General features: G+C 41.3%; 2 protein-coding genes and 1 pseudogene across 5 annotated transcripts; 2 read left to right on the forward strand and 1 right to left on the reverse strand.

The window, feature by feature from the left end:
- The first annotated feature begins 1002 nt into the window (after window positions 1-1002).
- On the forward strand, window positions 1003-22462 carry BTNL2 (butyrophilin like 2). Of its 4 annotated transcripts, none has more exons than XM_053603687.1 (10): window positions 1003-1216; window positions 2741-2939; window positions 5816-6148; window positions 7981-8328; window positions 10286-10567; window positions 11587-11607; window positions 15625-15972; window positions 17328-17606; window positions 18265-18361; window positions 18948-22462. In XM_053603687.1, the coding sequence occupies exons 3-9, from the start codon at window positions 6067-6069 to the stop codon at window positions 18354-18356; spliced, it is 1452 nt and encodes a 483-aa protein (XP_053459662.1). In that variant the 5' UTR covers window positions 1003-1216; window positions 2741-2939; window positions 5816-6066; the 3' UTR covers window positions 18357-18361; window positions 18948-22462. The 4 variants fall into 4 exon arrangements, with proteins under 4 accessions (XP_053459662.1, XP_053459663.1, XP_053459666.1 ...); XM_053603688.1 differs by having other exon boundaries at window positions 5843-6148; XM_053603691.1 differs by lacking the exon at window positions 11587-11607.
- A 1781-nt stretch (window positions 22463-24243) lies between these two features.
- Window positions 24244-39211, reverse strand: LOC128594681 (replication factor C subunit 1-like; annotated as a pseudogene).
- Window positions 39212-43756: 4545 nt separating this feature from the next.
- Window positions 43757-52964, forward strand: LOC128594916 (butyrophilin-like protein 1). Its single transcript, XM_053603824.1, has 10 exons — window positions 43757-44026; window positions 44664-44790; window positions 46812-47162; window positions 47774-48055; window positions 48188-48388; window positions 48960-48980; window positions 49072-49098; window positions 49288-49314; window positions 51300-51326; window positions 51977-52964. The coding sequence occupies exons 2-10, from the start codon at window positions 44709-44711 to the stop codon at window positions 52468-52470; spliced, it is 1512 nt and encodes a 503-aa protein (XP_053459799.1). The 5' UTR covers window positions 43757-44026; window positions 44664-44708; the 3' UTR covers window positions 52471-52964.
- The last annotated feature ends 7984 nt before the right edge of the window (window positions 52965-60948 follow it).

Genomic DNA, 60948 nt, shown 5'->3' on the forward strand with positions numbered 1-60948 from the left:
CCTTAATTTTGTTCCAGGTGACTGCTCACTCCTGGGGAGGAGGGACCGTCCCACCAATCTACCCATCAGGACTTAGTGTGCCCACTGCAAAAGGATGTAGAGAACTCTCTAGCCTAAGGGCGAGTACAGTAGAGTCTTGAAGGTGACCCAGACAGGCTTAAGGCTGATTGTGTGGCCCAATCCCCCTACCTGGCCTCTCAGGCTCTTAGGAGATCTGCACGTGCAGTAAGACTCTGGTTCCAAGGTGACCTCTCAACTTCCTGACCCAGGGGTGTGAATGAGAACCACAGGCCATAACCCTTGCTTCCTCCCCTTTTCTTTGTGGTGACAATACCAAAAGTATATTGCTCTGTAAGCATATTCTTGCTTTTACTCTGTAAACCCCTCTTTCTCGTTTTCAGGCAACTTTATTTCACACTTAAAAAAAAAAGGCAATGAAGCAGTCCTCTCCCCTCTTGCCTTCCTTCCCTCCTCCTCTGTCTCCCTCTTTCTTTCTGTCTCCCTTCCTCCATCTCTCCTGTCCTCACCCAGGGTGGTGCCGTCACAGAATTCAGCTGGAGTCTCAAAAGATTGAAGTGTATTCTGCAGCCATTTTCCTGTTTCTCCCCATTCCACAGACTTTGAACTGAATTTACCACGAAATACAAAAACACAGTTTAAGAAAGGAAGAGACTGGAAGTTAAGAAGTGGGGACTGTGGGCCACATGTGACAGCTGCTTCTGAAGGAGGAATCTTCCAAGTGAGTCAGGCCTTGATGGCCAAGTCCGTGGGTGTGTCGCTGCTGCCCTCTGCTGGCCATCTGGATCCATGCCTCCCTTTCCTGTTACTTTCCTGCCTTCTCTGCGGTCCTTGCTTTTCACCTTCTCCTCAGGGCTGCGTTTGTCTTGCTGTCCTGCTTCTTCCCGATGTGGACTCTAGTCAGAAGGGCAAAGGGATTGTGATTCTTTTTTTCTCTCCTACATATCAATATGTCCCTACGCAAAGTGGCCATCTATAATGAGTAGCATAATTTAGGGCACAGTTCCTGTCTGAGCTCAGGAACTGAGCTGAGGAAGTGAACGTAAGGGGTCTGTGAGAAAGGGTGCACGAGAGTTTAAGCAGAGCTTCTACGCAGCCAGTCGGTGCTGATGTGACTGACCACAAGCAAAAGTTCCAAGGTGGATGCTGAGACTCCTGGAAGAATCCAACACTGTGCATCCCCAAGAAGATACAGAATGTAGGTAATGGGTTGTTTATTTTCACACCATTGAGGTGTGAAAAAATAAATGTCTGTGTTTTTCTATTACTGATTCTAATGTTTATGCTGGATGCTAGTGTGTCTTAAAGCAGAGGAGTTTATCTGGCAATTTCCAGATGAACTCAGTGGCTTTCATACAATTAATTTAAAAACACTTCCCCCACCACTGCCACCCTGCCCAGAGTTACTTCTGAGTTCTGAGGTGGGAGGTCGTCGTGCAGGGTTGGTACAAAGGTTCTTGCCTGTATATCCCCTGGTGCTCGCCTGGATGTCACTGTCCCTCCCATACTAGTGACCATGACTGCTATGTCCATGACTCCATGCTTCTCTTGCTAGAACAGTCCATGACCGCATTTTAGGCAACCTTTCGTTCCACTATTCGAGCCTTCCAGGGCCCAGCTTTTGTTGTTACTCTTCAGTGTCACTGAAGGAGAGGGATGTCTGTGGGCACTGCTGTCATTCTAGAGAGCAGAGGTGAAGTGGGGTGCAGTCCCCGCTACTCTGAGAGACAAATGGAGTAAAGAGACCCTCATAACCTCATCAATGTTTAGTTACTGTTATTTCTTCTTCAAACCACTCATCCTCCAAAGTGGGGAGGGTCTTTATCTTGACTGATGAAGACTAGGACGCTAACCTCAAGTTTGGAGGCCCAATTATAGGCTGGTTATAATGGAGAAGGGAGAGAAATTTCAGGAAAAAAAAATCAGTGCAAGCGTTATGACATCATTATGCAGCGTATCCTTATATTATCACATTGAAATAAAAATCTAAAATTAAATTTAAAATTATTCTGGAGAACTCTTGAGACCCTGAGACAATATCTGCAAGTTGCCCCCTACTTCAGAGCAAGAGAAACAGACTTAATAGGGAAAAAGATACCTATAAATTTCTGTGGTTATACATTTTGTGCCCAAACACTGAGTTGAAAAGTTTCTTACATTTCTTTGGTAAATATCTGAGAGTAATTAAACGCTTTATTACCTGGCAAAGGGAGATAAAGAACCAAAGTAAGAGGAGCAATAAACTGGCCCACAGGGGACCTTGCCCTGGGGCTCTGATCTGGAGAGGGGATTCCTTTCTTCTGGCCTCTAGTTTTTCATCAGTGAATGAGGGATGGGACATTTCATATTTAGTCTTGCCTCCACCTCTCCAGCCCTATAAGTGCCATGTTCTGGTGGCAACTTGGCACTACGTGGGGAATCTTTGGCGTGTTGTGAAGCAGAGAGAAGGGGAAAGAGCGGCACCAGCACTGGGCGCTGCAGGAACAGCAGGTCTGTGTGAGGCTTAACTGGAGCCCCCTGTGCACAGGCCGGGGTCAGGCGGGGGAACAGCATGAGTCCTGAGATTTCTGGGGGAGGGTGACGAGCACCAGCATCACAATTTTGTCTGCAGGTCCTGAGAATGACAGCAGAACCCAAAGTCCACTTGTCCTCTGAGTTTCACTTTTAAGAGTCTTATGACTGATAGGGGAGTGTGCTATTCTGATTGGAGTCTCTTTTTCAGAGGGCCTCAGGGATTTGGCCTTGCCTCCAGCTTGGGTGAGGCTGCATTGATCCTCCCTTTACCCAAAGCCCCGGGGAACTGACCACCTCCACACTCTCAGGCTCTGTCTCCTGTGGTGCTGTCTCTGATCCCAGCACCCTGGAGTTCTGATTGGTGTTTGGATACCTGCTGTGTGGATGAAGGATACACCTGAGACCAGGTGAGGAGATCCCACAGCCTTGGGTTTCACCCCTGAAGGAGAAAGGGAGACTTGTGAGTGGTTTGCAAAGTCCCTGGTGAAGGATGGCCACAGGAAGTCGACTAGGATGAGGAAGTAGAGCCCACACAGGGTCAGCGTCCTGTGGGGAAACGCTGCCACTTGTGATGCTGCCTGTCAGCAGACTGCAGGGAAATGTCAGCGTCCTGTAGGGAAACGCTGCCATCCATGTATATTGTATATTTACATCCCATCATATATTTTTTCAAAGCACTATCATAGCTCATTTGATCCTCACAGCATTCCTGCAAAGCATGTTGGGTGAGGAACAGGCCCTCGATTAAAAATGTAAAAACCAGGATGGCATTAATCATTTGTCCTGTCTCTGAGCCTTGATTTCCTCATCCGTCACCTGGTGATGACACAGTTAGAAAAATGTTAGGATGATTGTCTCCATCAGAGAGGAGAGAAATTAGAGGTTTAAGAAAATAAAGTAAGATGCCCAAGGTCACCTTGTCTCCTAGAACTCTTCTTTTACTTTCTCTTCATAAAAATGCTCAGTTTAACATATGATAAACTGTAGCTGTTTTTAAAGTCTACATTGTGGATAGATATACAAATAAGCTTCTCACCTCATGAACTGAATTTATTCTCACCACTTAATAATTATAGCTATTTAGCATTTTGAGGCTCTTAAATGAAAAAAATTCTAATGACCCAGGATATAGTTTTCACCAATATGAATTTTAGTAGTACAGAGTAAGTCATGAAATTCAGAATTGTTATTCATCTAATGCCTAAACAGAAACTTCCACTTACTGTTGCATTCTAACCCTTACACTTCACCCAGAAAATGAAATTAAATGTGGGATTTTGAGAATTTGACAATACATCTACATATTAGATCATATATCTTGATATTAACAAAGTTTACCACATTTAATAAGAATAGCAGTTTCAGAAGATTCTCGCTCTGTATTCAAATAATAAAACAAGAGATGTCAAAGCTTATAATTATAATGTTTTTATTTAAATTTGCAATTTAGGTCCAGTTACCTATTTACAAAAGAATATGCCAACGATTTTGAACACACTGAGAGCAACCTGATAGCAGGTTTCTCGGTGGCATTATTGACCTTTGGGGCTGGATGGTTCTTTGTTTGAGGGGCCTTCCTGTGCCTTGTAGGATGTTTAGCGGTGTCCTTGACTTCCACCTATTATACTCATCTCCCCCAGCTATGACACCGAAAATGTCTCCAGGTGTTGCAAATCTGCTGTAAACAGCAAACTGTCACCTTCCCCACAGAGAACCCTGGTCCACAGCAGTTTATTCTCCCCTTTTGTCTCTCTCACAAATGCATCCGTGAGCACCAGAGGGGGTTAAGCTGCATTTTCCCAACATTCTTCAGAAGTTGCATTGATTTGGGCCGTGTTTTTTAGAGTTCATTTGTAGGCTCTCCCACCACATGCTTTAATATAAAAGACATAACAGAACACAAACCTATCAAGTGGTTTGTAGCAAGTGTGGGCTCTGTTCAGTTCACACGACTGAGAGAGGGCTCATGGTGTGGTCTTTGTGGGGCTTTCCTTGCTCTTACTTGGCAGAATAATAATGTTTCTGCTTCTTGTAAGAGGGGCCGAGCAAACATGTGCAACGTCCATCAGTGTAGGAGGAGCTGACTGGCAAGTTTCAGGTGACGAGGTGGCAATGTCTGTGCTGTCTTGTTAGGCTCAGTCCCGTTTTCATACAAATTTTTTCTTTCTTTTTTTCTTTTTTTTTGAGACAGAGTCCCAAGCTATCGCCCCGGGTAGAATGCCATGGTGTCACAGCTCACGGCAACCTCAAACTCCTGGGCTTAAGTGATTCTCTTGCCTCAGCCTCCCAAGTAGCTGGGACTACAGGCTCCCGCCACAACGTCTGGCTATTTTTGGTTGTAGTTGTCATTGTTTGGCAAGCCTGGGCCGGATTTGAACCTGCCAGCTCTGGTGTATGTGGTTGGCTGGTGCCCTAGCCACTTGAGCTACAGGTGCCACCCATACAAATATTTTAGTGCTTTTTTAGTTCTAGGTATTGTGACTGGGCTCATATCAATTATATATATGTTATAATAAAAGTACTTTTTTAAAGAAAGCAAAATAAAAGTAATATTTCAGTAATAATGACCTCCTTGATCATTTGATTACTGTCTCCATTTCAGACTGCTGATTTTCCACCCCTGTCCCATAAGATCTTACTAAAATTAGTTTCTGGGGGGAAAGGAAGCAGTAATTAATTCAACATTGCCCCTGAGCTGGTTCTTCTACTTGGTATGAAGCAAAATTTCTTTCAATAAAATACTTGCCACATCAGATATAATTAGACTTCTTTCGCTCTCCATTTTTCCTCTTTCAACACTAAACCGAGCATTCAGTGTTTGCCCTTCCTAATAAGTTTCAGACTTTTGAGCTGTGTAGAATATTTTTATTATGCTGGGACAGTGGGTTTATTGTGTTTGTCAGTCTCTGCCAGTTGGGCTATTTCTTTTATTCATTGCTATGTGTTTTCAAGATGCTAAATTTAGGGTGTTTTTAGGTGTTACCTTATTTGTCTTCTGCTGTAGCCCCATTTCCACCGCTTTCCTTTATTTTCCAAGACTTCCCTGTGGCCCTGGGTTCTCTGAATGCTGGGACCCAGCGTTGGCTTCCTGGCCGCAGACTGGGGAGGCTGAGCCTTCCTGCTCTATGCCGCTTCATGTTTCACTGTAGTGAGGAAGGACTTTGCAAGAGAAGATGGGAGGAGGATGAGAAAAAAGTATTTGAATTCTCCCCTATAATTTCTAGATGTTCACAACAGATGGGGCTAAGGAGTAATTTTATTTTTAATATTTTTGTTCTTTCAGCTAAAGAGTGTTTTTCATTTCAACCAGAAAGGTTCCCTAGGGCTTAAAAAATAACATACAGCACATTAGCTGGGGGATCGGCTGTAACCAGTACTTCAGAGAAATGGAGCCAAGCCGATTTCACTGATTGTGAAGAGCTTGAAGTGGATTCTTCATTAAGAGGCACAGCCAAGGAAGCCACAGAGTCTGCTGGGCGTGTCACAGCCACACCGAGGCACAGTCACACTTTCCCTGCGTTTGCTCCAGGGAGCATGGTGAATTTCCCTGTGTCCAGTCTGTCTGGTGTGGCCGCCTCCTTCTTCTTCTTCATCCTGCTGACCAGGAGGCAGTCAGGTAGGACCCCGCTCCCTCCGCTGCATGTGTAACATGCTCATGTCCCCGGCAGCCAGTCCCGTGCAGAGTTCTAAATGCAAAAGAACAAAGGATCTAAGGGGAAGGTCCAGGGCCCAGGCTCCTATGTCCCTAAAAGGGAACTAATTCTCCACCCGCAGCAGTGTCGCCTTTGAAAAGTCACTTCAGCACTTTGTGCCTCAGCTTCTTCATCTTTATGATGAGACTAACAACAGTACCTCCGTGTGAGAGGCTGGCGGAGGCTCTGGGATTAAATGGGATGTGGAAAGCGCTTGAGTCGGCGGCTGGAGCGTGTCAGTTTCCTCGTCCGTCCTCCCACCTCCAGCCGGATAGCCCTTCCACGGGAAGAAAAGCAGCTGCTTCTCACCATAACTTAATCAAGCAACTCAGTAAGACTTGGAAATAAGAAACTAGAAGGAGACATCCAAAACATGGGCCTTTGTCAGTTAAAGTGACCTTAGAAGAGAATTGTGGAAATTCAGTGTCAGAGGGGATATCAGAGCCCCAGGGAAAATGCCACGAGGGAAGTGAGGGAACACGCTGGGCAGGGGACCAGAAGGCGCAGGCTGCAGACTCCACATTGCCAAAACCCTGGCTCCTCTTGGCGCTGCGCTGCGGTGCCACCTCGCCGTGGTGACAGTTGATATAATCACTCCAGTTCCAGCTTTGTATTTAGACTCCACCCACTAAGGATGCAAGCAGCGCCCCACTTAAGCTCTGACCCTTTGAATGGCATCTAGAAAAGCCCCTGCCCTTAATTCACCATGAAATGTCCTTATAAAAACTACATTGTACAGAGCCCCAGAAACTGGACTCTTAGCTTCTCAGGAGAAAACCAAAAACAGAAAACAATCCCATTAGTAGGCATCTACCCAGAAGAAAAAAAATTTTATCACAAGGACATTTGCACTATATTTATCACAGCTCAATTTACAATAGCCCAAATGTGTAAACAACCTAAATGCCCACCAACCTCAGAGGGGATTAACAAACTGTGGTATATGTATACCGTGGAATGCTATGCAGCCATTAAAAAGATGGAGACTTTACATCTTTTGTATTAACCTAGGTTGAGTTGTAACACATTCTTCTTAGTAAAGTATCACGAGAATGGAGAAGCAAGAATCTAATGTACTCAATTCTAATATGAAGGAGTAGATGAGCTAATACAAGGTGGGGGGTAGGGAATGAGGAGCAGGCAGAGGGAGGAGGGTGGGGGAGGGGGATCATGCAGGATACAATGGTAAGAGGGACTTACCTAACAACCTCAATCAGTGTAACTTAATTCTCTGTACTCTCAACGAATTCCAAACAATAAAAAATAAAAAAGCTAACAAACAAGAAAACCCTACAGTTTCTCAACAGCAATCCTGAAAAGCTAAAAAATCTAATAAATGAATTTATTGCATAAATGACTAAAATATGAATACTAACAATAATGTAATTTCCATTAAAAATCAATTTACATATTAACTATTTCACAATAAAAGCAACCCAGAGATGGTGGTTTTGGTGTCTTAAAGATGAAAAAATTGAAACTTCAAGTCTACATCTCACTGACAGTAACAGCTTTGCCCCCTAATCACACAGGTGATAAATGAGAGACTCAGAACTTGAAATCAAATTTTTGAATTGAACTTATTGTCAGTGTACAAAATTGTCTCTGTAACAAATGTGTGCAAATCACCATGCTGGATGCCTCTAGAACGTTGAAAATGAAGCCCCACCAGCTGCCTCCATTTTGATTGGCTTGACACCCCCAAACAAGCATATGGATTCACTGCTTGGTGTTTTCCTCTTTCATTCTGTTGCAGATGACTTTAGGGTGCTTGGTCCTGCTCAACCTATCCTGGCCAGAGTCGGGGAAGATGCCCTGCTAACCTGTCACATCCTCCCCAAGAGGACAGTTATGCACATGGAAGTGAGATGGTACCGATTGGAGCCGGACGCCCCTGTGTGTGTCCTCCGGGAGGGGGCTGAGGCAACCGAGGTGCAGATGGAGGAGTACAGAGGCCGGGTAGAGTGGCTGGAGGACGGCGTTGCTGAGGGACGTGTGGCTCTGAAGATACGCAACGTCCAGCCGTCTGACAGTGGGCAATACCAGTGCCGTTTTCAGGAAGGAATCTACTGTGCAGAAGCAAGCTTGCTGCTTGAGGTAGCAGGTGACTATCTGGGAAAAGACAGGATCTCAGGGGGAGAATTATCCCAATTTGTGGTAAGCTGATTATCAGTTGAAGAATTCCCTCTGAATCATCAAGGCAATTGCTAATGCCCAGGTCTCTGCCCTGATTCACTTGAAAGCAAGTGGTTATGGAGTCTTCAAAGCAACCTTAGATATTTTCCTAAATTTAACTTACATGGTTTTGACTATTTTTTATTGTAAAATATTAAGGGGGTACAAATGTCATTGTTACATGGATAGCTTTTATAATACTTAAGTCAGAGCTAGTAGTGTGCCCACCACCTGAATTGTGTTCACGGTACCCGTTGGGTGGGCTTTTACGCATCCTCTTCTGCCGTCTCCCCTTTTCTTGACTTTTACTTCTCTCTGTGCCCCAGTGTGCCCATCAATTAGGTCCAAATTATTACAGAGTATGTGTGGTGTTTGTTTTAACTATTCTTGAAGATCATCTGAAATCCAAGGCTTTAGCAATTGTGCTGAGGCACAAGTTTGTGCCACCCAAGGCCAGTGTGCCAGAGGAAGTTAACTGCTGGGTCAGCGAGCCCAGTTCAGCATCTATCTCAGGGAAATAGCTGTTTTCTGCCCGACCTCATCTATGCAGTAACCAAGATATGAAAACTTTGTTTCTCTGTGAAATTCTCCCAGTTAAGAAGCTAGTGATGAGACCAAGAGGTTAAGAACATTGTGCTTTTATGGAGAGTATCACATACTAGGTTCAATGACTTGGGAACTCACAGGTACTTTTAGACACACACTACGAATGACAAGGGTCTGTAGAATGCAGACCAAGCAGGAGGAGAAGGGAGGAAGGGGACAACCCATGAATAGATCTGTCTTATGGAAAAATAGATATTTGAAAAGTAAACTATCATGTGTTTCCCCGAGAGGAAAACTCCTCCATCTTCTAAGAGAAAATAAGGGAAATCAATTTACCTTGCTAGAGAAATTGTCCTCTGGAGATCCATTGACATCCTTGGCTGATTCTGCTGTCCTCTCTACTCCCCACTGAGGTAGCTTCCTAATAGATTTTTCTTAACACCCATCATTGTTATTGTTAGTTATTATATTCAAGGTAATTCAAAACGGTTTAAAGAATCCATATTTTTCTGACACATGGGAGTGAGGAGGGCAGATACTAAAGCATTTCACTATAATGGACATTTACAAATAAACCACAAATTTTCTAAGGCTTCAAGTGAAGTGGATGAGTCTCTTCTCTATCAAATGATTAAGTCAGAATTTCCATCTGTGGAAAATATTGTCCACTTTGTTTGGGTTTGAAAGTTTTGTGGTGAATAGAGAAAGAATTTCATGATTACATAAATTGTTATAAACTAAGATTTCTCAAATAACATTTCCCCCCATTGACTAGAGTATTTGGATACAAAGAACTTCTCATGGAACTTCCCATTTTATGTGCTCCAGTTTATCCACTTGCGTCCCAAGATCGCAACCACCAGCAAAAGACCTGGAAAGGATAGAACCCAGGAGAGTGATTTCTGACTTTGTATTAAGAATTATGTTTAAATTGGAAACCAGATATCATCTAAAATGTCAGACAAATGCCTGATACAGACAATATTAAGGTGGAAAAGGCAGAGTTTGAAGCACAGAGAAATTCATGACTAGATCACACCACATCTTTGTTGCAATTCTAGAGAGACAGTGAAATGTCACCCTAGCCCCCTTCTCATATTCACCTGTCTGGATCTGAAGAAATACGCTAGTCAGATGGTTAAATGTAAAAGATCTTGACAAGGAATAGATAAAGTGTAACTGAACCCCAATTTGAATGGGCAGAAGACTCTGTTTCTATGTCTGCTGCCCAGACCCTGAACTCCTGTCCTTGCCCTGTGTGCAATGTCGCTGGGATCCCGGTCTCTATGACTTATTCCTCCATGGGCTCTGGGCCTCAGTGCTGTGGCTTCTCCCTACAGATCTGGGCTCTGCCCCCAACATCCACTTGGAGGGATCTGTGGAAAGTGGAGTCCAGCTGGTGTGCACAGCAAAGGGCTGGTTCCCAGAGCCCCAGGTTTACTGGGAAGACCTCCAGGGAGAGGAATTGCTGACTGTGTCTGAGCATCACGTCCAGGATGAAGATGGCCTGTTCTACGTGGAAGACACCCTTGTGGTCAGGAATGCCTCTGCAGAGACAGTGTCCTGCGTCATCTACAACCCCATCCTCAATGAGGAGAAGAGATCAGTCCTCGACATTCCAGGTCAGTGCTCTGCCTCGAGCATCTAATGCTCAGGTCAGCAGGAGAGGCTCCGGGGCTGCACCATCGCACCTCAAGCTTCCTTATCAAGGAAAATATCTAACGTTTAGTAACACACATTAAAAACTATAAAACATTTATGACTGGAAATGTGTGTACTGGACTTTGATTGAACAGCTGTTAGTAACTTTAGTTATTTTTGAGTTCTATCTTTTCTTCTTCTGCACTGATTCTTTTTACTCAAAGTATGTATCACATTGTAAAGAAAATGAAACTATTCTCCTTCCACCAAAATTATTTCCCATGCTATATTGTGCTGATTTCTTGTAAAACTCTACTATATGAAGATAATCAGCAATGGAGACAATGATTTACATAATAGAATATTAATTATGGCCTAATTTATAAATAACAACAAAAACAACCAAAAACATCCAGTACAACAGTGGAGTGTTAAGTTTCTATCTTATCTATAAATCATATAAAAATTATGGGCTTTGAATAACATAACTGCACTAAAACTTTTGGGATGAAAGTATATAGTTGTTTGTATAAATGGATAGACAAAAACTTAAAGTAAATGTTATATTTTAATGTCAAAAGAAGCTGATTATGTATTTTATATTTATAGATATAATTAGTCTGTATATCATATATACAATCTCAGTCTGTAATGATTGGTGATAATTGTGTCCATATGATTTTGTACGTCCTATGTACAAAAAAGAAACTATGTTATTTTTATAACTTAAATTTAAATATTTATGTGGTAAATATCAGAAGAAATGAACAGAATTATGGGAAGCTAGAAGGGAAAGCATTTTTTGTTGTGCAGAGAAAAGAAAAACCAGGCCGTATCACTGGGTGATCCATGAGAAAGAATGAAAATTTTTCTGCATTGCCTATTTTTCCTATGAATTGAGCTTTCCTAGAAAATGTAGAAGTTGCTTTTATTTTTTTGAAATAGTTTCTCTCCATTCCTTTAGATCAAATTCCTTAATATGTGATTCTCCTTTTTGCAGAGAAACTCCAGACTGAGCTGGGTAAGTAGGCCGTCTGGTGTGCACCTGTGCAGGGAGCCTCTGCCCTCAGCCTCTGAGTTACCAAAAGACCAAATCTTGTGTTAGCTAGCAGCATGGGGGACTGGCAGGGACTGGCAATGTGCAGCCTCCTTAAGGGGCCATTCCACTGTGTAATCTGCCTCTTTGGGCCTTCACAGGATTCCCCTGAGTCTCAGATGGACTCCCAAAAGGGGTAGGGCATTATTTCTGCTCTGTGTGGCCAGAGGAAAGGGCGCTGCCTTGCAGTGTGAGGGAGTGGTTGGCCAGGCTCTAGAGGCCCTTTTAAAGCATTTCAAGTGTAAGTGAAGGCAGTGTCATCATGGCAACTGGAGGTCTCACCCACCACCTCCACCCTCTGGCCCTGCTGTGGGTTCTGTCCCAGCAGTTCACTCCAGTAGGCTCCTAATCTTGTTGCTGTGGGAGGGAGCTGTTGCTTCTTGGGCGCAGCCTGGGACCCTCTGACTGAGTGACTGGGACAATAATTTTCCTTTTCCTTTCTTTTTAACCATGTAGTTGGACTCCAGATACTATTTTACTGTACCTAAGATAAGTTAGCTTAAAAAATGACCAGCTGATATTCCTTCAGCTTCTTATCATCTCTCTCTTCTTTATGGCCTCTTCTCCCAGCCCAGGACAAATACAGCCCAGTCTGTTCTCTGCCCAGATGCATATGATCCTTATTTCTCCTTCCATCCATACCCTGCTCTTCTTCAAGTCACCTTTTACCAGAATGTGTGTGTGCATGTTTGTGCTTTAGGCACGTTTTAGCCCTCCTTTCAGCCTGTGTATAAGTGTTTTGAGGAAAATCAGATGGCACATACATCTCAATCTCTGCCAGAGTCTTATCTTTATGACCCCTCTCATTGGGTCATAACGATAAGGGGAAGGATTTCCAGAAGGTCAAAGGTAACCTCACAATGTGGCACACTTGTGAGCCTTCTGCCTGAGGCAGCCCATGTTTCTCATCTGACAGAAACCTTAACGGGTAGAGCTTGTTATTTACAGATCAGGAAGGCATGCCAGTGTTTGGGGCAGGTTGACACACATCTCTATCCCTTAAGGAGATTTTTGGTGAAGAGTCACTTCTCTGAGTTCTCTTAGCTAACTTCATGCACCCATTGGAGACCTAGCACAGAAAGTACAATCCCATGTCGTGTTGTTCCTAAGTTCTGCTGACTTCCGGGACCACAATAAAACAAGGAGGAAAAATGGAGCTTGCCTTTGACCCTGTCAGGGGAGAGGAAGGGGAATGTGCCCCTGAGCTTTGCCAAGGAGCTGTGGTGATTGAGGAGCCCAGGAACTCTTTAGTTGCCCGTCTTATATCCTCACAAGTCAGAGGCCCAGAGGAAGGGACCCACCGCAAAGAGCCACCAGGACACCCAGTTCTCTGTGGAAGTCCTGAGATGGAAATCTCTGCTCCTACCCTGGCAAATCATGTTGTTCATTTTATAAAAATAATGACTAGTTTTCTTAGAATATTAATTATATGCCAGGCTCTATCTAAGTACTTTGCAGGAATTCTTTTATTTTTTTTCTTACAATAGTTACAAAGATTGGTAGATTTATCATAGTTTTATAGTTAGGAAGTAGTCTTTGAGACATATGTGGTTACAGACAACCACAAAGCAATTGTGATATTGGCATTGTATTGTGTGTCTATCTGACTTAACAGTGCAAGTTTGTTAATCATTTAGTCTCTATTTTTCTCACATTATAAATGAACAGGTTGAATTTAATCTCTAGTATGCAGTTCTCAGAGACTAGACAGAATATAGTTTAGCATATTTGAGAAATGAGATAGTGCACTAATTGGATATGCCAATTGAAAGAGGGTTGTGTGGAGTGATGACAAGATTTATCAAGTTTCAAGGAATTAGTGTGTGCTTCAGTGTACTTCCCACTCCAGAAGGAATTTAATCTTTCAGTGGATATGCACAAAGCATTTCAGGAACATGCCTACAATACTCAAAACCAAACCAAAACAATACATTTGAGCACAAATCTTGTGGAAGTCTGTGAACACAACTGTATACAAAAGGGAATTATGTGGAGCTGCTGTGAAGAGCTCATATCCTCGTAGAACATCAGCTATTAATAATCTAGTACCTTAAACTTTACATTTTCTTAGATTCTGGGAAAACAGGAATTTTTTCTAATTAATTGAATCTCCATACTTACATTTTGCTCTCTTTAGTCTCCATTGAAGTCAATTTTAGCTCTTAATTACCTATGTCTAGCAGGGCAAGGCGATTTCAGATGTGATATACACAGGTCATGGAGGGAAGAAAATCCTCTTCCAGGTAACAGAGATGAAGAAATGTCTGTTTTATTAAGTAATTTCCTGTAGACATATAGCTGGAGAAATAGCAAATTAATCCCTGGTTTATTTTTTCTGATTCTTATATTTATCTTCAGATTTTAACAGATGTAAAGGAAATAATATTATTTTAGGTAAAATTGCAGGACAAAGCAAACAAAATACTGGAAGTAATTGGGAGTCAAATATTAGCTAGAATAGAAGGAAGTAATCTGAAAATTAGAATTGTGTTGATGGCAACTTTCCTCTCTAGAAAGGTACTTAGCAATTTTTGGCCAGTGACGTGATAGATATGTTATGCCTCTGGCCATTGACCCCCATTTTATGCTTTTATTTCTATTATAAATGATCATAACACATGCAAAACCATTCTGACCAGTTTATAGTAGAAGATGACTCTTAATTTAGAATAGAACAAAACTGGGATGGCAGGGCCTGATGAGAAGGGAAAGTGTAATACAGCTCAGACCCAGGAAATCCCTCAGAGAAAATCTTTCCTCTCACGGTGGGAGAAAGGGACACCTTTGGTACATAAAGCACTGTTTCATGTTTTCATTTTGCTGGCGCTTCCTCAATTCTTGATCTTGAAATGTTTCTCAAAGTATCTGAGGACATTCAGCTTGATCTGTCTCTGCAGCCCCACATCTGTGAACTTTGCAGAAGTAAGGTACAGTGACTGGACCACACCTCAGAGACACTATAAATACCATGCAGAGGGAGGTTTCCTTACATTTCATTATCAAAAATTCACCTGGGATTCCTGTCAACCCCTCCCGTTCACTGAGGCAGAGGGTGGGGTTAGTTCCAGCACCCTCTGCTCACACCGTGTGGTCATCGACATGCCGTGTGCAGACTATTTGGCTTAACTCCACAACAACCTAATGATGCGGGGAGTAATGCACCGAATTTATAGGTTAAGAAACTGAATGCAGAAAGAATAAGAATTAGTTTAAGATAATATATGGTGGAAGTATTAAAAAAATTTTACACATTAAATTTAGCAGAGTTTAATTAAGCAAAGAACGATTCTAGAATCAGGCAGGCAGCCTTCCAATCAGAACAGATTCAGAGAACTCTAGGCTGCATCTTGGCCAGATAGTGTTTGGGGACAGAAAATGGAAGCGAGGTACAGAAGATGGAAGTGAGGTACAGAGACAGCTCTATTGTCTACAGTGGGGCGTTCGCCTGTTTGAACATGGTTTGAAGAGTTGGCCACGTGCAATTGGCTTAAGTGGGGATGCGACTCAGATGTTTACTACAAAAGTGCACCCCTAGTTAGGTGTTCAGTTACCTGACGTACTAAGTTAGGTTGCAGGTCATTACATAAGGATTGGGCACAGAGATATCCTCAGGCCACATTTGTAATATTTTTCTTTTATTCTGGGAGATTTTACTGCAAAATTATTTTATTTTCTATCTGTAAACTGAATAAAATTTGGGGCTGTTGGGGGTTCAATTACTGATTTTTTTTTGACTGACACACATCAGGAGATGGTTCTTCCTTGAACAAAGACATCATCTATCTTGAGCCCGTGAAACCCCACATCCTCCAGGGATGACCCCAGCCCTCACAGCTCCCCTGGAGTGCTATGGGTTCTAAACCCTACTAGAGAATTCTTGCTAAGGAGATAATTTGCTCCATTTCGATACTTCCATTGTGCTTTGTCTGCTGTATTTAACAGCTTTCCTAAAAGTGATTGGGCCTTCTCGGCCCGTCCTTGTCAGAGTGGGAGAAGACACACAGTTCACCTGTCACCTGTCCCCTGAAGCTAATGCACAGAGCATGGAGGTGAGGTGGGTCCGATCCCACCATTACCCCGCTGTGCATGTGCATGTGGATGGGGACCCTGTGTCTGGAGAGCAGATGGCGGAGTATAGAGGAAGGACGGTGCTGGTGAGTGACGCCATCCAGGAGGGAAGGCTGACCCTGCAGATACTCCATGCCAGACCTTCAGATGATGGGCAGTACCGCTGCCTTTTTGAAAAAGATGGTGTCTACCAGGAGGCCAGCGTGGATCTAAAGGTGGTAGGTAAGGATTCCAGAGAGATGCCTTGGATCCAACATCTGTTCCTACCACTTTAACGTGCTAGTTCCTGGAAAATTTCTCTGCACTTGACATTTTCTTAATATCCATTTGTCATCAAATTTGTATTGAACTCTCTAGTGTGCAGGAAGTGTCATAGGACAAATTTAATTCCTTGTGTAATAAAACTTGTGCCCTTTCCTGTATCTTGAAAATGTGACCATATATTTAAGAAAATCTAAGAATTTTACTCCATAAATTTACACAAGATGCATTAATTCACAGTATGTTATTAAAATTCTGGAAAACGTGTGGTTACTAGGAAATGTAATAATTTGAAAACTAAACTGGATCCACAGCATAAACAAATATCATACAAATTGACAGTCTTGGCAGGGATGGAGGAGAAAAGGTAAAATCACTCCCTGCATCATGATTGCCCACTGTCTACATTTGAGAGGATGTATTATCCAAGCTTAGCAAAGGCCATGGAAGACAGGCCCTAATTTTCAGTATCCTACATTTTTCTCCAGTGGATTTTGAATCTATGTTAATAAGTGTGCTTAGGAAATTTATGCAGGAGCATATGTTGAGAAGTCAAATGGGCCCCATCATTTTCTGCTATTGGATGTAGATATTTATAAGATTTTGATCTTTGAGAATATTCTCTTGCTAATTTTTAAAAATTTTTTATTTTATTTTTATTTTTCCTTTCTTCCTTTTTCTTTTGAAGAGACTTTGGTTCCTTTTTTGAGACGGAGTCTCACCCTATGCCCTGAGCAGAGTGTAATGGCGTCATAGTTCACTGTAATCTCAGACTTGGGCTGTAGGCATCCTGCTACCTCAGCCTCTGAAGCTTCTGGGATTACAGGCACTCATCGTGGTGCCCGGCTGGTTTTTTCACTTTTTTTAGGAGTTGGGGATCTCACTCTCGCTCAGGTAAGTCTCAAACTCCTGAGCTCAAGCAATTCTCCCTCTTCAGCCTCCCACAGTGTTGGGATTACAGGCGTGAGCCACCATGCCCGGCTCTCACTCACTTTTTTGAACTCCTGTCCATGTGATCCAAGCCCTGGCCAAGCTCATTTTGTTCTCAGGGACAGAAGACTGATACTGGATTTGAAACTATGTCTTGTCTCTTAATCTGTCCCACAGATTAGAGGGACAGATTTAGGAATAAAAAAATAAAAATAAAAACAAAAGAAACAAGAAGAGGCCCCAGCCAATCTCCTCCCTAAGTGAAGTATAATTCTCACTAAGCTCTGTTCTCTTCCCCAAGCCCTTTGTACTCTCGTCCCTCTCAGTGAAGTCACAGCCCACAAAACCACCTGAAGAGATTTTGGCTCCTTGATCTCTATCCCCAGGTCTGGGCTCTCCCCCGCTGATCACCACGGAGAGGCTGAAGGGTGGAGACACCCGGCTGATGTGCTCTTCACACGGTTGGTTCCCACAGCCACATGTACAGTGGAGGGACATGGATGGGAAGCCGATACCAGCATTTTCTGAGGCTATGACTCAAGACAGCCATGGACTGTTCCATGTGGAGACATATCTGGTCACAAACATCTCTGCTGTAAACGTGACTTGTTCATTTAGCAGCCCCCTTTTGAGCGAGGAGAAAACAGCCACTTTTTCTCTCTCAGGTTGGTGATCCCATATATTCCTCTCAGATTGGGGAAATAAATATCAAGACCAATCAAGACTTAGTCATTTTACTGCTCTTTTTGTTTTAACATTGAAACATGCTCTTGTTGTCTCTTGAAAAGCTGGGTTCAGGGCACCCAGGGATCTCCTCCTCAGAGTTTCTCCCTCATCTCCCCAGCTACCACTTATACTTTTGCTGGGTGTGCACTAAATTGACTCTGTCTTCGCTGCAGCTTTAAGCTCTCATCTTCTGATGTGAAAACTATCACAGCACTTTGTTTTTTCCCCCTTACAGTGGATTTTCTTCTGGATTGGAACCTAATTTTCCTCAACACCATCTTCATGGGTGTGGCCTGGAGAATTTTTTCTTTTGCCACTTCATTTATTCCAGTGATTCTATGATATAATTGGAAGAAAGAAGGGAAAAAATGTGTGTGTGCGTGTGCACATACATTTCTGAGAGGAGCAAACACTAAAGTGAAACATCAGAAACTTATGGTCTCTCCTCTGCTTCTGGAGAACAGGGGAAAGCAGACCAGCTCCCTCCCTGAAAGGCCCAATGCTCCCTCCTCAGCCCAGGAGCTGCTTCAATGAAATGGACATTCTTGATATTGTCAGGTTTCATGATTTAATGGGATTCTGGGGTTTCCATTTTAGAGTCCAAGATGACTTTTTTATGGAAGATTCTGCTCATTTTGGGATTGTTGCTTGCTGCACTTATAGGCCTGATCAGGAGGAAAAAGCTGTAAAAACGGTAAGTTAGGCAAACAGAAACACTGAGAACACATCCTGTGGCGGGAACTGCACTGCCACTTTCCTGAGCCTCCCTTTTCAGCAGTCACCCATGGGGGGGTTTCAGTGAGTATTCAGTCATTCAGGAAAGGAGAAACATGAGAGCCTGTGGCTTACATTCATGCAACCAAGGCTCAGTGAGATCACAGTTTACAGTGGTAATAGAGACAAAAGGATTAAAAGACAATAGTTTGATTCCCTACTGCCCATCTCCAAGAGATCCAGTCAAGGGAAAGGAGGAAAAAAGCCAGTGGCCTAGCTGTCCTTGCTTTTGTAGCTGAGAGATGAGAGTTCACTTAGATTCTTTTGGCATGAACATTTCACTAAAATCTTTAAAAATGTGGAGACCTAGTAACCTCCAGCTCAGCACATGGAGGTCACTTCCCATGTGCTGATAGAAAGGCTGTTTTATATACTCTGTAAAGTTCTAGCCCTTTAAATTTCTTATGTCAGTGAAAACTTTTGTTTGCCTGTTTGGATATTAATAGCATAAAATTAACACTTTTCAATATTGATTAATTATCAGAATGGATTTTCTTTCTTTGCAGTGAATGTGACACAGGATCCCAATACAGTTCACCTGAAACTGATTCTTTCCAAGGAAAGCAAGGATATGACCCCTGGACATTCAGGCAGCTGGACATCCCCCAGAGATTTGTCTTCCTGCTCTACCAGCTGGGCCACATCAGGGAGGTCGTACTGAAAAATGGGGGTTGGGCATGGGGCAGGATGGGTCCCGGGTATTGCCAAGAACAGTGTTGTGAAGACAGCAGTCATCTCTGTGTCACCTGAGGTGGGCTTCTATGGAAGTGAGTAGTGGCCCATCACCTGTCCTCCAAATTCTTCTCCCTTAAGGTGGCCCCTGCACAGGTTAGAATCTCCCTGTCTATGCCTCTGAACACCTCTCCTTCTATAACATGAAGTGCCCTGTCTACAGCTTCCCCAAGACTTTCTTCTTTGGGACTCTGCATCCTCTCTTCATTCTTTGGTTCCCTAATGTAGATTCTTTGGACATCTTTCCTGCACCCAGAAGAGCTTCTTCAACATGTCCAAGGAAAACAACAACTTTGGATTCTGGAAACCCAGACAATGTTCTGAGTTCAGAGCTTTTCACCTTTCACCAACAGCTTGAAGAGACTCACAAGATCCAAGGACCACATTTTAATCTCATTCTGGCTTTAAATCTGCCTGGAGACTGACCCCTTCAGAGACCTATCCTTTTCCAGATTCCCTGATATCCAGCCTACTGATCACAATCTCATATTTGATGACCAAGGAGCCTTAGAAAACCCAATGGGAAATATAATTTGTACTAGAGTAAAAACTGAAGGGAATAGTCAAGTATTTGTTCAGTTTCTTTAAGATGGTGACACTTCATTGTCCATATCAGTAGAACTGGGAAAATAAAAAGCACAGTTAAAAAATATTGAAAGAAAATGCAGCTGAATATAAGGAGAAAAATCTGATCACCGAGATATAATCTTGAAAATTATATGAAATGCTGTAAAATCCCTACTTCAGAAGATTAATGGAGGATGTGGAGTGAAGAAAAATATTAGACATTCTAATTCAGAAAAAAATTATGCATCATACAGATGAAAATTTCAATTTTATTTTCAGAGCAAAATAAAGCTCATAATTTGAAAATAGTTATAAATAAATAAACATAAGCAATACACACAACACATATATTTTAAAGTCATGATTTAAAGAAAGTGTATATGGAAAAGAAAAGAATGTGCAAAGAGAAAGATTTCTAGAGTCTTCAGATCTTATGAAGTGAGGAGGAGGAATACACGCCAACAACACCCTCGCTCTCTAGGACAGCAGACGTCACAGGGGTATCACCACCTACATGGATCATTCATCAACAGCACTCGGGAGTTCCTCTTTTAAACCACTTTTTTTTTTTTTTTTTACATTTCTGAACTCCTAAGTTTGTGTTTTGAACTACAGTAGATCCTCTGTAAGTCAACCATCCACAAGACTGTAACAAACTGGTCAAGGTACAGAGGTGGTCAATAAGGAACGAGGCCGCTGTATGGTGCATCCATGTGGTGCACGTCGAGTCTATGAAAATTAGGTCAACCTACGGAGGGGGCCAATGTAGGGAGGTGCTCCTCTATGGAGTTTCTACTCTATGTACTATTCTTCCATAAGTATTTATGCATTTATTTCATTTTATTTAAAAATTTTTTCAATTGTGGTAAAATATGCCTACCATAAAATGTACCGTTTTGACCATTTTAAAGTGCACAATTCAGTGGTGTCTAGTACATTCACAACATCATGGGACCATCATCACTATCTAGTTCCAGAATATTTTTATCACTCCAAAGTAAACTCCATACCCATTAAGCAGTTGCTACTCATTTTATTTTAACCTCCTAGTACCCCCTAGCAATCTCCTATCTATCGTTATGAAATTTCCTACTCTGGGTATTTCATATAAATGGAATCATAAGCTATCCCCTTGTGTGTGGCTTTTACTTAGCATAATGTTTTCAAAGTTCTTCCTTCTTGTAGCAAGTACAATACTTCATTCCTTTCTTTATAAAACAAAAATAACAGGTATCATTTTTAAGAACTGTTCTAGGTTTACAGCAAAATTGTGTGAAAAAACCAGAGTGATCCCCTATCCCTCCATTCTCTCCTTGAAGTTTTCCCTATTATTTTTGTGTGTGTGTGTGTTAGTGTTAGTGTGGCACATTTTTTGCAACTGATGAACCGATTTGATACATTATTTTCAACAAAAGTCCATAGTTTACATTAGGGTTCACTCTGTCGGTTGTCCATTCTATGGAATTTATAACAAACCATTTATACATTACATTGACGTACCCATTACTACTTTGAAAACTTAAATTTACTAGTAAATATGCCAGCTTTGCTTGAAAATTTTTAATGTTACTCTATTTTTGATTTAATGTAATAAATGATTTAATTAATAATGCCTGAAGGTTAACTGTTAATGTTCATTTATTTTTGAGTCTTCCTTCCCAGTCATTCCAGCTCTTTGCTTGTTAGTGTATGCTTGTGCAAGCCCTATAAAAATGTATACCCATTTTAAGAAAGGAAAAAACTGTATTAAATTTGTAATACTAAATATATACTGATAACAAAAGATGAATATGTCATGCTGAGCACCTTTTATAATTGCAGGAGTCAAACGTGACTCATCTGACTTCAGTATTACAAATTTTACCCAGTTTTTTTCCTTAAAATGCATACATTTTGGGGGCACCCTTTGTATAGAGGCTTTCCTGGGGGAAAGTTTCATAATAATTTTTTTTAACGGTCACATTCTCTCAGTATATTAAGAAACATACTTTCCTGTAGCTTCTCAAATTTGTGATTAATTTGCTTTCTCAATTCCAATTCCAGTTAGAAAAGCCTCATGAAAGGCTCGGTGCCTATAGCTCAGTGGCTAGGGCGCCAGACACATGCACAGGAGATGGCAGGTTCGAATCCAGCCCAGGCTTGTCCAACAATGACAACAACCAAAATATAGCCAGATGTTGTGGCAGGCTCCTGTAGTCCCAACTACTTGGGAGGCTGAGGCAAGAGAATTGCTTAAGCCCAAGAATTGCTATGAGCTGTGATGCCACAGCACTCTACCGAGTGTGACATAGTGAGACTCTGTCTCAAAAAAAAAAAGAAAGAAAAAGAAAAAAGAAGAAAAGAAAGAAAAGCCTCATGAAGGAGAAGGGCAGGTGGCTCAAGGATGATGCCCCTAGTCACTGTGGCTGACGGATGAGTGAACGGACTCGCCCATGGAGGAAGTGGTTCCCTTCATTTCTGATGTATAGACTGCTGGATGTAGTCCTGTAAAGCATGGCCACGGTCAGAACATATGTATGGATTGGCTGGATCTTGGTGTCATGGAGAGGATAGGAGGAAGGCACAGAGTTTAAATTTGTTAACTTCCCTGCCTGACGTTTTTCCCTTTGTCAGTATGGTGTAAGTTCCATGAGGACAGTGACTTTGTGTGCACTTGTGTGTGTGTATGTCTCCCCACAACCTAGAAAAGTGGCATATATTAGTGGATCAATAAACATTTGTAAAACGCTTGTATAGTTTTTTGAAGTGGATATTCATTGCATATCTTATTTGTAGAATGCACTGTGGTAGGGCCTAGAGATCCTTAGAAAGACATAATTCCTGCACTCAGGTATTTCTTCATTCTAGGGGAGTCACTTTGTTTTTTGAATAACTGAAAATGGAATTGCCAGAGTAGTCCAGCAATAAAGACTTAACAGATGGAGCCAGACTGAATTCCCCTTGCCAGGCAGGACAGGCTACTTGGACACCCTGCACCGCTTATTGATCTACCCACAGCTTTGTTATCCCTGACTTGTCTACAAAGCTGATGCCCATAGACCACCTGCCCTCACACATTTTCTCACACTGTCCACCTCCAGCACCTGCTCCTCAATCTCCAAGCTTAGTTAGAAGGACAAATGCACATTTAAAGGAGTGGAGAAGTGGTAAGTGAAAGAATCTTGTTTTAGAAGAAAATATTAATTCAGATCCTATAGGAAAGATACTAAAACCTCATTTGGGAACCTCATGCTGAATCTCCTGAGTGTGAAAGAAAAGTAAAATATCGAAGCTGAACCTATTATTCTTCCTGTTCTATATCACAGTCCACTCCTGTTTCTGTTCTGTTGTTACCTCCACATATAGGGATATACCCACAAATCCCTTCTTACCAACCACATTCATATGGTTATATTATAGTAATATTTCTCCACCATCTGTTTGCCCCTCTCCTACCTTTATTATTTCTTGCTTGAACTGTGTAGCTCTTTTCTTTAGTGTCAGTGAAGTTAAGATTCTGGGCTCTAGGCTGATGCTTCCTGTGTTCAATTACTGGTTTTGCCAGTTAGTGATTACATGCCAAGGAAATTTCACCAAGGATATTCATCTTCCAAGGGAGGTTGTTAAAGGGACTGTGGTTTAAAATTTGACGATAGTGTGGAAAAACCTAAGTGGATCTCTTCCATCGTCAGGAAGAGAGGGTTCATTTAATAGGAGCAGCTCATATTCTGTATCCTGAAAGGCATAAACTTGGTGATCAGCAGCTGGAGAAGGCTTAGAGGCAGGAAAGACAAGGGAAACCCTCAACAGTAGGAGAAACAGCCTGGAAGAAAAAACCTGCTGATGTTTGCAATGTTAGTGATGACGACTCTTTCTCCATGAAGTCTACAGACACTGCTTCATTCCTACTTAACTGTCTTCTCTGAAAGCATACACTGAAACATCAATTCCTTTTTTCATTCACCATTCTCACAGAGGACACAATTATGGACTTGCTGACTAATGAGAAGTTATTAAAGAAAAGGCAGAAGCTTCAGTGGTTTACAGGTATGCATCAGACTTCTCCTAGCTTAGGAAAAGCCTGAGATTAGAAGGTGATGGGACACGAGAGCCTGAAGAATGGACAAGCTGAGATACTAACTTTCAAATTGAACTGATTTCTGTGCATCTCCACCAGTGGGAAGGTGTAGTGAGATTTCACTCAACTGTGACCCTTCCCTTCCAGTGCCACCTCTTCTGTATATGATAACAAGACAACAAAAAAGAGATTTTCTCTTTAAATGTAGATATTAAAGTATTTACTTCATCACATACTCAGCAAGAAAACAGAAAAGAGATGCATGCACTTGTTTAGAGTTTTTTTTTTTTTTAATTGCATTGCCCTTTAATTATAATGGGACCACCAGGTCTTACCATTATGCTAAAACATGGTTGCTCTGGGAAAAACAAGGCTTTCTCTACACCAGCTTGATTTGTCTGAAAGGTGAGTAAAAACTGGTTACTGGAAGGTAGTGAAAAATAGTTTCATTTCTTCAGACATTTTCCTTTTCCTTTTCTGGACTCATCTTTGTCTGGTTTTGAAGACTTTGAAGATGTTGTCTTTCTCTTGATCATAGCATCAGTTTCTATAGCATCCTGGTCTTTGTCATCAGCTTGAGAGTCATCCTCATGTAACTCTTCATTATATTCAGAATCCAGTGGTGGGCCTGTGCTGTGTCTTTACTGCCTGAAATGAGAATGGAGTAAGGTGGGCTTCCTTATTGTAAGCTCTTATGAAGGCTGCTTTCAACTTGGGATTCAGCTTGGGAAAGGGACTAGGTGTGCCACTCCAGCTGCTAATTTCCATGACATTCTCAAAGTCCTCTTTCATCAAATAATACGTGTCCATAAGTGCAACAACATTCTGGACTCCTTTACCCCTTGTGAGGTCAAGGTCTGTACAAGTGCATCCCTCATGTGTGATAGATAATCCAAGTTTACAGTTCTTTTGCTGGAGTAAGTTCTGAGACTCATGTGCAATGCTAGGTCCTGAGTATTACCCAGAGCAAATTTTCCACCTTGATTTCACTGCTGTCGTCAGCCAAGTTCCTGGCCGTTAGCCCTCAGCCACCTGCTCCTTGAAGTCCAGGCCTCTCCTAAAACTCACTTGTTTCCTTTTGTACCAGCTTTACGGAAATGTCCCTTTTCAGCATCAGCTTCTTCTTTTTAGATTCTGATTCCCTTTTGGTTGGACTCATTTTTCTTTTTCCTTGTTCATTTTTTGGGGTGTTTTCTCCAATTTGGACTTTTCTTTCTTCATCTCAGCTTCAAATGCTGTTTCATACTTGGACTTCTTGCCTGGCATAATTCGGATCAGATTCAGTAGGCCATCTTCATCAGTAATTTTTGTCCTCAAGGCTGCTGCCTTATCACTCTTGGATTGTCCACTGTCACGGCCCATGACAAGGTAGCTGGTTTTCTTGCTAACATTTCCTGTTACTTTCCCCCCCATAATGTTCAATTAGAGACTTGGCTTCATCTCGTTCAATGGACTCCAACATGCCTGTGATTACAAATATGAGGCCTTCCAAGCAATTTTCAGCTCCCTTTGTTATTTCTTTGGAGTCCAAAGCTTTGGGACCTTCTCAATTTAAATAACTTCGATAAGCTTGATAATTACTCCGTTTCTTTTCAGCATCTTCAGGACTTACAGACTCTTTTTTAGCCGGAGAACTTTTGTTTTTCTTAGAAGTTTTTATCTCTCCTTTCAATTCAATGGCATTTTCTTTTCTTTTTGAGGTTGAAGGCTCTGTTTCTTTATAAGAGCTCTCTGTTTTATTCATAAGGGCCAGCTTAGAACAGTTTTTGTGAGTTGATGGCTTGCAATGTTGCTGAGTTTCCATTAAACTTTCACGTTTAGTTTGCTTCTTAGGACTATAGCTCTTTCTTTCATCTGAAAATTGTTCTGTTCTTACTTTATGAGGATATTTATGTTTTTCTGCCTTAGTTAAATTGGCTTGGACAGATGAAGATGTTTCTCCCTCTTCCGTATCCTTTCGAGCCTTTTTAGTCTTGGGCTCTTCATCTAACCTGGCCAGCATTCTGGCAAACTCTTCCTCTTCACGCAGTTGCCTCTCCAGCTCTGCATCCTCATCAAGCTGCAGCTACTTGGCGATGCTTCATCATTTAATCCAGAATCATCTGTGTTTCTGAAGGCTCTTTCCTTTTGCTTGCCACCATCTTCTTACCTGATCTTTGGACACTTCTAGTTCCAAAATAATCTGGCACTGATGTAGGTGTCAGTTTTATTGGTGATAAAAGCTTATTCTTGGTCTTTGTGTTTTCTTCATTCTTGTTCATGTTTGATGCTCCAAGATAACTATTTGCAGATCTTCCATTCTCTTTTGACTTAGAGGCTGTCTTTTTACAGATAAAGTCATCGTCTTCATCTGTTTCTGAAACGTATGTAACAGGATCCTGCCGTAAAATTTTACCAAGTTTAGAAGACAATGGCAATTTTTCTGGTTGCTTTTTGGCATTTTTTACCTGTGTTGTCTCTGATTCTGAATTCTTGTTTGGTTGCCTCTGTTTGGAGACATCCTCCTTAGAAGAACTTTTTACCTTGATTTCCTTTATTCCTTTATTTTTAATGTTTCTTCAGCAGACTTTGTTTTCTCATTCTACTTTACTGTTTCACTTCCAAGTTTCTTTCCACCTGGCATAACTCCAAAAAATTTCCTAATGTCCAGGAGCGTCCCGTCCACACCTGGCCTGCAAAGTCCCCCACAGCCCCGAGGCGCACGGCCACCGCCAGGGGCACCATCGCAGCCCCAGGGTTGAGGCACCTGTGGATGGGCCAGCCGGCTGGTGAATCCCTTACTGGAGCTGGGGACCCATTTGCGCCAAACTTGTTTAGAGTTTTCTTGTAACAATTTTTTGTTGCCAACAAGGTTCCCTAGTGGTAACTTTGGAGGAATTTCCTTGGGCGTCTTACAGCTGTATCATTTCTCTTTCTGTCTCTTCCTCTTCAAAAGAACCTGGAATCCACAGCTATGATTTAATAATAATAAAAAAAAGATATAATAATGAAAAAAAAAAAAAGAACCTGGAATCAGACCTTCTGGAACCGAACTGCTCGCTACCCAGTAATAGCTCTCCTGGACCAGACACTTGTAAGAGGCTGGAGTGGAGGCAGCGGAGGTGCCTAGGGACTCAAAAATTTGCTTCTTTTGTTGGTCATAGCGACTTAGCTTCTGGGGGCCACTTATATCACAACTACTTAAAGTTGTTACACAGGTCCTTGGAGCAGAATCAGGACAAGTTTCACTGTGATCAGAAGCTATGAAGATGCTCACAGATGTGTCAGCACCCAGGAGCCTAAAATAAGGTTGAACAATTCCACAGAAGGTTATGCCAGTAAAGGAATAAATGTGGGACTCATCCACCATGTTGTAAAAGGACACATCCCCAGCCCCCAGTCCTGGAGAACTCCTATCCTGTGGGGACGCTGCCTCAGTGATAGAGACTCTGACTGCGCAGTGAGATCCATGACTCCTTGCATGCCACCACCCAGAAATTCTGCTCTGGACTTTCTAGAAACCATCCATCTCTCTTCACTGTACTTGAGCAAACACCCAGAGCCCATTCTGTTCCTGGTCCAGTATCTGTCCCTGTATTACTTCTGCCTCCCGGTAATGTCTCCCTGTGGTAAAGCAATTCTGACCCAGAACACTGAAGATGGTTTCAGATTCTCCTGGCCCTTGGTGTGATAAGGAAGAAACACATCTTCTGTCCTCAGATATGATGAGGTTGGAATGAGCTGTGTCAGAATCCAAAAAAGCAGCCACTGCAGGTATGGGGGTGGGGTGGGGAAGGGAAGGTCAGTCCACAATAGAGACCAAGTGGCCTTAGGAAAGATGCAAATACTAGAAAAGAAAAATGGAAGAAAACAAGAGGTAGAAAAATAGAAGAGTGAGTGACACAATTTATGTTCTATCCTAGGAAACACATGGTGTATAAATTACAGAAGCAGAGGGTTGGACAGGACCTTAGGTAATCATCTTTTTCAGATAGGCTGAGACTATCTAGACAGAAGGGTGGTCACATCTGCAAATTCCCAGGGTCGTTTATTTCAACGTGAGGTCTCTCTGTTCTCGTTCAAATGCCTGGTACTTTCCTGCTTGCTCTTAATAACTCAGTCCTGTCATTTCTTCATTCATGGTGGGCCTACTGTGATTTGAGCCTCTTTGGTATTATTTTCTGTGGGCTTCTGGAATAGCTAAGTCATCACTTCTCATATACCCTCATATACCCTTATGGCATTTCTAACCATTGGAAATCCAGTAGTCCTGGATTATTGGGTAACTGTAGTCAGAGAGATATGAATCTTGATAATCACTCTGTCCTTAGTAGCTGTGATCTTGGTGAAGTTACTTTGATTCTTTTAGGCACACTTAATTGTCATGATGATGTACATAATTATTATATTCAGCCTAGGGATATTGTGGAAAATGAAAGAGATAGTATGTAGAACTTTATGTCTTGTCCACTTAGCAGATTTTAGCTTCCAATAGTAATAGTAACACTAGTACCAGTAGTAATCATAGCAATAGTACTATTGATAGTAATAATTTTTGCTTACCATCAAACCAAACATTGTCAATGACTAAAGTTTTTCTCATTAGAACTTGTACACACGAATTATAATATATTCAAATTTTTTGAGGATTAAATTAATTACAAAATATTTTTCAGTGTAAAGAAATATGCACTAGAAATTGATAACCCACAATTCTGGCAAGACTATAAAATGGTCAGGGCCCATTTTCTGCTTCAATGAGAAACAAAAAGCTCTTCTCTGTCCTGGGCTGGACTCTTGCATAAACAAATGCAAGAATTTCTCATTTGTATGAGTGGAAGAGATTATGTGGGGCAAAACAGTAAGGTTGCTCACCTGCTTTAAACTGTTCCTTTCTCTAGTCTAAAAAACAAAAACAAGAACAAAAAAAAACACATGGAAAAATATGCCATGAACATGTCTCATTCATTAGTGAAATACCCCTCTCCCCCTCTGCTCCCTGTATATTTCTGGACTTCTACCTTCAAAATAAAATCTCCAGAAGATGGCACCTCTCCAGAAAATGCCCTGAAAATGCCTCATGAAATTCTGGAGCAACTGAAGCCATAAGACAACACTAGAGCTACTCACCAGCATATAATTTTGCTTTTCTCCAGTCTGAAATAAAACAGAAAAAAATTAGATTCTCTCATTCATAAGACCTTCACTTCACAATATACAATTACTGTAACTTTTTAAATGTAATCTTCAGGTTTCTGATAGTGCTGTATTTCTTTGGTTAACATCTTTTAATGACAGTTCTGGGGCATTTGTCTTCTTTTACCTCTCCAATTCTATTTTCCTATGCTCATTTGATTCCACCAGTCTAAGGGTCTTGTCCTTTTTGAAGAAGGAGATGACAGGCTTGAATTATGGGTATTTGTTGTTGTTAATCCTAAACTTTCATGTGCTGCCTTGACATTTTTGAACTTTACCCAAACACATAACTGTGGGTTCCCTGTTCTCACTCGAATGCCCCCACCAAGCAGGGAAATTCCCCACCAGCTAATTCCTCTATTGATCAGGCCAGCTGAACCCCTGTTAGCCTGCAACATTATGCATACAAGCCAGTCACATACTTTCACAGAAAACAGGGGCCCCCTCACCTCATCCTCTTGTTATGACAAAGCCCACCTCCTATATCCCTTACTGGTTTACTTTACTCCCAAGGGCAACCTGGGTGTGCAGTGCCCTTGTCCCCCAGGGTATGAGTTGATGTGACTAATAAACTGACATCCATCTCATCTGTCCAGTGTTGGGTGTCATGTGTTTGACCATCTTTCTCTATTCAGGGCAGGGATCCTTCCCTTACCAACAAGTTGAATAATTGGCAATCAGAACAGTGGGGTAGAGGAGATGGTTGGCTCAACCATACCACCAGTGTAATTCACCTTGTTGATACAATTCCTTCCTTTTCTCTGCACAGGAATAGCAGCCCATGAGATGACAAATAATAGCATTGAGTAAGGACTCTATTTCTTCTATAATTGTGAAGAAAAGGAAGAACTTACCAAGCTCTTTCATGAATAAATTCTAAAAAGGAAAGAAAGTAATGAAATGGATTTTTTTTAAAAAAGAAATGACCAAAACTATTTTCTAGTTTATATTACAAGTCCAGATGAATGAATGCCACTTCCATATAACTTACCTTAATTGAGAATTGTTATGATTGTCTGTTCCTAACTTTATGTTTATACCAGTGAACTTTCTTTCTCCATTGGATTCTATTATAACATTTTTCTCACGGAGCCCCAGGGTCACACATGTTGTTGGAGGTCTCAGGATTCTAACTCAGTCTTATACACATCTCTGTGTTCCAACAGATGCCACCTATACATAGAGCCATGCTAAATTCACAAACTCCACCATATTTAATTTATAGATTTCCCCCTTGGCTTTGCTTTCTTTTTCCTTTTCTTCCTTGGCTGTCCACACTCTCTTCTTTTCCTGTTTTTCTTTCCAGGCCAAAGTCACAATAGCATCCATGCAAATCACAAGTCTGAGGAAAGTCAGAGCAAATGCTACCTTCCAAGGAGAAGTCCTAGGGAAGAAGGGCTCTGTTGCAGGGCCCCCAAAATATTAAGAACATGAACCAAACAACCCTATTCTATCCCAGGCCCCAAGTATCTTCTTTTTCTTTGTCCTGTCCCCCTAAATGATCAACACCACTGACCTGGGATAGAAGTGATTTCCACTTGTTCTTTTCCAAAGAAAGGGTTCTTCATGGAGCAGGACACTTTTCTCTTTGAGTTGTCTCTCACAGCTGTTCCAGCTATCTATCTAGAACAACCCATCATTGTCTTGTGTCTAATCTTCACTCCCCTTGCATCTTTCCACTGTACCTCAGGCTGGGGAAACAATCCCCATCCTGTGCATGTCAGCCTTATTCCTGTATCTTCTGGATCCACCATAAAGATATGAGGACCAAAACCTAGACCAGGAGAAGAAAATCTGAGTCCTGGCATGTTCTTTCCTGAAATCCCTAAAGTTACACAACGGACCCAGTTTGTAAAGATAGATGACGCCCCATAGTTTTTTTGTTTGTTTGTTTGTTTTTTTTAATTTTGAGACGTCAGTATATTTAAAAAGTGAGGAAATGCATAACCCAGGATTAGAAATACACCATAGACAATTTTAAATATTTACATGTCAGACTGAACACTTAACACAAAGAAAAATAATACAATGTGATCGTGCTTTGTGGGGAGGGGTATTTGTTATGCGTTTTTGAAGCAGGGTCTCACTCTGTTGTCCAGGCGTAAGTGTAGGGGATTGATCAAAGCTTACTGCAACCTCAGACTCCTGGGCTCAAGCCATCCTCTGTGTCATCCTCTTGAGTAGCTGGCACTGTAGATAGGCACCACAACACCTGGCTAATTTTAAAATGTTTTTGTGGAGTCAAGGTCTTGCTATGTTGCCTAGATTGGTCTTGAACTCCTGGCCTGAAGTGATCCTCTTGCTTTGGCCTCCCAAAGTGCTGGAAGCTCCATAGTTTTTGATGGGAGGAGAGGGTATCTGCTGCTCAAAAATCACAGCAGACTTGAAGCTGATACTAAGACTTACACTGAGGCCCATCACACATTCTCTCCCTAAATATATCTGCAATTAGATCACAGAGGGATGACAGCAAAGGGACAGGGTAAAATTTGCCAATGTTGAGTTTTTTCTGAAAAACATCTATGTCTGTATCTACATCTACATCTACTTATGTCTATCTGTCTCTGTTTATTGGGGTCTCAAGGAAGACTATCTTTCTGAGATTAAAATGAGATTTCTGGCAGGCAGTTCCTTAAGCAATCTTCCTTTGTCACTTTTCCACAATGTTTTTTCTTCCTCCATGTAGACATTATCTAAAAGATGAAGGCAGCCAGGTAAAGTTAATCCACAAAGGAGTCAAAGCATTTTTCACCTTTCGATGCTCACCCCTTTCTGTCTCCTCTCCACCGCCTCTTTTCTTTACTTCATCAGAAGCTGCCATCAGTGGATCCATATTCCAAGCACCCATATCAAAACATAGCACTTCTAAAATGCTCGAAGAACCCACTCCACTTTTGAAAATCATGACTATCCTGAATTTTAAGAGTACATATTATTTTGTCTTTTTGATTTTGATATCATATGGTGTGAACTCTCTTATACCTGCTCAGTCTTGTACCAACTCCTCAGATGTAGAAACTACATTAGCATCCTCAGCTATAGCATCATTTTTTTTTTTTAGCTAAAAAATGTAACACAGCTAATGCTTACTACTGGACCCTGACCTTCCAGGGAAGACACATTTCTGAATAACAGAAAGCAAACAGGAAGATAATTCATCTTCTCAGAATTGCCTGAGGGACCTGCCAATTCTCTTAAGTAAATGAAATAAATACATAGGTGAAACTGGTCCTGAGCAAAATGAAACAGATCAACAAAGCCAAGGAAGCAAGAACTTCCAGAAGACCAAATAGACCTTGTATCTCTTAGAAGAAAATAACCATGGAAGCCCCAATTCGAAGAAAGTAGACCAAAGCTGTACCTATGTGGAGAAAGAACAGGAAGGGATGGGCACTCTTGAGCACAGAAGTGGCTCTACTTGCCAAAGGTTCACTGAATAGGAGATAAGTATGGATACATAATGAACCAACTGCATCTAAAGATCAAACTGTTAGGTGTTTTTAACCAACTGCATCTAAAGGTCAAACTGTTGGGTGCTTTTGTCCAATATTATGTTTGAACACTCATGAGACAATGAACTAATTTAGGAAAGATACTGAAAATTGCTATACTCCCATAAGGTTAGTTTTTTTTTTTTTTTTTTGTAGAGACAGAGTCTCACTTTATGGCCCTCGGTAGAGTGCCGTGGCCTCACACAGCTCACAGCAACCTTCAACTCCTGGGCTTAAGCGATTCTCCTGCCTCAGCCTCCCGAGTAGCTGGGACTACAGGCGCCCGCCCATAAGGTTAGTTTTACTGTGAAAATCTGACCTCTCGCTGAGAGGATACTATGTGGGCCCACAGTTAACATGACTGAGAGAGTCTGACACCCTTTCCTTCAAGATCTAATGAATTTGGTTTCTTCCTATTAAAATTACACATTAAGAAGATAGATAAAATGAGCCTCTGAATATCTTGTTAGGTAGCATCAATTGAAAAGAATTACTTTAAGAGAGATCTAACATATTCAAAGAAGGGTATTACAACTGAAAAAAAAAGTCTTAGCAGAGAGTAAAGAGCTTTAGAAATTGAACCAGTATGATACTGTGAAAGAAATAGGCAGATAAATCATTACAACCACATAAAGAATTTAGAATTTATTCTGGTATCTATGGGAAATTTATGGAAAATAATGTATTTATAAACTGGTGAAGATTTTTGCATCATTCACTTACGGCATAGAGGTTAAGTAACTATATATTGGAAAAGTATTTTGAGCATTTCATGAAACTTTAAACCACCATACCATTTTTGTAGATAGAAGTTCTAAATGAAAAAATTAAAACAATAAAAATGAGATAGAAGGGTGGTGCCTGTGGCTCAAGGAGTAGGGCGTCAGTCCCATATGCCAGAGGTGGCGGGTTCAAACCCAGCCTCGGCCAAAAATAGAAAAACACACACACACACACACACACACAAAATGAGATAGAAATGAACTACAACTATAAGCAATAACCTACATGGAAGACTCTCACAAACATAATATTGAACAAAACATCCAGACATTAAAAAATTTAGGTATTTGAAATTCAAGACAGGCCAAACTAATCTATGAGGCTAGAAATCAGAATAGTCATTGAGGAAATAGTGAATGGAAAGAGGAAAAACTGATTTTCTAGGATTCTAATTAAGTTCTGTTTCCTGATCTGGGTGTTAATTTCTCAGGTTTATTTATTTTTGAAAACATGTGAAGTAGTTATTTTAGTCCATATTAAGTTTTCTTTGTATTATATTTCAGTATATCTTACAAAAAAGGTATTAGAAGAAAGGAAAAGAAAATATTTTTGTGAGATTGGTATAGAATGATACATCTAAGTGAACCACAAAACAAGGAAGACATAAAAGATAATGTTGACAATTCCGCCTATATACTTATAATACATACCAATTTCTATGCATAAAAGATATCATAAAATAATCAAATGAGTAAAAACTAGAAAAAAGTGTTTTCAACATTTAGAAGAATAACTTTTACAGAGCAACTACAAATCAATAGAGAAACCAGATAAAGGCAATAAATAAGCAATTGAAAGAAGAAAAATACAAATAGGTAAGAAATACATGAAAGGATATTCAATTTATTTCTTATGAGGGCAATACAAAATAATAACATTATCATTTTTAACCATTCAGACTAGTAAAATGTAAAGAAAAGAAATATAATATTCATCAAAAGTTAAAGAAATTACTATTCTTCTATAGTGCTCTCAGGAGTGTAAATTGGAGCAATTATTGGACTATACACATAGTTAAAGGAATTTTATCTTGAAATTGGAATTTTTAAGCTGTATGATGTAATCTTAATAATTTGAGGAACTTCTCACGTGAGAAACAACTTATATTACTGCATAGAGATTTATGTGCAAATATAGTAAGTCCTCACTTAATGTCATCAATAGGTTCTTAAAAATTGTGACTTTAAGCCAAAAGATGTACTGCATAATAAAACCAATTTTAGCACAGGATAATGTCTATAAATAAAAATTAAGCTATCATGGCATACAGTACATCATGTTTGCTTAAACAGTTTCCAAGAACCTATTAATGATGTGAAGTGAAGGCTTACTGTATGCGCATTTCATCAGTTTTGTCATGTATAAAACTAAAAATTGTCAATGTTCATTAAAAGGTAAACATTTGTCAGGCTTGGTGGTTCACCCCTGTAATTTCAGCACTTTGGAGGGCAGAGGTGGGAGGATCAGTTGAAACCAGGAGTTTGAAATGAGCCTGGGCAACATAGTGAGACTTCCCTCTCTAAAAAAGACCAAAAAAACTAACCAAGCCCAGTGGTACTGCCTGTAGTCCCCGCTACTCAGGAGTCTGAGTCAGAAAGATTGCTTGAGCCCAGGAGTTTGAGGTTGCAGTGAGAACTGTGATGATGCCACAGTATTCAGGCCCAGGCAACAGAGAAGAGAGAAAAAAAAAAAAAGATGTAATTCTGAGAGATTATTGATTTTCACTGTGAGCCATTATCATATTGTGTTATGAAGGTAATCAAATTCACGGTCAAATATAGATGTTTAAGCCAAGTGTGGTGACTTACCCCTGTGATCCCAGAGGCTGAGGCTGAGACTCTAGGATCTCTTGAGCCAGGCATTGGAGGTTGCAGAGAGCCATGATACTGCCCCTGCACTCCTGCCTGGATGGCAAGGTGAGACCCAGTCTCTCATTTTTAAAAATGTGCATGTAAATTTTCAATCATAAAAGAATAAAATTTTTTGTAATTTGTCTCTTACATATTGTTAAGGAGGAACAGGCAACTTGCAGAAAAACGTGCGGTACTGCGGTACTTTTTAAATGAAAATATCAATGTATGTGTTAAGGAGCAGTCTATTACTTGACATTTTAATTGTTACTTGACTTTTCCTCTAAGTTTTTCCCTCTCCTGATTCCAATCATATTATTTCAGCTTCAGGTATATTTGTTTGGCTTAATGTAAGAACTGCATAAAGAAGAAGTTTCTTTCTATATTGTTGAATGAGTATGTTAGATGGAGCAATTATATAATACAGATGGGAACAATGTCTGTGAGCTAGCGTCCTTAAGGAGATGAGAAAGAAGCTTTGATAGAGAGAGTTGGAGGTTTCTCAAAATTTAAGGAAGGGAAACATAGATCTTTAGATTCTTTTTCAAGAGTTGTCTCAGAAATCTTGAATCACGTTCATGATAATCTTCATGGAGGCAGCGATGAAGTGAGTAGCAGCCTGGGACAATGAGCATCTTAGTGCTAACAACTGAGGCACCAAAACTGAAAGGAATTTGCTGAATCCTGGATGCTGTGAGCTTCGCTAGACTCCAAGGACCTTTGTGCAATCATTATTCAAGGGAAAGGGGTGCAGAAAGGCCCAATAATAGCTAAAAACTAATTCTCACCAGCCTGATTGGCTGAGGAATCAAAGACAGATTCAATATTGTTTTAAAATAAGTTATAATAACTTAAAAGTGTTTGAACTAGTTTATTATCAGAGATTAAGATCTGCTGCATACATATGTGGCTATATAAAGAAAGATACCTAGAAAGGCATAGATCAATTGTTATAAGTTACATTGAAAGATAAAATGAACTACCAAAGGGAAAGGAAGGATTATCAATCTGTATTTTCTACTTTTATGAATTGTTTGCGTCTGAGACAGTGAGCTTATAATTTTATTGCAGTCGTAAATAAAACACCACCAATGACAGCAAAACCCACGGCCACTCAGCTACTAGTTTCCCCTACTTCTGCTTCACTTAGGATGGCATTGAACATTGGTTATTTTCTAGTTTTTATAAAATTTCAGAATATTATGTGGGTACAGATGTTTTGGTTATATGGATTGCTTTTGTGCGGTTTACATCTAAGTTAATTAGTGTGCCATCACCAAGATGTGTGCACTGTATCTATTAGGTGTGAATTTACCCATCCCTTCCTCCCCCACTCATCTACTTGGTTTTCATTGGGTTTTACTACCAGGTGCTCATGTGAGTGTTGATAGATTAGTGCCAATTTAACAGTGAGCATGTGTGGTGTTTGTTTTTCCATTCTTGTAATACTTCACTTAGAAGAATGGTTTCTAGTTCTATCCAGGTTGTTAGAAAAGGTATTAGTTCACCATTTTTTATGGCTGAGCAGTACTCCATGGTATACGTGTATCACATTTTATTAATCCACTCATGTACTGGTGGACACTTGGGTTGATTCCACATCTTTGCCATTGTGAATTGTGCTGCAATAAACATTCAAGTGCATGTGTCTTTTTGACAAAAGGACTTTTTTTCCTTTAGTTAAATACCCAATGGTGGGATAGCTGTATCAAATGGTAGGTCTACTTTTAGCTCTTTGAAGTATGTCCATATTGTTTCCACAGAGTTTGTACTAGTTTGCAAGTTCCAGCAGCAGTGTATAAGTGTTCCTTTCTCTCCACATCCATACCATCATTGGTTGTTTTAGGACTTTGCAGTAGATGTCTGGAGTTATGTGATATCTCATTTGGTTTTGATTTGTGGTTCCCTGATGATTAGAGATGTTGAACATTTTTTCATCTATTTGTTGGCCATTAGTCTATCTTCTTTTGCAAAGCTTCTGTTCATGTCTTTTGTCCACTTTTTTATGGGGTGGTTTGATTTTTCTGTTTAGTTTGAGTTCTTTATAGATTCTGGTTGTTAGCCCTTTATTGCATGTATAGCATGGACATATTTTCTCTCATTGGGTAGGTTCTCTGTTCATTCTATCAATTGTTCCTTGGCTCTACAGAAGCTTTTTCATTTAATCAGGTCCCATTTGTTAATTGTTGTTGTTGCTGTGATTGATTGCTTTGGGGTCTTCTTCATAAATTCTTTGCCTAGGCCAATATCTATATGAGTTATTCCAACATTTTCCTCTAGAATTATTATAGTTTCATATCTTAGGTTTAAGTCTATTATCCATCATGCATTAATTTTTGTGAGTGGTAAGAGGTGTGGATCCTGTATTCAATCTTCTGCTGATAATTCTTTTTTCTGTAGTGTCAGTCTGCCCCATCACAACCCTTATAATCCCTTCCTCCAAACAATGCAATCAAGACCTCACCACCAATGCTCACAATTGAGCTTTGGTTCATCACAGAAACCAATTGGAGTGCTGCTCTCTTAAAGAATTTGTACATTCTGATAATTATGGTGCTGTCCTTCAAATGCATGGAGAGACATAAGTGGTAAATAAGTTGCCCATTTTTACAGGAGATATTTATAGAAGTGGTTCAATTCTAAATTACATTACAATAAACAGATAGATCAAGACCATTTGGGGTCAAATCCAATGCGTAGGATGTTGACCAGCTCCAAGCGCACCTGCCTCTTTGTCTCTGCTCTGGTCACCAACTATCATCCCACTTAAAATCACACACTTACATTTTCCTGAGAGTGATATGTATTCTCAGATAATTACTCACCTATCACCATTAGTTCCACAATGGCTTCTTCAAAATCACTGTCTTTTCTAAAAAAACACTTGTACATTCCATTCTCAGAGGTTCGGAGACTGCGGATTCTCACAGCTACTCTTCCTTCAGAGATGTGATCTTTCACCGATTCTGCTCTCCCTTTGAAATCAACTAGTTGTTTTCCCGCCTGGTCCATTCCATCCTGATACATGTACATGGCCTCTGAGAACTGGGGGTGAAACCACCACAGCTCCATGTCCTCCACACTCATGGCTGGGGACACATAGTAGGGCAGGACTGTGTCTGCACTCAGCATTGCTACAATGGGCTCTGGGGGGCCAACCACCAAGAATGAATCTGTGGGATAGGGACAAGAGTAAAAAGAATGCCGGCAAGACCTGCCGGGGCATTTTAGAACACAGCGCCATTACCAGCCTGGGAGAGTCCCACAGTCCCTCATTCACACGATCACTTAGAGGAAGCATTCAGGCTGAAGGTGCAGCAGTAAACAAGACAAAGAGGATTGTCATCTCATGGAGCATACAATCAACAACATGATCTCATGGGCAAATTTTTGAAATTTTATTTAATTTCTAAAATTTTATCGTTTAATTATAAAGGAGGTAAATTTTATCAAGGAGGAGAGAAGAGTGCTGTGAAATCATGAAACTAAAGTTTTAAAGCAGGTCTTAGACATTAGAAAATGTATTCAAAGGTCCGGCATGGTGGCTCATGCCTATAATCCTAGCACTCTGGGAGGCTGAGGGGGGTGGATTGCTTAAGCTCAAGGGTTCAAGACTAGCTTAAGCAAGAGTGAGATCATACCTCTACTAAAAATGGAAAAATTAGCCATGTATTCTGGCTAGTGCCTATCATCCCCGCTACTTGGGAGGCTGAGACAAGAGAATCTCTTGAGCCCAGGAGTTTGAGGTTGCTGTGAGCCATGATGCCATAGCATTCTGCTGAGGGCAACAGAGTGAGACCCTGTCTCAATAAAAAAAAAAAAAAAGAAAGAAAGAAAGAAAGAAAAGAAAAGAAAGAAAATGAAGCTGAGAACTGAATGAATGAGAAGGTATTAGTAGAATAATTTTACCTGGTCCTTCTCTTTAAAACATCATAAAAGGATTCATTTGCCTCTATGTGTGGGCAAATAAATCGTTATATCCAAATAGAGGATTTAGAATTAATCCAGGTATATATGTGCACATGAGAAGTGATAGAGTGATTTTATTTTTTTATTCAGAGACTAAGAAAATTCAGTTATAGAAAATATAAAATATTCTCACCAGAGCCCCACATGGATGCCCAAAGAAACAGAATAGAGAAGAGGCCTCTTAGCAGAGAGAAGTCCAGGCAGCCCACCATCATTCTCAGCACAGGGGACAGTGTGCCACAGAGGGAGGTCCTGAAGATATTTGGAGCACAGACAAGAATGGGACCCTCTGGTAGAAAGATCATGGCTAAGAGTTGCTAAGAAATGGGATAAATCTGCCCACAGTCTCTCTAAACTCTCCTCCTATTCAAGAACATTTTGTCCAATGGATGACAAGACAGAAAGGAACCAATCTGCAGGGCTGAGAGAGATGGTTCGAGCACCAACATTACTCTGACCTCCGTGAATTTTCTCCCCCACTCATTCCCACATGATCAAGGAGCAGACATAACACGGCCTGTCCTCTGTCGACCCCAGTATCCTTGGTCAGATTCTTTCATTCCCGCCCCCCTCCCCTATCACCCAGAAAATACTCACATCTTTTAAGTTCTTCTCAGAGAGATGAAGACGTCCTGAACCTCCTCACCCTCGCTGCTGCTGGCCCCATGAATAGGTGGACCCTCCCTGCCATGCCACCTGGTTCCTCCTCCTGGCTGCCCACAGGTTTCCCCTGTGAGTCTTGCTCCAAGGTGGCAACTTCAGAAAACTCTGGGCTCTGGAGGAAGCCTTAAGTGCTATTTTAAAGAGATTCAGGAGACAGGAAACAAGAAAGCTCTCACTTTGCTAAGAATATGTTCCAGCTCCATCCATGTAAACATATTCTTCTCAGCAAAGTATCTCAAGAATGGAAGAAAAAGTATCCAATGTACTCAGCTCTACTATGAAACCAATGTATAAGCACCCACATTTCCATATGAAAACTATAACCCAACAATAGCCCAAGATGAAGGGGAAAGAGGAGAGGGAAGGGAGGGGGGAGGATGGGTGGAGGGAGGGTAATTGGTCGGACCACACCTATGGTGCATTTTACAAGGGTAAATGTCAAATCTACTAAGTGTAGAGTATAAATGTTTTAATACAATAATTAAGAAAGTGCAGTGAAGGCTATGTTAACCAGTTTGATGAAAGTATTTCAAATTGTATATAAAATCAGCACATTGTACCCCATAAATGCATTAATGTACACAGCTATGATTTAATTTAAAAAAATGAAAGAAAGAGGTTCCTCAGAGGAACCTCTCAGGAGTGAGCTATTCAGCTACCATGACATACTCGAAACTGAAAGTAAAATAAAGAAAGAGAACTTTGGCTTGGCTGGGATAGTAAATCTATCTAATGATTATATACTTGCAAGATATGGAGAGGATCAAAACCAACTGATTTCTTTCTTTCTGAAAAATATATTACCCAGGTTAATAGCAAAGATATTAGAATTTGGTGGACTAAGCTAAGATGGTAAGACAAGGGTATTTACAAGATCACGATTTGGGGCAAGCTGCATAACCTCTCTGTACCTCAGTTTCTTTATCTGACAATGGATTTACTGATACTACATACCATAAATTTTGTGTAAGGACTACCTGAATCAATATATTTATACTACTTAGAAGAGTATCAGTAACATATGCCTTTTAAGTGCTGGCAGTTTTTATTTTAATGTTCCACTCAACGAATCCAAATGTATCTGCCATTCTGATGATAAATTTTTATCTGCCGGTTAAGTTCCTCATTCTATTAGACAGATAATTACAAAGACATGAATACATTTCAACTTTGCCACTCTCCTTCTACCTTGCTCCAAATCAAACAGTAGTATCAAACAGCATGGGATATATCCCAGTAATATCTATATCTTCTGCCTCTTGAAACATTCAAAACCTGCAACCTTCATTCTTTGCATGAGAGAAGTTTTGTGAAGGGAAAACTTCTGATTCCTTGCTTGTCCAGGACTTTCCTTTTCACTTACAGTTAAATGTTGGTTTTGTTGCTCAAATAATTCTACTTTCCACTCAGGAATGTAAAGACTAGGTTCAGTTGTTTTCTAGCACTGAATATTGAATGACGGACTTACGGTGGAATCTGATTCTTTCCAATCATTTGTTTCTAACACATTTCCTGGACTCTGGAAGCTTGAAAGTTTCTGTTTTATTTGTGCATTTATCTATGGAGCTCTAAATCTTCAAAAGAATACATATAAATATGGCTTATTTTTTGCTTTAATAATTGAACTTTTTATAAAGTGCCCTTTGGAATCCAGGAACCTGAATCTTACCCCTAATTTTTTTCTTTTCATTCTGGAATCCTATGATGTGAATGTTGATGTTCTGGGTCTATGGTGCTTAACTCATGTTTCCTAAAATTTATCTCTTTGATTTAATATACCCTACTCTCGGGCAATCTAGTAACTCCATGTTTTTACCCCAATATTTTGATCTTCAGTGACATCTACTCAGATATTGGCCTCTTCTATTTGGTTTCTACTTTAAGCCGTTTTTCATATCCAGGCATGCTGATTGTTTCCCCAATCCTGTATTCCCTACAAATGAATCCTTCTTATTATGCTCACAGTTTTATTTTAAAACATCTTTTATACCCCTTTTCTTTAGTTTCATATGTTAGAAAAGCCTGAAAATTAGAGATAAGCAAAAATTATAAGTTGAAACATTTGCACCACTAAGAAATAAATATCCTATCATTTTTGGTGTGATTTGGATGTCTATGTTCTTAAACAAATGGTACCATACTGTTCATCCTGTTTTAAAAATACTCTTTGAAATTAATAATATCTTGTAGGTGTCTTTTGTTCTCTCTCTGCTTCCGTATTTCTCTCTTAAACACACACACACACACACACACACACACACACACACACACACTGGGTACATATATACTCAGTGTCATTTCCTTGAAATGTTTGCCACAGATTACTCCACTTTGCTCAAACAGTTCAATTTATTGGGAAAATATTAATACGTGTATATAAATTTCAAATTTATTTTTTCAGTTTTATTGGGAATATATGTTAATGTATTTACATTTTGGACTAGGACACACACACAGACGCGTATCACAAATTTCAAAGAAAGCAAAAGAAGTAAACAGTGTCTTCAAACTTTTCCTTTTCTCCTTCATTTTTCTCTTCCTGTTCTCCGTATTTTCTATTTTATCTTCCTATTCCCCAAACTATTAGGTAAATGTCAGAGTCCCAGCAAGACAAGAGGGTCTCAGAGAGGAGGGCTGGCCAGCATGGCATGAAAGGGCGTGAGTGGAGTGAGGATGGTGGGTGGGCAGTTGGAGACAGCCCTGAAGAAACCACGGCAGAATAAACAGTAGCATGTTCACAGAGCACAGTATTGCGCGGCAATGAAAACCAAGCACTGAGGCAGTGTGACTGAATCTCAAAAACCATTTGTTTAGCCAAAAGAATCCAAACACAAAAGCATTCATACTATATGTTTTGTTTGTTTGTTTTTGAAATTTTATTTTTATTTTTGTAAATTTTATCTTGAGGTAAAGTATACATACATAATAATTTACCAACTTTACCATTTTTAAGTGTGCATATCAGTGGTAATAAATACTGTTTTTTGAAGTTCTAGATGAGGCAAGATTAAGCTTTCATGGTTTATGTTAGAACACTGATTGTTCTCCCTGGGATGGATTGGCTGGCAATGAACATGAAAGAAATTTTGAAGAGATGGAAATGTTCCATGTTTTGACCAAGGTGGTGGTGATTCCAGTAATATAAGCATTTGGAAAACTTCTTTGAAATGCGTGTTTTAAAACCAAGCATTTCATTATATACAAATTATAGATAAACAAATTTCATTTCTTTTTTCTTTCTTTTATTTTTTTGAGACAGAGTCTCAGTATATCACCCTCGGTAGAGTGCTATGGCATCACAGCTCACACCCACCTCAAACTCTTGGGCTTAAGCAATTCTCTTGCCTCAGCTTCCCCAGTAGCTGGGACTACAGGCTAATTTCATTTCTTAACTAGCCAAATGCACCTCACTAGGGATAGAGAACATTTATTTAGGATCTTGTTTTCCCCCTGGCTAGACTGTTAATAGCTCAATACTAATATTTATGTAAATGCTATTTGTGTCCTGATTATCTGTAAACCTTACATAACATGAAGAAATAAATAAATAGGAATTAAACTTAGGAAGAATAAGAAATGGAAAGAAAATCCCTTTGAGCACACACTCTATGTCTGCCACTGTATAATTGTGTTATTGTTTTTGAATTGTTTTTGACATACTATTGGGATCCTGTCCTTGGAGCACAGAGGACATTTCTGAGCTCTGATTTTCCCCTGCACAGCTCTGTACATGCCCAATGTTGACTATGGGGTGGGAGAAAAAAGTACGCTTCTGATGGACGTGTTCTCTAAATCAATTAACTTTGTGAGTTGAACACTGAGATGACCCACAGACATATAGGAAGATGATTTCCTCTCCCTGGAATAACGTAGTTTCAGCCTTTTGCAAGTGGAAAAATTGAGTTATGCCAAGCATTTTCAACAAAAACACACACCGGCATCCCTACCATTCTAAAACTCAGCCCAGGCCAAAGTCTCCTGGAGTGACCTTTAATACTTCCACTTTCAGAGTATCTGAAGAGCTGGAGGCAGGCTGGGATTTTCTCCAGTCTAGGAGACTCAGTCTAGGAGAGACATTCAAAAGCCGGGGTACCTTGGCAGCTCCTTTCCTCTTCCCAACATAAGTAATATTTTCCCAACCCAGTGATGGGCTGGAAACCTGCTGGCCCCCCACCCTGGGGACACACCCTTGGATGCTGACCACAAGAACAGCCAGGTGCAAATTGTCTCTGGAGCCAGCCTTGTAGGTGCACCCGGAGACCAGGAACTTCTAGGAATCCACCAGCTCAGTCCAGATGGTGAGAGAGAAATGTGTGGCTATGTGCAGGTGTGTCTGTGTGAGAGGACTGAAAAAAGGGGGACTTAAGCTCTGGACCCCACAGTAAGTAAAGGTCCATTCTTTTGGGGAGTTAAGTCACAAGAGCCATTTGTGGTAAGTAAATAAATGAGTGTAAGAAGACCAAAGGCAGATTGGGTGAGCGGAGTGGACTAAGTCTGTATCCAACTTCATCTCTCAGCATTGTACTCAGGGAGGCCGAAGCAAGAGAATCACCTAAGCCCAAGAGTTTGAGGTTGCTGTGAGCTGTGATGCCACAGCACTCTACGAAGGGTGATATACTGAGACTTTGTCTCAAAAAAAAAAAAAGTTCTCAATTTCAAAAAGATCCCTGGTGAGAAGGTGAATCCTGAGATAAGTGAGAAAGACTGCGAAGCAGCGTGAGAGGGCTTTCTACACACGCTGGGAACAGCTGATTTTCAGAAGAAAGAGAAAGAAGGAAAACCCAGTGGGGAGTGGGTGGGGGTTGATGATGTTGATTGTTAAGGTCTGGTAGGGACAAACAACCAAAAACCTGTGTATACAATTCAATCTCTGAACAGGGGATTTTTTTCCTAAGAACCTCCATTCTGCTGCCTTCTCACCACCCTCTCCTGCAGAGCACCCTGTTGTTGGAGTGAACGTTCCCACCTACCCTGAGGAAGATGGAGGGTTTTCCCAGCTTCTCTCCCGCCGGCTTCCTCCTCCCTTTTCTCCTTCTCCGGGTGTCCACTCAGCGCTCAGCAGGTCAGTGTCTGCCTCATGCTTTTATCTATCGGCTCGTTTTCAGTGTTTTCTCTCATAGAAATGGAAACACTTGGTCATCCATCGTCAGAGTCCCTTCCCCCTTGATTAGACCTTATAAAGTCCCAGCTGTAACATTTATCTAACCCTTTATTGAGCGTAGGTGATTTTAGCTTATTTACTTTTGATATAACTGTTAAAACATGCTTGGTAATGTTGACACTGCCAAGAAAACCTAAGTGTGTGTACAGAGTGTGTGCTCAGGATTCCTGACCTCTATTTGGTTTTGATTTTAGACAAATCACTTATTCTCTCTGGGACATGGGTATTTCTTTTATAAAAGAAAAGAGCCCGTCTGGATGAAGTTTTCAGACTTCAGGGTTGGAAAGAAACTGGATAGAGCACAAGAGTGACATTTTGTGTTAGCTCTTTAATTTGGTGTCAAAAGAGTGATGAGTATCAAAATTTTTAATGTCCATACATGCTGACTTAGCAATTCTATAAGAATTTGTCTTATAGAAATGCTCTGCTGTTTGCAAACAAACACACAGACAAATACATAATGTTTACCACAGTACTGTCTATAGTAAATAAGTTGGAAGCAATGTTAATATTCACCAATGTAAAGTCTTGAACATGACAGTGTAGACAGTGTTAAAAACAATTAGGAATAGCTTGACTGTATATGCTGCAATGGTTGGAACTGGTGCAGAATTTGATATATAGTGATCCCCTTTATGTGAGACAATGATTTTTTCCCACCACATTGTGGCTATGTGTGTAATGTCAAATGCCTTTTTAAAAATTAAATTGCTCCATAACATGTATAGCCAACAGCTCAGTATTAGGTAGCTAAGGACATGTATCCCTTGAGTTACAACAGTAGCCAGGGGATACCAAGCGTTTTATACAAGAATGGAAAAACTGGGGTGACTATGGTCTCAGTCTAGCAGATGGCCAAAGTCATGCTCTTTGCCCAGGATGGCCTGACCCACACTCTCTGGGACAGGTGGGCCAGAGCTAATTCCTTTAAGCTCATGTGCTCTTGCCCTTTATACTCAGTCTTCCTGGGCACCAACACAACCATCCCTTTCTGTGATCTTCCCACTCTAGAGTCATCATAGATGAGAGTCCTTAAGTCCTAACCATTCACAGCATCCACAGTGTCCTGAACCTCTATTGATTCAAGTTTTGCCCAGGGGTACCTGTCATCTTTTAGTCTTCATGGATTTCTGAAGTAAAATGATTTTGAAGTGATGGTTAAGTGACTCGATGAGGGAGCATATTTTCTAATTCAGGCAAAATCCCCATTGCAGTCTGCAGCATCCTCCTTCCCTCCCCTGGGAAATCCAATTACCCTCTCTGGTAGGGGCTTCCCTGACTCTTGACATCTGGAGCCACAGGCCAAGTCCTGCACCCCTTGAAGAGGCATACTTTTTATGAAAAGATTAATTCCAAGCATTCACACTTATTTAAAAACAAACAAAAGGGTCTGCCTCACTTTATAATTATTCTTTTCATCCTGGGGTAAAACACTTCTATGCCCCTAATCCATCTCCAAATACACAGTAACCTGAATCTCAAGGTCAAAATGTGCATTTATCTCTTAGGAGCAGGGTTCTGGGAGACAGGGATAAGGGAAAGAGAAGCCCCCAAAAGATAATTGCTTATCAAGTTGCTTTGCCACATTTAATTCTCAATTAGTCTCTTTTACATAGATTTTACACAACTTACATTTGGAAATGTGTAGAAACTGTATGTCTTTTTAAATGGCAGACTTTAAAGTTATTGCTTGTGAAGACATGAATGTAATCTGTTGGCAGGGGTAGGGGAATACGGCTGAAAACGTTAGATTTTATACATCTGTGTACACACACATATTTTAAAAAATTGAAGATACATAATCATCTTTTGAGAACCGAATACTAATAAAACATACATATGAGTCCCTGAATAAGAAAATGCAAATAGGTTTTCCACCTAAATCATCCCTCACCTGTTTTCCCAATCTGATTTTCACACAGTGTCCGTGTTTTCTGTGAAGGGACCAGCCGAGCCTGTCGTGGTGCTGCTCGGGGAAGACGCCCTTCTGCCCTGCCAGCTGTCCCCGGCGCAGAGCGCGGCCCGCTTGCAGGTCCGGTGGTACCGCGCGCAGCTCTCCCCGGCGGTGCTGGTGTTCCAGGACGGGCAGGACCGAGGCGGGGAGCAAATGCTGGAGTACCGGGGCCGGGCGGAGCTGCTGGGAGCCTCCCTGGGCAGCGGGGATGCCGCCCTGCGGATACGACGTGCGCGGGCCTCTGACCATGGCCACTACCGGTGTCGTGTTGAAGATGGCGACGTGTTCCAGGAGGCCGCTGTGGAGCTGCAGGTTATAGGTATGTTAGCCTGGCCCAGAGCGCAGGTCGTGACGTGAAGCAGAGAGGACACGCGCGGTCCGGCTGGGAGTCAGTGATACGCCGAGGGCAGTCTGGCCGCTGGCGGGCTCCCGTGTTCACGTGCTCTTTCTGTGGCAGAATGTCAGTGTCCTAAACTGTGCCGTGAGGATAAGACTACACACTCATTTTGCTTTAAATACCAAAGAATTAAAATTCCTGAAGATGTTTTGACATCCCAAAGGACCCCAGAAAACTCAGTAGCATTTTCGTTCAGATGAACACTGACTTTCTCAAACATCAATCAGACATTCTCATTCTCAAACAGTAATTGAGTAAAAACCCAATCAGAAAAGAAAATTAATGGGATTAAATTCTTCTCCTAGTTTTAATTATCCCTGCTATTTTCTCTTCCTAGAATGAGCCCAGAGCTCTCTCAGTGACAGAACTTGTAAAAGCAGTAAGTTGATTTCAAAACTGAGCCAGAACTCAACCTGCCACTAGCCTCTGAGCTCCTGTGTACTCTTCTAAGTGAAAGGCAGTTTGGCCTTCAGCCTTAAAGGTCTCTGAGCCCCAAGGACCTCTGATCTAAGGCACATGTCTTCTCTCCTTAGGCTTGGGCTCTGTCCCTCGCATTCACATGACCGGCCCTGAGGAAGGCGGGATTGGAGTGCTGTGCTCCTCAGGTGGCTGGTTCCCCAGTCCCAAGGTGCAGTGGAGAGACACAGCAGGAGTGAAGCTGCCATCCCTCCCCGAGTCTCAGAGCCAAGATGGGGATGGACTCTTTCATGTGGTAGCATCTCTTGTGGTCAAGGACAGCTCTGTGGGCAATGTGACCTGCTCCATCCAGAATCCCCTCTCTGGCCAGGAGAAAGCATCAGCTATCTTCCTCCCAGGTCAGTGAACCACACGAGTCCAGAGGGTGTGGTAAGGGCAGGGATGGAGAAGAAGGGCTGACGGGAGCCTTGGACCAAGGGCAGGACTTCCTCCAGCTCCGCCTCTGACTGTGTCTCCATCTGCCCTCCCAGAGCCCTTCTTCCCCAGGGTGTCTCCGTGGAAGGTGGCCCTGGCTTGGGCTCTCCCTGTGATAGGGATCCTCCTTTCTGGGCTCAGCTATGTTGGCTGGAGAGAACATCAAGCCAAAAAGAGAGAGATAAAGAAAAGGATAAAAGAATCTCAAGAAAGAGACCAGATGAGGAGTGAAAAGGAAATGGTGCTGAAGAACAAAGGTAAGGTGGGAGAACAGGGCAAATCAGAGGTTCATGGGGAAGCTTGTAAGGTAAGTGAAGAAATCAAAGATTGCCAAGGACAGTAAGGGAAACACAGGGTATCAAGCACTCCAGAGGGCTGAGCATCCTATGAGAGGAGAAAACCATGTGGGAAGCGAGAAGATCAGTGGGCAGCGGTCGTGAGGCCTCTGAGGTGCAGGGCCCCAATCCACACCCTGCTCTTTTAGGCCTCTTTTTCCCAACTGTGGTTTCTCCTTGTGAAATGTCTTCCACTGAATTCTCTTCCTACTTATGCTTCAAGAATAAGCTTCAGAAACACCTAAGAAATCTTAAACTCCCATGAAATGTGGGCATTTCTTCCTCTGTGACCTGCTGGCACTTCCCATTTAACTTTTCTTAGCACTTGTCACTTTTTCTTGGATATAAATATTTGCTAATCTTCTCACTTACTAAACTGTGGGACCCTTAAGGGAAGGCCAAGCTTAATTCATTTAGCTACTCATTTAGCTCACCTAAACTTAAGGTCAGCTAAAACCCAATTTGATGGATTTTATATCTCCTCCTCTTTCAGAGAAACTCAAGGCAGAGCTTGGTGAGTCTTGCTTCTTTTTGTGCCCAAGGTGGGATTTCTTTGCCCCTTTCATAACCTGTTTGGGTCTCTCACTAAATTTTGTTTCTTTCAGAACGGCGAAAGGCATTGTACCATGAAGGTAAGAGTCTCTGTGTCTCTATACCTTATGATGTTGTCCTGACGCCCAACGTGTTCTCAGCTCCATTCCCTAGAGGAAAAGACTAAAGATTTCATAATGACTTTGAAAGAAAACTAAGAGAAAATCAAAGAAATATAAGGCCACAGGTTAATGTCTTACCTTGTCTTACCTGGATTTGTTCTGTTTTAGATTGGAAGAAGGCCCTGATATATCCTGGTAAGTAACTCTCTGGTTTTAAATCTTTCCAAGTGCTTCTGGTATTATGAACATAAGTGCAGACATACACACACACACCTGTCCACTCGCAAGTTGTAACCATCGATTTGGTATCAATTTGTGTCATTTTGTATTTGAAGACTCAAATAATCAATTGTTTTCCAGAGCTAAGGATAAAGGAAAAATAGCTTCTAACTGGTAAATTCTACAACATGGCTGGGGTAAGACTCAATATGAACTGTTAGACCAGCTATTTTGGAGAAGGAAGGGACAGAACTCAGTGATTTTTTATGAGATTTAGGAAGAATAAAGAATAGTCTGTTATGTCAGCATTTCTATATGACAAAGTTTAAAAGAGCAGATAATAGGGCGGCGTCTGTGGCTCAGTGAGTAGGGCGCCGGCCCCATATGCCGAGGGTGGTGGGTTCAAACCCAGCCCCGGCCAAACTGCAACAAAAAAAAGCCGGGTGCTGTGGCGGGCACCTGTAGTCCCAGCTATTCGGGAGGCTGAGGCAAGAGAATCGCTTAAGCCCAGGAGTTGGAGGTTGCTGTGAGCCGTGTGACGCCATGGCACTCTACCAAGGGCCATAAAGTGAGACTCTGTCTCTACAAAAAAAAAAAGAGCAGATAATATACTTCATATTTGGAAAAAACACATTAACTATGATTGTACATATTTTATTTTACTGATTTAAAATAAAGTTTAATATATAAGGACATTGATTTTAAATATTTAAAAAGCAATCTTTGAAAATATTTTAATATCATTTGTAAAAATATACAGTTGTATCAAGTAGTAGAGAAAATTGGCTGTTTTTAATATCCTTCTAATGTCTGTGTCTGTGCATTATGTGGGTTTAGAAATGTGTGTGCATGTTTGATATAAAGTTGGACTTCACAAACATGCTAGGCCATTCCTTGAGCATACTTGGGTAGTTTTATATGGCAGACATTGTATGAGGTGTTGGTATGTAAGCCATCATCACTGACCCTGTGGAATTTAAAGTCCTTGGGGGAAAGAAGCGAGGAGGCAGGCCACGGCATTCGCCTGAAAAGGCCCTGATGGGAGAGGTCAGAGGAGTGAAGCTGGTTAAGTAGTTTCTTTTGAGAGTTTTCTTTTACCCACTGCTTAAATGTGTTCCTGTGATACTAATGATTAGGACACATGAGTTTTAGTTTCAACTCTACCAATTCCTGCTGAGAGATTAGGTCGCTTTCTCCTTTTTGACCTCAGTCCTCTTGCCTCTGAGATGAAGCGAGTGGGATTCACGTCTTTCTTGACTCAAGTACTCACATCACAGGCTCTACACATCATGGTGCTAAATTTCTTACTGAAGCTCGGTTCAAGGAGGGGCCAGTGCAGCTCCAGTCAAGAATTAAGGATGAGTCATTATCTGTGTATTGTCCCTACACTGCATGAGACTACACACTCTTTAAATAAAACCACCAGTCCCCATTATGGGAGAAATTGTCCCAGAAAAAAGAAAATGCAGTTTTACTTCCCATGAGGAATCTCACTCTGGAAAAAAATATAAAACATCTGGTAATAGAGGCCCAAAACAACCGGGGACTAAAGGCCTCAGCCATATGCTTAAGCCCTGCTTTGAGGAGGTCATAGCCTGGAAAGAAACCCACAATAAAACAGAATAAAAGGCCTTTATAGCTTTCATCCTCAGAAGAAGGCCATATAGGTCTCAAGGGCACAGTGCAGGGGCACCTTGACACCAGGCACCTGTTTCAGCTGTGCTCCAAACCTGGCTCGGCCTGGGGAAGCTTCCTCCAGTGTCAGACTGAGTTAGGGCATAGTTCCTAACCTGAGACAGGGCACAGAAAGCATGCCACTTGTCCTGTAGTTTCTGGATATTGCCAAGAGTGTGAGGAGAGTTGGGAGGAGAAAGTAATGAACCAAAGAAGGAAGTGTCTTTTCCTTTCCGTTCCCTGGGTATGTTTCCATCCCAGCCTCAATTTGTATTGCTCTTTTGCAGACTGGAGGAAGGAACATTTTAAGCCTGGTGAGTGTTTTTGTTTGTCTCTTGGCTCCCTTCCAAACAGCTGTTTTGTTTTCCCTCTCTAATACCACCCCTAGTTGGAAAGACAGAGGCACCATCATTCTAGAGAAGGGAAGGAAGAACCTGCATATCATTTAATGTTAGCCTGAGCTGAAAATTCCTGCTAGGATTGACTCCCCTGGTTGTTTCTGCCTTCACGTACTGACACAGCTTTCTTACCTGTGTGGTCCACTTGGTTCTGAAAACAGAAATTGACATACCTCTTCAGCTGAGGAGACTCCTAACTAAGTAAAAAGTGCTTGCAATGCCAAGAGTACTCCACCGCTCTTTATAAAGGGGTCAGTTTATGTAAGACCTGATACTAATTGAAGAACATATTTCTAATTTACCGAGAACATGAAAAGAACAGTAGCCTCATGTGAAAGCTCCAAGTCCTAGCGCACACAGGCACTCTGCTGAGACACTGATAATAACATAGATAAGACTAAATGAGACCAGTAGCATAGACTCCACAGTAAGAGCACACACAAGCCCCCCACCCACTGAGAAGAGAGGTATTTTACTACCAGCTCCACATTTTCCTATGTTTAAGTCTTCACCTATATAATAGCTCTCTGAAATATACAATGGTGATCCCCTTTTTTCCCTTCTAGCTCCTGTGTCTCTAAATCTTGGGAAAGAGAATTGCAGAGAGGAGACACAGGGTCTATCTCTCAGTAATAAGCAAGGAGACGGCAATCTTATCACACTTGATAAGAAAGACTTCAAACCAGGGAAATATTATTGGGAGGTGGACATCATGGACACTAATGAGTGGACTCTGGGCATTTATGAGGAGAACGAAGGTGAGAATGGATTATCTAAAGAAGCATCAAAGAAATTCAGAGTCTTAGTGAAGAAGGGCTGTGACTATAGGGCTCTCGCCTATTGTTCCCAAAACATTGCCCTGGAAGAATCTCTCTTAATAAAAGAGCATCCACAGAAGATTGTGATTTTCTTGGATTATGAGGACAGTAACCTTTCTTTCTATGACATGGCTAACGGTGCCCACATCTTCTCCTTCACCCAACCTAGCTTCTCTGGATCAATCAACCCTTACTTCAAACTTGAATCCCTAGAGCTCTCTCATCTGCACAGTATTAAGTGACTTGGAGGAAGGCCTTATTCCATGAACACAGCAGCCTGTTCTCTGTAAACTCCAGGTCTTCTGTCCTTGACTGGGGATCTCAAGCATTGCTCATTATGAGATTGCTTAGCCTAAGATGCCGTGAGTCTTCTTAGCCAGAGTTTCTGATTACACCAGTGTTTTTTGAATAATCTGTAGAGAAGAATCAGGTTTTTGTTTTTTGTTATTGTTATAAATGTTGTTACTTGCTTTATATACAATATATCACAGTCTGGTAATTTTCCAAAATAAATCACTGAAAAATTACATGAATAAAAAAGGTATGCAATTACAAGTAACACTTATTTTATTATTAGATTCAACATAAAGTTGTTTTGTCAATTTGCTTTAAAAGCTTTATAACACTCTATTTCTGTTCTTGTTTAACAAAAAACTGGTAAGAAGCAATTTATGTATAGGTCTTTGGACTACACTTTACAATGTTTAAGGTAATAAAAATGAAATAAACTTCACACTTTTCAACAGCAAAACAGCAAACCTGAGTAAAAATTACAAAAGAGTGTTATTTGCAAATGGTGAAGGAGAAAAAAAATTCTAATTTGATAATAAGCTAATCTGTAAATGCAAAGCTGAGTTTAGGCTGATAAAGCTGCAGCCTTTTTCTGCCTGTGGAAGAGGAGGGAAATTTCTTTCTTTTTTTTTGAGACAGAGTCTCAAGCTGTGTGGAGTGCTAAGGTGTCACAGCTCACAGCAACTTCAAACTCTTGGGCTTAAGCAATTCTGTTGCCTCAGCCTCCCAAGTAGCTGGGACAACAGGCACCTGCCACAACACCCGCTATATTTTGATTGTAATTGTCATTGTTGTTTTAGCAGGCCTGGGCTGGCTTTGAACCGCCAGCCTCAGTATATGTGGCGGGCACCCCACCTATTGAGCTATGGGCGCTATTCCAGGAGGGAAATTTCAAGCTCTGAAATTCCTTCTTCTGCTTGATGTAATCTGTTAAAAATGTCCGCTGCATTTTGAAATTCCTTAAATGACTCTTTCATTTCCTGAAGTTCCATTTTTTCTTAGATTATCTATCTCTTTAGTGAATTTCTCATTTATGTCCTGATTGTTTTATTGTGGTTTCTTTGTGTTTGTTTTCAACTTCTAAAGTCCATATCTGAACTTTTAACAATTTCCTTTAGGTTGGTACCTATTGCTGGAGAGCTAGTGTGAGCGTTTGGAGGTGTCAAAACAACCTGTTTTTTCCAGAGTTTTTGGAGTTCTTATGCTGGTAACTTCTCAGCTGGAACCTCTTCTCTCAGCTAAAAATAGACAGCTTTGCAGAATACTTGGTCTCCTCTGTTGGGAACTCTGTTGCTCAGTAAAGAGGAAGAGACGCCTGGATGATGCGCTGAGTCCTGCTCTGGAAAACTGACCAGCTAGGAGGGGGCGGATGCACCGTGAGCCCTTAAGGCTGCTGTTTTCTTGCATCTCCTTGTTGCTCTGTGGCTGTCACAGTCCCAGCAGGTGCTGGAGAATATTATTATGACGGAGTGGGCTGGTCCCCAGACCGCTGCTCAAAACTTGGGTGGGGGCAGGGCGAATTTCTCTCTGAGGAAGTGGGTAGTCGCGGTTTGCTCTACCCAGGTCCCCTGGCAGCAGCGGCAATGGTGGCTGGCTGGGGCTACCTCGGCAGGGCATCGGGTGCAAGGTCTGCGGCGTTCACGCCACCCAAATCCAGCAGTAGCAGCGGCATGTGGCAGAACACAGACCAGCGGTACACGTGGCTGGGTGTTCATCCTGCCCAGGTCCATCAGTGGTGGCGCTACCCAGGCCGCGGTGGCAGCAGCTGCATTACGCAGATGGCGGCAGCGGTTGTAGGGGACTCCACCGCAGTAGTGGCTGGGCGGGGCTACCTAGGTGGCAGCAGAGGGCGCCAGGGTCCTGGGCTCTTGCTTTCCCTGGTTCCTCTGGTGGCCGTGGGGCTCATGGCACTCGCTTTATGGGGTGCGTGAGAGCTCCCGGCCTCGCCTTTCTCAGCTCAGCAGGAACCAGAGGGAGCGCACAGCAACAAAGCTGACCCTCAAATAGACGCAGCGCCAGCTGCAGCACCGGGGTTTGGAAGCCAAAGGGACCCTGCCATGCCTTCTCCAGAGCAAGGCCACCGCCCTGCCTCCAGACAGCTCCCGTGTCGTCTGGCGGCCTGTGGGGGACCCGCCTGCAGCTGGACCGCGTGTCTGCGTGGGAAGTGTCCAGCCTCTGTACCTTCCTCGCACGCAGGCACCTCTGATCCTGACAAGCACGTCACCCCTCTTCCCTCTCCTTCACTTTGGGTGCTTCCCTGTAAATTCCCAATGCTCTCTCTTAGAGCATTGATCTGAAAGTGAATACTCATCACTTCCATCCTCTCGGTGACGGCGGCTCCTGCCGGCTGCTTCTAGTCCGCCATCTTGGGCCCTTGCTTCCTTTACTTCAGTCTTATGGAAGCAGGTCTTATGTAAGTAGAAAATTCTTTTTTTTTTTTTTTTTTTTTACTGTTGGGGATTCATTGAGGGTACAATAAGCCAGTTACACTGATTGCAATTGTTAGGTAAAGTCCCTCTTGCAATCACGTCTTGCCCCCATAAAGTGTGACACACACTAAGGCGCCACCCTCCTCCCCCCATCCCTCTTTCTGCTTCCCCCCCCCATAACCTTAATTGCCATGAATTGTCCTCATATCAAGATTGAGTACATAGGATTCATGCTTCTCCATTCTTGTGATGCTTTACATCACAATGTATCTAATGTCTTCCACGTCCATCCAGGTTAATACGAAGGATGTAAAGTCTCTATTTTTTTTAATGGCTGAATAGTATTCCATGGTATACATATGCCACAGCTTGTTAATCCATTCCTGGGTTGGTGGGCATTTAGGCTGTTTCCACATTTTGGCGATTATAAATTGAGCTGCAATAAACAGTCTAGTACAAGTGTCCTTATGATAAAAGGATTTTTTTCCTTCTGGGTAGATGCCCAGTAATGGGATTGCAGGATCAAATGGGAGGTCTAGCTTGAGTGCTTTGAGGTTTCTCCATACTTCCTTCCAGAAAGGTTGTACTAGTTTGCAGTCCCACCAGCAGTGTAAAAGTGTTCCCTTCTCTCCACATCCATGCCAGCATCTGCAGTTTTGAGATTTTGTGATGTGGGCCATTCTCACTGGGGTTAGATGATATCTCAGGGTTGTTTTGATTTGCATTTCTCTAATATATAGAGATGATGAACATTTTTTCATGTGTTTGTTAGCCATTCGTCTGTCATCTTTAGAGAAAGTTCTATTCATGTCTCTTGCCCATTGATATATGGGATTGTTGGCTTTTTTCATGTGGATTAATTTGAGTTCTCTATAGATCCTACTTATCAAGCTTTTGTCTGATGGAAAATATGCAAATATCCTTTCCCATTGTGTAGGTTGTCTCTTTGCTTTGGTTATTGTCTCCTTAGCTGTACAGAAACTTTTCAGTTTAATGAAGTCCCATTTGTTTATTTTTGTTGTTGTTGCAATTGCCATGACAGTCTTCTTCATGAAGTCTTTCCCCAGGCCAATATCTTCCAGTGTTTTTCCTATGCTTTCTTTGAGGATTTTTATTGTTTCATGCCTTAAATTTAAGTCCTTTATCCATCTTGAATCAATTTTTGTGAGTGGAGAAAGGTGTGGGTCCAGTTTCAGTCTTTTACATGTAGACATCCAGTTTTCCCAACACCATTTATTGAATAGGGAGTCTTTCCCCCAAGGTAAGTTCTTGTTTGGTTTATCGAAGATTAGGTGGTTGTAAGATGTTAGTTTCATTTCTTGGTTTTCAATTCGATTCCAAGTGTCTATGTCTCTGTTTTTGTGCCAGTACCATGCTGTCTTGAGCACTATGGCTTTGTAGTACAGACTAAAATCTGGTATGCTGATGCCCCCAGCTTTATTTTTATTACTAAGAACTGCCTTAGCTATACGAGGTTTTTTCCGGTTCCATACAAAACGCAGAATCATTTTCTTCAAATCTTGAAAGTACGATGTAGGTACTTTGATAGGAATGGCATTGAATAGGTAGGTTGCTTTGGGAAGTATAGACATTTTAACAATGTTGATTCTTCCCATCCATGAGCATGGTATGTTCTTCCATTTGTTAATATCCTCTGCTATTTCCTTTCTGAGGATTTCATAGTTTTCTTTATAGAGGTCCTTCACCTCCTTCATTAGGTATATTCCTAGGTATTTCATTTTCTTTGAAACTACGGTGAAGGGAGTTGTGTCCTTAATTAGCTTCTCATCTTGACTGTTATTGGTGTATACAAAGGCTACTGACTTGTGAACATTGATTTTATATCCTGAAACATTACTGTATTTTTTGATGACTTCTAGGAGTCTTGTGGTTGAGTCTTTGGGGTTCTCTAAGTATAAGATCATGTCGTCAGCAAAGAGGGAGAGTTTGACCTCCTCTGCTCCCATTTGGATTCCCTTTATTTCCTTGTCTTGCCTAATTGTATTGGCTAGAACTTCCAGCACTATGTTGAATAGTAAAGGTGACAGAGGACAACCTTGTCTGGTTCCATTTCTAAGAGGAAAAGCTTTCAGTTTTACTCCATTCAGTAAAATATTGGCTGTGGGTTTGTCATAGATAGCTTCAATCAGTTTTAGAAATGTGCCACCTATGCCTATACTCTTCAGTGTTCTAATTAGAAAACGATGCTGGATTTTATCAAATGCTTTTTCTGCATCTATTGAGAGGATCATGTGATCTTTATTTTTGCCTCTGTTAATATGGTGGATAACGTTTATGGACTTGCGTATGTTAAACCAGCCTTGCATCCCTGGGATGAAGCCTACTTGATCATGATGAATGACTTTTTTGATGATAAGCTGTAATCTATTGGCCAGTATTTTGTTGAGAATTTTTCCATCTATATTCATGAGTGAGATTGGTCTGAAATTCTCCTTTTTGTTTGGGTCTTTTCCTGGTTTTGGTATCAGGGTGATGTTTGCTTCATAGAATGTGTTGGGGAAGATTCCTTCTTCCTCAATTTTTTGGAATAATTTCTGCAGTACAGGGAAACCTTCTGCTCTTCCTTGAAGGTTTGATAGAATTCTGGGGTGAAGCCATCTGGACCAGGACATTTTTTAGTTGGAAGCTTTTTTATTGTTTCTTTGATCTCAGTGCTTGAAATTGGTCTGTTCAGGAGGTCTATTTCTTCCTGGCTAAGTCTAGGGAGAGGGTGTGATTCCAAATATTGATCCCTTTCCTTCACGTTGTCAAATTTCTGGGCATAGAGTTTCTGGTAGTATTCAGAGATGATCTCTTGTATCTCTGTGGGATCAGTTGTTATTTCCCCTTTATCGTTTCTGATTGAGGTTACTAGAGATTTTACTTTTCTATTTCTAGTTAGTCTGGCCAATGGTTTATCTATTTTATGTATTTTTTCAAAAAACCAACTCCTTGTTTCATTAATTTTCTGAATGATTCTTTTGTTTTCAATTTCATTGATCTCTGATTTGATTTTGGATATTTCTTTTCTTCTACTGAGTTTAGGCTTAGATTGTTCTTCTTTTTCCAATTCCATAAGATCTCTTGTGAGATTGTTGATGTGCTCTCTTTCTGTTTTTCGAATGTAGGCATCTAAAGCGATGAATTTTCCTCTCAAAACTGCTTTTGCAGTATCCCACAGGTTTTGGTAGCTTGTGTCTTCATTGTTGTTATGCTCAAGGAAGTTAATGATTTCCTGTTTTATTTCTTCCTGCACCCGTCTGTTATTCAACAGAAGATTGTTTAATTTCCATGCCTTTGGGTGGGGTCGAGCATTTTTGTTAGAGTTGAGTTCCACCTTTAGTGCCTTATGGTCTGAAAAGATACAAGGTAAAATTTCAATTCTTTTGATTCTGTTGATATTTGTTTTGTGTCCCAGGATATGATCAATTTTGGAGAATGTTGCATGGGGTGATGAGAAGAATGTATATTGTTTATCTTTGGGATGGAGTGTTCTATATGCGTCTATCAAGCACAGTTGTTCTAGGGTCTCATTTAAATCTCTTATATCTTTGTTTAATTTCTGTTTAGAGGATCTGTCCAGCTCTGTAAGAGGAGTGTTAAAGTCCCCTGTTATGATGGTATTATCAGATATCATATTGCTCAGACTGAGTAAGGTCTGTTTCAAGAATCTGGGAGCATTTAAATTGGGTGCCTAGACATTTAGAATTGAAATGTCTTCTTGTTGTATTTTTCCCTTGACCAATATAAAGTGACCATCTTTGTCTTTTTTGACTTTAGTTGCTTTAAATCCACATGAATCTGAAAATAGGATTGCAACTCCTCTTTTCTTCTGAATTCCATTTGCCTGAAAAATTGTCTTCCAACCCTTGACTCGGAGCTTGAATTTGTCTTTTGAAGCCAGGTGTGTTTCTTGCAGACAGCAAATGGATGGCTTGTGTTTTTTAATCCAGTCAGCCAATCTATGTCTCTTCAGTGGGGAATTCAAGCCATTAACATTTATGGAGATAATTGATAAGTGTGGTAGTATTCTATTCGTCTTATTTTGTGAGAGTCCATTGCTTAGTTTTATCTTTTGCATCGGTGTGGAGGTTAGGTTCTGTCCTTTGATTTCTGAGTTCTTACTTTGCTGCTGATCCATTGTGGTGGTCAGTGTGCAGAACAGGTTGAAGTATTTCCTGTAGAGCTGGTCTTGTTGTGGCGAATTTCCTCAATGTTTGTATATCCGTAAATGATTTGATTTCTCCGTCAATTTTGAAGCTTAGCTTAGCAGGGTACAGAATTCTGGGCTGGAAATTGTTCTGTTTAAGTAGATTAAAGGTAGATGACCATTGTCTTCTTGCTTGGAAAGTTTCATTAGAGAAGTCTGCGGTCACTCTGATGGATTTGCCCCTGTAGGTCAACTGCTGCTTACTCCTGGCAGCTTGCAGAATCTTTTCTTTTGTCTTGACTTTGGACAGGTTCATCACAATGTGTCTTGGAGAAGCTCAGTTAGAGTTGAGGTGACCTGGGGTCCGATATCCCTCTGAAAGCAGTGTGTCAGAATCTTTGGTGATGTTTGGGAAATTTTCATTTATAATATTCTCTAGTATGGCTTCCATTCCTCTGGGGCATTCTTCTTCCCCTTCTGGAATTCTTATAACTCGTATGTTGGAACGCTTCATAAAGTCCCATAATTCTGACAGTGAACGTTCTGCTTTCTCTCTCTTCTTTTCTGCCTCTTTTACTATCTGACTTATCTCAAGAACTTTGTCTTCTACCTCTGAAATTCTTTCTTCTGCATGGTCTAACCTGTTGCTGATACTTTCCATTGCATCTTTCAGTTCCCTAATTGACTGTTTCAGTTCCTTCAGCTCTGCTATATCCTTTTTATGTTCTTCATATCGTTCATCTCTTATTTGATTCTGTTTTTGGATTTCCTTTTGGTTATTTTCCACTTTATTAACAGTTTCCTTCATTGTTTCCATCATTTCTTTCATTGTTTTCAACATGTGTATTCTAAATTCCCTTTCTGTCATTCCCAACATTTCTTTACAGGTGGAATCATCTGCAGTAGCTACCTCATGGTCCCTTGGTGGGGTGTTCTAGACTGGTTCTTCATGTTGCCTGGAGTTTTCTGCTGATTCTTCCTCATGAGTGATTTCTTTTATCTGTTTCCTTGCCCTAATTTTCCTTTCACTTCCTCTTGCTCTTTAAGTTCTCGTGCCTGTGGAAGTTGTGGGCTGGTTTAGACGGATTGAACACACGCGACCACTTGCCAGTTTTCCACTGTTTTAGTCCTCCTCTTGGGGTCCAGAAGTCTCTTGCTGACTCCCTGTATCCTCATAGGAGTGATGATAGGCAGATCTCACCAGCCAGAGATGCCTGGAGTCCTATCTCCCCAGATTCACGGTGCCCAGATGCAAGGAAGCTGTTACTCGGCCGCCATCTTTGTAAGTAGAAAATTCTTTGTGTACGTATGATCTACACAGTAACAATGAGTGATATTCCTGGAATGGTGGAAGGTTTTTTTTTTTTTTTGTAGAGACAGAGTTTCACTTTATGGCCCTCGGTAGAGTGCCGTGGCGTCACACAGCTCACAGCAACCTCCAACTCCTGGGCTTAGGCGATTCTCCTGCTTCAGCCTCCCAAGTAGCTGGGACTACAGGTGCCCTCCACAACGCCCGGCTATTTTTTTGTTGCAGTTTGGCCGGGGCTGGGTTTGAACCCGCCACCCTCAGCATATGGGGCCAGCGCCCTGCTCACTGAGCCACAGGCGCCGCCCTGGTGGAAGGTTTTTAAATAGTCTGGTGCTCTAACAGCACCTTTCAAATTGAGTATTTGAGAGGACAGTACTAGAGGATGTTTTGATATTTGCACCCCACCCCACCCCCAAAAAAAGGAAAAGAGAGAGAAGAGACAAAAAGATGAGCAAAGTCTCCAGGGGAGCACCTAAAAAAGAGGAGTAGACAGCAGGGCTCAAAGAACACTGCTGCAGACCAAAGACACAAAGCTTATATT

Source organism: Nycticebus coucang, chromosome 9 (genome assembly GCF_027406575.1).
Source record: "Nycticebus coucang isolate mNycCou1 chromosome 9, mNycCou1.pri, whole genome shotgun sequence".
Lineage (NCBI taxonomy): Eukaryota > Metazoa > Chordata > Mammalia > Primates > Lorisidae > Nycticebus > Nycticebus coucang.

What these genes read in the sequence shown, in the direction of transcription:
- BTNL2 (XM_053603687.1), top strand. Translation starts at nt 6,067, where the DNA reads ATGGTGAATTTCCCTGTGTCCAGTCTGTCTGGTGTGGCCGCCTCCTTC. An exon ending in CTTGCTGCTTGAGGTAGCAG is followed by an intron (nt 8,329 to 10,285) that starts GTGACTATCTGG and finishes TTCTCCCTACAG; the next exon opens with ATCTGGGCTCTGCCCCCAAC. An exon ending in GAAACTCCAGACTGAGCTGG is followed by an intron (nt 11,608 to 15,624) that starts GTAAGTAGGCCG and finishes TGTATTTAACAG; the next exon opens with CTTTCCTAAAAGTGATTGGG.
- LOC128594916 (XM_053603824.1), top strand. Translation starts at nt 44,709, where the DNA reads ATGGAGGGTTTTCCCAGCTTCTCTCCCGCCGGCTTCCTCCTCCCTTTT. An exon ending in AAAGGCATTGTACCATGAAG is followed by an intron (nt 49,099 to 49,287) that starts GTAAGAGTCTCT and finishes GTTCTGTTTTAG; the next exon opens with ATTGGAAGAAGGCCCTGATA. An exon ending in GAAGGCCCTGATATATCCTG is followed by an intron (nt 49,315 to 51,299) that starts GTAAGTAACTCT and finishes GCTCTTTTGCAG; the next exon opens with ACTGGAGGAAGGAACATTTT.